This window comes from Uloborus diversus, chromosome 4 (genome assembly GCF_026930045.1).
Source record: "Uloborus diversus isolate 005 chromosome 4, Udiv.v.3.1, whole genome shotgun sequence".
Lineage (NCBI taxonomy): Eukaryota > Metazoa > Arthropoda > Arachnida > Araneae > Uloboridae > Uloborus > Uloborus diversus.
The window spans coordinates 144,804,135-144,876,223 of NC_072734.1; the positions used below are offsets into that span (position 1 = coordinate 144,804,135).

The window sequence follows — 72,089 nt, forward strand, 5'->3', positions numbered from 1 at the left end:
CTCTTTTCAGACTGACTTTGCCCCGAAGTAGGTTAGTTGGTGCAAGCCATCCGTTCGGCCATCCCAAGATGGCGTCTCTACTCGAGGTTTAGAATTGGAGCGGGTCAGCCAAGAATAAAAACGTTCTAAGACCCCGCCTACCCTCTCTGTGCCTTCTCTAGTTTGCGTGGGTTTTCCGTCTTGTGAAGTCCTCTGCGGAAAGATCTCTCTTACCACGATATGAGCGAGATGTAGGATTACAGATTTCCTGTGCGGTGTTTCGGTTTTTGTTTCTGTGTTTTGGCGGACGAGAACGCAAGGAGGATGAGCGGTTTAGTGACGTAGATTTGAAGTTTTAGTTTTGCTTTTGGATTTATTTAACGGGTCAGGTGAGTGTTGTTAATGTTTTGCATACTTGGTGATAAAAACAATCCTTTTCTGCTTGTTGATACATTTCTATTAGTTGTGATACACTTTTTTTTTTGTAAACAAACTTTTTAGTCTCTAATTTATAGTATAGCAAACAGTTGATTTGTTCTTTTTTAAAGTTGTTTAGAGATATGATAAAATGTTTTTTAAGTAGCTCATGCTCCTGTTTTTTTGACCCACGTGAGACTTCGGGCAAAACGAAGAGCAATGTGGCTAAAACACGTCGCAAGTTTTTTTTTTGTAATGATTAAGGTAAACAGTTTCCATTTTAAGAAATTTTAAATGTTGTCATATTTTTTGTGTTTACCATATAGGACCTTAGTTAGGCTGTTTAGTTTAGTAAAAACCGAAACCTCCAAAGTTGCTTGAAATAATTGAATGATATTCTATAAGTATATTTGAGGATAACATTTCAATTTTAAATAGATTGCACATTTTTTTTTTAAATTTGCATTGGTGAACGAAAAATTATGTTTGATTCTCGTGTGCATGTATAATGTGCAAATTTGTCATTTTATTTTTACTGTCAATCTTTGTTGAGTTGTAGTTGCACCCAAGTGAATCGCACAATCAATAGAGTGATTATGACAATTGAATGGTTTCGTACTCGAGTGATTTCAGAATAGAACGGACTATTCAAAGACTTATCATGAATATCTGTAGATTATAGCCACTAGTGCGCCTTTCTAGGGACGACTTAACCCTCTACCCTTCACTGTTAAGGCAATTTTTCGCAAAGCACGTGCTGAGGTTGGATAAATGTAACCCCAATAGATAATTTCTGTTCTTTCAACAAATTTAACAAACTAAGGAAGGAAAATTTCCAACGAGTTTTGTATTATGTATTTACAAAAGTACAGCTAAAACAATACCGTTAGTAATATTTATATAAAGCCATATTTGTAAGAAAACGTTTCAATGCAAAAGTCCATGTTTTCAGAAGTGCAAGATGCCCTACTTCACAAGCTAAGTTTCAAGTTAAACAATGGAGTCAAATTCATCAACAGCTGTTTGAGATTGAAACCATCTCAGCCAGTTTTGTTTTCAATTTTTCAATTTTATAATGTTTAAAACAATAAGTAAATTTCACTTTGAAATTTTCTATAAATTCTTAACCCACTAGCAAAGACACAAAAGACATTTGGGAAGGGAAATTTCCTAAATAGTACCACTTTTTTTATACGGAACTTTACAAATTTTTATCAAAGTTTATTATTAAAGATGTCCTGTCTTAGACCTGCCTAAAAACCTGTCTTATTTTTAAGGAAAACTCCTAGTTCAGTTCGCAGAAAATGGAGTGGTGTGATTTTTCAGATAACTCGATTTTCGGGGCCCAGAGGACACAGTCAACTTATAACCAGGACCGCAGAGCATGAAGGAAAATGACACTCAGATTCCGGGAATTTTAGAGTCTCAGACTATGACTCCTTTATCTCAAGATCAGTTCGACTCCGTTTCTGACTCTGAAATTCAGCCAGAATTGCAGCCGTTGAAGGAAAATGATACTTCGGCTCTTGGAATTTTTAACCTTCGATTCCAAATTCTGAATCCATTAACCTAAAATCTCCACCGCAGTCCTACTTGTAACTTCAATCATGATCTTCCTTGTAATTGGGGACTCAGAAGTTGAGTCGGAGTTGGACTGATTTCGGGGTAAAAAAGTCGGAGTCGGTTGTCGAAGACTTTAAATTCCAATAGCCGGTCATTTTCCCCTTAAGGCCGCAACTCTGCTAGTGTTGTCGGAGTCGTACTGATTTTGTGGAAAAAGATTCATAGTCGAATGCTCTAAAATTCCCGGATTAGGTCAATTTCCCTCCGACTCTGCAACTATGCTAGTAATTCCGACACGTGTGTTTTCTCGCAGGTGTTTGTGCATTAAAACAGTGGATTCTAAACTTTTGAGTTAAGGCGTCAGGCCTGTCATTTAGGAGGGCCGAAGGGGACAAATTGCCCCCCCCCTACAGGCCTCCCGTACTAAAAGTATCCCCATCCACTGGTTTTGAAAAATTAGCGCATTTCTTTATTTCTGGTGCTTATTGCACAGGTTTATTTTGATGAGGACTACAATCTGAGTGCCTTTCCTCCCTTACGAACGATATATTTTTATTCTTACAGTACAGAATACATATAAACAACACATGAAAGAATTTACGTCATAAAGAGGGGAAAGTGCAGCCGGAGCGGGGGTGGAAGTCGAACCCACCGCCTCAAGTGTGCGAAGCAATTGCTTAGACCACTCGCGTTTGCACACAAGCGGAAGTTGTTTTCGCCTCTTCACCCCCGTGGCCAAATTCAAAATATCTGCCCCCCCCCCCCGTAACCAGACTTTCTCTTTGAAAAGTGATAATTACAATCCTGACATAACTTTTTGGCTATTAGGATACGCGATATAGCCTATAACTTAATGTTCCTGGGAGTTTAACTTACTGTTAATGCCCATCAAGAGTCGATCGGATTTAAATGATCAATTGACTGTACAAATCAAATCTCCTTGAATCTGCCAATCGAAAATAGTCAGATTTCAGGCGGATAGAGTTCATCTGCAAGAATTTAACGTCTATAGATAGAATCTTTTTGGTTAAATCTACTTAGTATATTATTTTTACGAGTTCCTTTCTTAGCAGCTCGAATTTTCTTCTCAAAAAATTCCCCCTTTTAATTAAGTTCTATGAATGAAACTAGCGATTTAGGATAAAAGTTATAACGCTGAAAACAGGAAGTCAGATGTGGAAAAATGTTCAGGTGTTCTGAATTGGTATATTTTAACCTTTTTGACTCGCAGATTTGTTTAGATGAATAAAAAAATTTCGCGGACTGGTGAGGCATTTTCGTTTTTGCGAAATCTATGTATTAAAGAACTGTTCACAAGTTGCAAGTTTTTATTGTGGTTAACTTAAAATTATATTTAAATGCAAAGATAGGTAACTAATGTAACTAATATATGCAAGTAAATAAACCGTTTAAAGAACAGAACACAGAAAATGTATGTTCTATCTTTCTGCAATTTACATATTTGTCGCCTGCGAGAAGAAATAACTAATTTGTTCTTGGTACTATTGCGTAAAATAGTTCAAATTTTCCTTACACATGTTTTTAATGTGTATCCATCCTACTTGTCCCTATACATCAGTATAAGTCCCCCCCCCCTCCTCCTTTTGCAAAATCTCACTTTTGCCTTTGTAACAAAAAAAAATGGGGTAAATAATTAATGAAAATTATGAAATAGGAAGAAAAAAAACGTTTTTTAATCGAAAAAAATATGGAAGGTATTAAATATGAAACATGAAAAGGATAACAATGTTAATTAGCCTAGTGTTCCTTATAAATAAAAAAAATCCGAAATACGAGTTTTTTAAGGGTGGGGATGGGTGTTTTTTCCTACTCCCAGGTAAAATATTCTGACTTTTGGTTCAATCCGCGACATTAAAACGGACTTGCACCACTGTCATTCTCACCTCTATGACCAGGGACGCACCGTAAAAATCCAAACATTTTCTTGATTCTGAAAATTTCCCCTGGCGTTTCAGCAAAATTATCATGCTTCGGCAAAATTTGGAGTTTCCATTCGGCAAACTGAGAATTTTTGCTCTACCAAAAATTTGAGTTCGAGGCGCCTCAGTCAGTGATACTTACTGGACAATTTCAGTCCTCTTGTATTGACCAATACACAGAATGAATCCTAAAAAGCTATCAAAACTTTTGGAGATTATCAGTACACCTAGATGATTAGAAATCACACAACATTTTCAAGGACAAAAATGTATTCTTCGTGCGATAGGGGCCTATATGGGAGTTCGACAGTACATTCGACAGTTTCTCTTAGTTTAGTGCATGCAAATAAAATAGTTATTTTTAGATGATAAAATCACTGTAATTGAAACAAAAATTAAAAAATTGTAGGGGACACATGTTTTGGTTTGCAAGAAATCCTTCGTGCAATGCAGAAAAGGAGCTGAGCTTGTAATGCTGAAAAGACCACCAAAAAGACCAGTTTTGTACTATTACACCGAAGAGGTTTGTTTCTTCACACATTTGTAGCGTTCAATAAAACGTTACGAGTAAAACAAGTCAATTTTATGCATTCAGTACCTGAAAGAACTTATGTTCTTCCGAACTCACAAGTGGGACGTAATCTGCCTCAGCGGTTCTGAATCTGAGGAGCGTAGAAGAATTTCAAGGGAGGTGTAAATGTTTAAAGAAAATTTAAAAAAGGAAAAGTAACTAGAATTGGCTCAACTTATCTTTTTTAATTGAAACTTTTAGCACAGATTTCATTCACATATCTCGGTGAATCTGGATTTTCAGCATTTTATCATACATAAAAAAACAAGGTATCTCACAGAGGCATTGAAAGTAGCCTGAGGTGCGCTTTGTCAGCTGCAACCTAATATTAAAAATCAAGTACAGTAGGACCTCGGTTATCCGGATATCCGAATTATCTGAATAAAATTTTTGGGCTTTAAAAAGTTTTGTTAACATAGATAATTTTAAAATCTGATGGCAAGTACGTAACTTTTAGAAAAACAGTATACATTCGCTTTTTATTTTATCGATTAAAGTGTTTGTATAACATGCTTTATTCAAACGCTTCACGTGTTTGAACCATCCCGGCTCGGGCATGGATGTACTTTCTCTCTCCTGTCCTTGTCCCTCCTTTGTGTGAATGTTATGCTGTGAATGGTTACCTACCCTATAAACGGGTCCCTATGGCATGTGTGTACTGTGGAAGCCGGACTTCACCCCAAATTACAGTACAGTTGGAAAAGTGAAGCAGTGCACCGCAAATTGCCAGCCTAGCTGGCACAAGACAACAACAACGTGTTTGAATCAGAACACTGTGAACTAACTCTGTATTACCACTAGATAGGTGGAGGGGCCTATGTGACTCTTAGTCTTTTCCTCATAATACTGTAAATAATAATTCTCATACCTAGAAAGACGGAAGGAGCCATAGAGATCCCATAGCTATTTTACAATAAATTTTTTTTTCCTTTCTCTTAAATTTTGTGGCATAACTAAATGCTATTCCCTCTAGTTTAACATCTAACTTCCTCTTTATGCAGTCGGTTAGACATCCAAATACTATTAACAGTACAGATTGCTTACCAGCCAAACGGTAGATATTGCTCTTGGAAAGAGAAACTAACTCTACTTTTTGGCTAGTAAAGGTGTAGTTTAAGGCTAGTAAATCTGAAAATAATTACGCACTAAGTTTTTATTTAGTTATAGAAGAAGGTGCATTGGGCATGTGGATTCATTCAGGAAGAATTTTAAAAAGAAAAAACCCAAAATGTGGCGAGGGGCCACGCTGGCCCCTTTTGTCTTTCTAGGTATACGGAAAATTTTAGTCTTTCTTGTGCTAAGAAATGCAGATAAAAATTATTTTGATAGTTCTTTATTGCCTTGTAGACAATTCTGTCATGTTGTATTACAAAAAATGGTTTTTATTTGTCATAATAAGTGCCTAGTCTGCCTATTTAAAAATTTGCTTTGCTTTTTACCCTGCGTACCCGAATTATTTTTCCCCCAGATATTCTGGATAAAACTGGTTGTACTGTAGTGGCAACCCTCCCATTGATATAATGAAAGCAACTGGAATTACATACCAACTTTACATAAATTCTAGAATATCTCAAGTTAATTTGTATTTAATTCTTTAATTTCATCTGTTCTTATATTAATATAAAAATTAAGTCATTTGTAGTAGCACAAAATTTTGAGTGAATTTCCAATTTTTGATGTTACTCTTTATATTGAATGTATAAGTAGGGGTGAGGTGGCGAGACCTCATGTAAGTGTTCAAAAAGGGCCCAGAGCCTGGAAGAATGAGGATCCCTGTTATATCTCATGATGAAAGCTTTTTCGATCTTGCTATGTGATTCCGAATCGTCTTCTGAGTGTACTCTTGCTCCTGAAAGATTTGGCCAATTTTTCACATTTATCCAGTATTTTAGTATATTTTTGTACAACTGGTACAGCTAATAGAGGAACCAAAGATGTAAACGAAATCCATGCTTCACTCATATTGTAAAAAATGTTTTGGGTTTAACCATTATCACTCGAACCCGTTCATATCTACCAGTGCTGCCCAACCTTTTTTTACCCGAGGGTCGCACCTCGTATTAAGATGACTCTGGCTGGCCAGACGACTAATAAAATTTAAATGTGTTCGACCGTTTTCCTATATATCGTGGTCAAGTCCGTGCCAAGCCTGATTGGCGCCGTCGTGCAAATGTCTTTTGAGCACCTTTATGCAGTGGCGTTCAGGGAAAAATATCATCTGGAGTGAAGTGTTGCAGACAAATTTAGTATGGAAAATAAAGTTTGGCTTTTAGTTTATTAAAAAAACAGTATATAACTATTTAATTTTGGAACACAATGTGTGTTTTTAATTTACATCTCGAAATTGTTTCGAGTTCAGTAATCCTTCAGATATGCTTATGAGCTTTGCAAAGAGAAATTGTTTTAAATGTCAAAGTTAACCTCCGCTTTAAATATCTCACCGACAAGGAGACCTTACGGTTTCGGAAATTTAGATCGGGATGAAATTCAGCAGATTAGTAGTACCCCTTGATAGTGTCCACACAGTAAAGTAATAAAGCGCACTAGCCAGAACATTCCGAGAAAACAGCCTCTAAAGTTTTGTGCGCAGCTTATATACTAGTAGATATTTTTGCCAGCAGCAGCTTGGTGGCTATGTGGTCAGCATACTGGAATCCCGTACAATCCATCCTGGGTTCGATACCTCTAGAATAATTTTTTTTTCACCAAAATGTACCTCGCTTGTTCAACCTTGCGACGTCTATTTTTACAGACAGGTAAAAAATCTAATATATGGTATACAAAATTGTGCGTATCTCGTTGAAAAAAATAGGAAAATAAATACCAGTGAAGACTGCATAAAAGTACAATCGAATAGACCATCGCCATTAAAAAAAATCATTCGGTATGCCTGGTATGCTTCCAAACTTTCGGACAAAACATAAATTTTCATGAATATTAATGCAGTGTTGTGTCCTACGAATCTTTTACAGAAAGGTTGTTTCTGTAAACAATCTTTCTTTATACATTGTGCAAAACAGTTTTAGTTTTCCATGTTTTTATGATAGCTATCATTCTGGTGTATGTATATAAATGATAAATAAGAAATATATTGTTAAATTTTATACATAAATTAACAAGTCCTACCCTAATCTCGTTGCCGTGGTAATTCAAATTATAATTTATAATCGATTAAATTTATCTCTATTGTCTCTGTTAAAAATACATAACGTATTTAAAAATAATTTTCTCAATTCAAATTTCAAATAGCTGTAACAGTCGCTTTATAATTTTATGTAAAACAATTCTTCGAGAGGTATTGGGATGGATTGCACGGGAATCCAGTACGCTGAACACATAGCCACCGAGCTGCTGCTGGTGAGAAATCTCTACTAGTGTATATGAGCTGCGTGTAAAACTTTAGAGACTGTTTTTTCGGAATGTTTTGTCTAGTGTGCTTTATTACTTTACTGTGTGGATACTCTCAAGGGTTGCTACTAATCTGCTGAGTTTCATCCCGATCTTGAATTTCCGAGATCGTAAGGACTCCGAATTTCATCCCGATCTGAAATTTCGAGACCGTAAGGTCTCTTTGTAAATTCTAATCTATGAACAACTAATCAAGTTTTTATGCCTTAAAAAATATGACAACAGGGTAATGATTATATTTCTAAATTGAAGCAAATAATATAGGGGATATTCCACTTTAAAATCTAAAACTGAAATCCTTTCCGGTAAAACCAATAATTCTAAAGTACGGAATCGTTAAAAAGGCATGCACTTTAATATCAAATACAAATCCACTGTTCAAAGCTTTTTTTTTCCAATTTGATACACAAATAGTTGAAGAAAATTGAGGGGAAGGGGGAATCTGATAATTACGGTCAAGTCTTTACTTTTCGGAACTAAAAAACTAGCCAAAATTTTTGTTCGCAATAAATGTGCTTACCATATTTTTTTTATGTATGATAACATGAAAGTCGAATTACCAAGACCAATAGTTGAAAAATCACAAAAAATACCTGTTGCACTAATTATAATACAACATTTTCACCACAGCCACACAAGCAACAAATTGGGGTATGGCAAATGTTTTAACGCCTCGGTATGCTTGACCTTGAGTGCTAAAGACATACCGAAATAGTATTCACGGCTCCACATTACGAAGAAAAATGCTAATGTATGCATTAATTAGCATCATATGTTTCCAGTGTAAAAGATTGCGCTTTTGAATAGCATGTTTTAACAAAACAAGTCAATAATTTTCCCTCAGCGAGACGGATTGTTTCAATGATCGGTATAATTTCACGGTCACCCTTAGTAATGAAAAGTTCAATTTCATTTTTTCGGTAAGAGATCCCCCTCCCCCTATTTGGAGCATGTTTGATTGGTAAAGCTCGGCGCCTTTTTGACTCTGGTGCTGTCGTGGGCGCACGACCTTGCACATTGGGACACCGAGGCCCTGATCGTGGAAAGCACAGAAACGGTGGGGGTGAGACGATTGCAAAACAAGAATTGCATTACTATTATATGCTTATTTTATCAATGCGAAGTCTCCATTTGTGCTTTCGAAACCTATTTCTGACCATTTGGCTCCAAAGATGAAGCACTTATTCCTGATACTGAATAAAGGTGATCAGTTTTAGATTTTTCCAGAGCATAGTTTTCAATAAATAATATTGAACACAAGGATGTTTTTTCCTCAAAACTCCTAAGTTCCCAAAAACTCCTAAAATTGTTGGTTGCCGTTTGCGAAAATTTGGGGCTGATGACATTCTAAAACATAAAGATTATTTTTAAAAAAACCTTTAAAAATAGGTTTCTTCAATGATTACAAGGTTTTTTGTATGCATATTTGATGAATTTTTAAGGCAGTGGGAAGGATCGAGCTTGTTCATAGTTTCCGAAAATAGCACACTGTTTTCAGAAAATTTTACTTGAGTCCTCTATCACAACCTGTTTGAACAGAACAATGGGCCACATGGATCAGCTTCGTGGGCGACATGTGGCCCGTAGGCCGTTGGTTGGACACCACTGAATTTGAAAATATTTTCATGCATATTTTAATTCTTTTATTCTCTTGTACTGTCTCAAAAGGGATATTTTAGTTTCCTTTTCTAATTTTTAAGAAAATAATTTTTTTTTGACTACATTAGCTTCTATAACCGTATGATTTCTTTTAGAAAAGGTAATATTCTTCAACTATCTTTCGAAGTAAAAGTTTCATTTAATAAACGCGTCTAAATTGATTATACACTCGTTTCTTAATTTAATCATTTGCGGTTCCCATTCAGTGATGTTCTAAGGAAAGAAAAAAAAAAAAAAATAGTATGAACTCAGCGAAAAGCATTTAAGCTTTCAGACGTCTTTTGAATACCTTTCTTCGCTATTTACATTTTATTTGGTTGTAATGGGTAGATAGGATGTTGAACTCTCACTGGGGTGAAATGAATTGCATTTTTTTAAAGTCATTTCCTTAGGTATCCATTACAATAGGTTTTTAAATGAATCGCTTCTGTCCGATGGAATTCGAATAGTCCTTTTCAGGTTCGCAAGCTGTAAACTTTTTTTTTAAGACTTAAAATTAATTCTGATTTTTTTTGTTGTTTGAATAGGTAAAGGAAAAACGGCTTCCTTTTGAAATTGAAAGTCAAAGGGCAGCTTGATGTTGGTTGAAATTCATCAGGTAATTTCACTGCGATAATGGATTTTACATTCAGTGGGAATGTAAAATTTCGATTAATGGATTTTACATTCATCGAAAAGGAATTACTTTCGTTTTATTTTCGGCAATACTAATTGAATTTTGAAAAGATGCATTTAAGAATAGGTTTAACTCTTTTGTGCGGTTGTTTTTCATGTTTTCTTTTGTCAGTAAAATCTATTATTAACTATTAGTGTTAATCCCTTTTCTCCTATGTAAAATATTATTGCAGACAGAAAAAGTTTGTTACATTGCATCCAGAGTTTAATTTTTATGGGAGCAGGTGGGAAGCTGAACTCTCTTGCTACTTTCTAGCTTTATATGAATTTTCTCATAATCGGTGGAGTTCAGGCTATTTAAAATTAAAAAAATGCGTTCTGAAGTCTGTATTTCTTCCATATTTCTTTTGCTAGAAATTAAGCTCTGATTGTTCCCAATTTAACTCCTCAAATAATGGAAAAAAATGCTTGGCATCTGAATAACTGAACCTGAGGAACCGAAAGCAATTGTGATTGCGACGTGGTTGCTAAGACCCGTTTAATTCTATGTTGTCCCCCATTACCCCACACTCACAAAACCCCTCTGAACCGAGATATTTGTAGTAGAAAAGCACAAAAACATTCGAAAATCAGCCATTCAAATAATCTTGGAAACTTTTCGTTTGTAATATTTTATTTCTGTAGTGGATGCTTATTTTTGCAGAACACAGGGATGAAAGGCGAAATGTCAACCTTCCCAAACTTTGAGAAAAACACCGTTGAAAGTTCAAAACTTTTGCAAATTCTGGGTGATGGTCTGCCTTGATCCTTCTGTTTTCAGACCTGTTTTAATATAACAACATATTCTACTCTAAAAAGACTCAGTATTGCCATATTAAACTTAGCTCGAACCAAAAAAAAAAAGGAAAAAATATTGACTTTTTTCTTCCGTGCACTCTTTATATCCGCCAAATATATTGGTTTTTTAATAATAATTCAAATAATAGGGTTCTAATTAAAAAACGAGCTGATGTGTACCTCGCATGACTTCCTTTTACTCAAATTTAATGTCATTTTCCCATTATTGGTAATTTTAATGTGATTCAATAGTTTACTCTCTAAATATCACCAACAGTGGCCAAATTGAAACTAGATTTTAAAAAAAAATCGCAAGATTTGTCACCTAGTTGGCGACAAAACTTGGCGACCAAAAGACTGGCGATACATCGTCAAGTGTTCGCCAAATTGTAACACCACTTGAGTTTGCATCGGAATTAACAATGGTTTCCCCCAAAAAGGGAAAAAGACCCCCTTAAAAACACCCGAATGCAACCAAAAGGGGAGGTGCACAACTAGACCCCACTAGGAGTCTACGTACCAGATTTCAACTTTCTAGGACATACCGTTCTTGAGTTATGCGACATACATCCGCCCATACATACGAACATACAGACGTCACGAGAAAACTCATTGTAACTAACTCTTAACTTTGGACAGAGGCGTAGCTAGACCCGACTTTCGGGGGGGGGGGGTTACTTCTTTTATTATATATATATATATATATATATATATATATATATATATATATATATATATATATATATATATATATATATATATATATATATATATATATGTATATGTAAACTTTTTTAGTATTAAAAAATAATAATTAGAGGGAGGTGAAGCTTACATACTTTGGAATGGGGTGCCCCAAGTTCGATACCTTGTGTCAAACAAAACAAAGCAAAAGCAAAGATTTTTTTTTTTAATGTTTTGGAAAATTTAACTTTTTTTTCTTTTTCCTTCATTTAATTTAAAGTGAAACTTTCTAGCAACGGGTCTAGTCAAAACCAGTCTATCCAAATCAGGGGGAAAATCAAATATCTGATGAGCGTGTTCCGTTCATTTTAGTGTGACTGCTTAATTTAGAGGCTAACACACATCTACAAAAGCTGGCCTCCCTGAAAGCTAATAGATGCATCCATTTCCGCCTGTAAACTGGATGTTTGGTCAGACTATTTTTACTAACTTGGTTCGCACTAAAAGCATGAAATAAAATATAAAAAAAAGACTTCTTGATTATAACCTGCAAAAAATGAAATGGCTGTCATATCGTTATATTTATATGTTGCTTTTTATATGTATTTACATTTATGCTATTTCTAAAGCAGTTAATAATAAAATTTGAATAAAAAAAGGGAAGAAATATAGGCGGTAGAAAGTTATTTGCACAAAGCTGTTCTCCTCTCAAGTTTTTATTTTTAATTTTATTAGCTGCTTTAGAATTTACATAAATATCTATTTGAGAGAACAACAGGAATTTTCGAGTGTTATTAACAGAAGTCTTGTTTATTTTCCACTTTTTAATGCGAACCAAGCTAACAGAAATAGTACAGAACAGTCTAGATTCATTTCGTTTTTAAACATTTTATTCCTGTAATGCTATGCAGTTTTTCTTTTAAATTAAAATAAATTTTCCTTCAGAGGGTTCGATGGGATTAATGCTGCTTCAGCAGACTGTACTCTTGACTTCCTTAAAAGGTTTTCCATCTCCAGCTCAGTCACTTTCCTATGCCGGGCTGATGAGTGCTAATAAGCACGAAACTGCAGTCCTCGGCTGGAAATGACTGAGCTGGCGGGGTATTTCTTGTATTTCTGCTTTAGCCCTGGCTAATGGACGGTAATGTACTGAAAAACTTTGTCTCGAATTCCAGCTATGCTATCATTTTCGGATTCGAAGCCCAATGATCTTTAAAGCAGCAAGCAAAAGCATTTTCTGCAACTCGAAACAAAGGGCTGAGGGGGCAAAAAAGGGAGAAATGCGTTCCACAAATAGGTTTTCTAGGAAGAATAACAAAAGGACGGACGTTTCGAGCACTTTCTTGGAACAAGAGTAAAGGGGTGAAATTCACAGGTTGAGTATTAGTTGCATTATGGATGAGTATTTCAAGTTTTAATGGTTTAAGGTCATTCAAATTAAAAGCCATTTTGCTCTGTTATCTGGTTAAGTACTGTTCTTTGGTTGCTCTCTTTCTTAAAATTATGATTCCTTATAGAAAACCGAGACGATAGGAGTGAAAAGAAAGATTAAGATTTTTTCAAGTAAAGAAAAAAGGAAAATCCTAGAATATTGGCCAGGTTTGATTTGCAGCAATTGCTAACCTCAAGAGGATAAATAATTAATAATAAAAAAAAAACAATCGGGCACCAAAAAAGCAATAAGACTTTTTCTTGAAAAAGAAATGCTTAAAGTTTCTTTTACTGTCAAAATGATTCCTTAAACTCGCAATGAAACACTTAATAATGTAATAATAGAATAAAGACCTAACAAAACTAATAAAGAGGAATTTTGATCAAAAGCCCATATTTTCTTTAGGATCGATTCCAAATTTTCACCATCACATTCCAAATTTCTTTCTATAAAGTTTCTTAAAGCCCCCATATCTTAAAACCTCTTTTTCTCGATTTTTTTTCCTTCCTGTGAAATTCGAAAAATACAGATTCAACTCTACGTAATATTCCCACTGCGCCGCTCATAAAATTAAACATGTTTAACAATTTGCAGAATCTATGACAAAAAAGGCTACATATGCATGGATTTAACAAATCAATCTCATTTCTAAAGCGAAGTGTGAAATTTCACTCAATTATCAAAAAAAAAAAAAAAAATGTCACAGCAGAGTGAGGAGTAAGGCGTATTTAGGCTTGAGGGTCACTCATGGAGCTGATTTTTAATGGCACTGGGAGGGGGGGGGGAGCGAAGTGAATTTTTGACCATAGTAATTTAGAAAAAAAGCTGTTTTGATTTTTTTCTTTTTCTTCTCTTTTTCTTTTCTCTTTTTTTTTCTTGTATTTTTTTCTCTTCTCTTTCCTTTCTCTTTTCTTTCTTTCTCCCTCTCCCTTTTTTGAGACAAACATTTCGGGGGGGGGGGGGTTGTCCCTAAAAAACCCCCTTTTGCTACGCCCCTGACTTTGGAATTGTCAAAACTTATATTTCGCATGTCTATACGTTCTTAGGCACTTATCCACATGTTGTCGAGTCGAAAGAAAAACTCAACATTCATTCGGGGGTGAGCAAAATGGAAATTAAGGTCGATTTTTGAGTGAAATTTTTTTTGCGAATACAATACTTCCTTTTTTGTAAAAGGAAGTAATAACAATACGAGGAGTGAGATGACAAAGACGTTAGTTTAAAAATAATGCATTGAGCAATTGCGGGGTCATAATCTTCTTCTCCCGAAACGTAGTTCCTTAAATCTCCTTTCCTTTAATATATTATGGGATATTTTGGTTACGGATGTCCAGTTCTTGAATAGAATGGAAGAAAATATTTTCTTCATATCTTCCAATTTAAAACAAACTCAGCAAACGCTTTAGCTGTATCCCTTCTTGCACTGAAGCTTTCAATTCCTAGATCCAGTTGACCAATGTGAATATTAGTAAATAATATTCAACTTTAGGCTTTATTAGGATAGCTACTTTCATTTCCCTCACTAATGATGGTAATAGCTTTTATTTAGTAATTCAAGTATTGCCTTAAATTATATTTCTAGCAGTTTAGTAAACAAACATTCAAATTTAACGAAATCAATAAATATAAAGAACAAACCTCAATTTCTGGATTTTTTTTCTCTTTTTCGAATTTTATTCTGCGTGTTATAGCTCAAAAACTCACAATACTGTGTCAGCATAACTTTATACATAGGTCCAAGTTTGACTGACACATGCAAATTAAGAGTTTCGAAAATAAGGTTTGTCAATTCAAACAACTTGTTTCACTTTTCTTTCTTTCCTTTTTCCTGCGTGGAAAACTGCGGGCGTGTTTGGCTTTTCTGTCCTTGTCGTGACTTTCACAAGTAAAATAAGTTTTATTCAAATGGGTAGGAATTGACGATGAGTTAGAAGGATTAATTTAAATACTTCAGTGCTCCTATTCCTGTAAAATTTTGATTTATGTAATTAAAAAACCTTCAAGACTTTTGAAGTTTTGAAAACAGTTTTTGCCCTTTACTATAACTCATTGTAGTTTTACATAGTAACCTGTTGAATACAATGTATTATTTGAGGTAAAGAAGCGAACGATTAAACTTATGACGACAAATAAAAATGTTTTTTTTTCCCAAGTTTTTGGACAAATGATGGTTAAAATTTATTCTACTAATCATATTTCATTTTTCCGAAAAAAAAACTGTATCTTTTTCTTCAAAAAGTTGAAAAATACGGGTTCCATACATTTAAAAACTCGCCTTTTGTCGAGTGAATTCTACTTAGAATTTCGAGATTTTTATTTTCCTATTTCTTCTTTGATTTCTCTCAGCTGCTCTGAGACTTTTCGAGTAACCTCTTAAAACTTTGCATCTCGGCATTTTTTATTTGTGCGTACCGTGAAACATTTATCGAAAAATAAATTATTTATGAAATGATAAATATGCGTCTGTAATACGCAAATGAAAAGGTACTATTCGAAACTGGAATTTTTTCGTTAAAAACCTGCGTATTTGAAAAAAGACGAAATGAAAAAAAAAATATTCCAATTGAATCCACTTAAATATCTTTGATAGAAATTTATGAGGTGGACATGATTTAAACATTCATGATTATTATATTCAAGATTTTAAAGTCTTATAATAAAATAGTAACTTTGAAAGAATCTACAATCCGAGAGAATCCCCCCCTCACCCCCAAATAGAAATAAGTAAATAACTTTTTAAAAATCAAGATGAGATACATCGTCTGTCAAGAAAAAAAAGTTAAATTCCGAGTTCTAGAGCTTTATGATGCTATCTTTCGGTTGCTTAAGAAATTCACCAAAAAGGTAAAGCATTTAAATTTTGCACAAAGATGTTTCATTTGACAGGCTACGTTAATGGATCGTTCTTGGTTTTACTGTTTTCAGCCACTATCAGCAAGAGATGCATGCTTAAGTTTGGCCTTAAAAGAAAATCAAAGCAGAAAACTGAAATTTCACCTATGAATTTTACTTCCAGCATGAGATTTTTTTTTGTTGTTGTTGTTAAATGGGTATGAAAAAGGGCGAACTACTGACATTCAAATTCTTTCAATAAATCCAGAAAAAACAAAGTCTCTTCAAAATTGAGCATAGTGATTGGTCGAAACTTTATAATATTTTATTTTTTTTTCATAATTTCAAGGGTGAATTTGTGATGGCTGAAAAGATATCATTGGTGAAAATTTACCATTGCTATAGTAGCATTATAAATATGGCATTTTTTAAGTTTGGAAGATAGTTAGTTTTTTAAATCCTTGAAGTTGTAACAAAATTTAAATTCTTTAGTGTGTCACAAAATTTAGCTGAATTTCTGATGAATTTCAACATAAAAACCACTGTTGTGATTTTTTTTCTTTGAGAATTTTTTTAAAGAACTTTAAAAGGATCATGTACTTGGTATCAGCCGTAACACAAATTCATTTTTCGTTGTTTTGCTCAATTTGTTATTACAAGTCTTGCAATCTAAGTATATTTACAGACATGTTACTCATCTTGGGATTTTTTTTGGGGGGGGGGGATGGGGGCTTTTTACTCACGCTTGAATTTTAGACAGGTTTTATCTTTAATTATTATCCATGTTTTTCCTGGTAATGCAAAATTCGTGAAATTAAAATATGTGTATATTTTCGTTTCGATTATTTCGGTCAACTATTGCTGAAAAGACGTTTTTGATCTTTTGTGAATATTTGATTACACATGAACAAAGTTGACTGCAATGAGTTATTATAAATTTTAACTGAGGGAGAAGTCGCCGAAATTCAAGAAATAAAATTTTTCAAAATTAATGAAATGCAAACATATCAACTTTTTTAATACTTATTTTCATTCTTGTGTATGATTTCAGAAATGTGAACTTTTAAGTTAATGTTATATTTTACATTAACTTATTAATAAAAGTACTAAAACATATAGATGTTATATAGCCGCTGCAATGTCTAATATCAGTTACAGAATTCGAAATCCACTGCGATTACAATTTTAAATAGCAAAATTTTATTAGCTGTTCCTGTATATTATCAGCCACATAGGAATTTAATTAGGAAGGGGCAATTCCATTTATTACAAGGACTTTAAGCTAAAGTACAGCAATTTTTAGCTAAAAACTTTTAAATCCTTATTCACAAGACATAATTTAGTTCGGAAGGGACTAGGATCAGTTCGGTTTCTCCCTCAAATAGCCCTTGCACTAGATTTAACTCCAGTGATAGTGATTAATTTCCCTGACATTAAACTTAAGTAGCTCCAGTAGCTCCAAAACAAAATACCATTCGTAAACGTAAAGTTTCACCCTGAAAATTTTCTCATGCACTCTCACTAAGTTAACAAATTTTCACCAGAAATGTTCCTGCATACCTTATCTGCAAGCCTTACTTAATCGGCAGATCCATGAATGACTGACCCACCCTATTGCGGAAACGAACGATCTGCTGTTCGGAAATCGTCCACCAATCCATTAACCTCCAGTACAGCACAAAGCCAAGTACCATACCCAAACGCAACGCATGCACTTGAAAATTTCATCATGCGCACACCTAGAGTGTCTCAATGCACACCTATCCCCAATGAACAATATCTGACAATATACAATGATCTACACATAAAAGATGAGATTCCTTCAGCGGAGAAGACTTCATTCTTCACAATGTCGTTCGCCGCTCTTTCTGTCAAAAGAACCGTTTTTTGCGCGACACAAGGTGCGCCTTCCGTGAGACAGCAATAAATATCAAGCTGTGAAAAGAGAAATTTCTTTGCTTTACGAGCTGTCTTGTACGCTTCGCTTCCTTCTTAAGGAAGATCAGTCGTTCGCAGGAACACATATCATCTCGCTGTATGGAATTTGGCGTTTTGATATTTACCTACATGATGACGCCTGTAGCAATGTTTTATGGCCTCCGGTTTCTGGTATGACATGTTTAATAACATTCGGATTTTGGTTCCGGAGTTATATCGTGTTTACTGATGCAACTTCGTAGTAGTTAATCGGGAGCAAAGAGGAAGACGTTTGTTCCTTTTCGCATTTCGTTGGAATTTACTTTGGATTAACCTTTGCTGCAGATTGGTTTCAGAGTTACAGTTGGCTCTATGTTTAACGACTTTCAAGGGACCACAAAAAAGGTCCTTAAGTAGAAATCGTCCTTAAATAGAATGCTTTTAACACTAGTGGACCATCTGGGACCGTGAAAAGTCGTCTTTAAATAGAGAAAGTCGTTAAATAGAGCGTCGTTAAACCGAGAGCTTACTGTATATCATGTTTAATGCTGCAACTTCGTTTTAGTTAATCGGGACAATGAGGAAGATGTTTGTTCCTTTCCGTATTTGGTTGGAGTTAACCTTGGATTAATCTTTGCTGCAGAAGAGATTTATTTGCAGAAGAGATTGTGGTTTGCTCTGAGTTGTTTGAAGTAATATTCGAAAGAAAGATAATCAAAAATTACTCACCACATTTTTAATTCAGTATGTCATTGCATTTTGTCAACTATTCGCTAGGGAAATTATTGTTGCTACTGAAATAATGAAAACACCATGATGTGTTGAATGAAATACTTTCCAATATAAAATAGCAGCCATTTATTAACAACCTTGTAGTTTAAAAAATAATTAATAAGGATATTTGATGAAATTATGAATGAACTTATAAAAACAGATAGTCTATTCTAGCTGTAGGAAAAACAATCACTTGCTCATTATAAAAGCTATTACTTTTGATATATTTGAATTTTAAACTTATATAATTATCTAAATATATTTTAGGATATGCCATTTTACTCATGAAAAATCACTCAGGCAATTGTTCGTTCAAAGCAAGTTTTGATATTCAAACGATAAAACTAAAAACTTGAAATTGGAAAACACGTTTTCAAATGGAGTTTCTGTAACTGTTTACTATTAGATTGATGTTCGCAAAGCATTTTTTTCTTACTCTACAAATTCTATCGCCAAAAGCAAGTTCACATACCTTTGAAAAGGTTATTTTATTGCCCGTGACCTGTTGATATATTTTCCTCCTACTTTTCAAGTATATTTAGAACCTCATGAAATCTTTTTTCCTAAAGGGTTATGTTTCATCTAAGTTGTTGTGTAGATCAGAGATGTCCAACGTTTTTTTCCTGAGGGTCAGACCTCATACTTAGAGGAATCCCGCGGACCAGACCAGACCACAGTTAAATTAAAATGTGTTTTAAACAATTTTATAGATAACTTGAGGAAACGGCGGAAAAGGAGAGAAAATTGGAAACCAAGCACTGTTACAATTATTAAGTGTTTATTATATTATTAAAAAACCTCTTGGTCAAGGTATGACGGGTGAAAATTGCTTCTACATTTGAATGAAGTAATTGCCTGCTTGGTGATACTTTGACAGTTGAAATGTTAACCCTAACTCCATTAGATAGCGTTCATTGTTGACCACTTTGTCGTTTTTTCATTCTCCTAAATTTAGTCTTACCAGTAAAACAGTTAAGTTACCGGAACCAGTTCAGCCTTGCCAAAATAATGCATTTCCCTGCAAGTAAACATTAGCGAAAAATAACATCAAATTATCATGCTATGGCGCAAATTTCATAGCTGGTGACACCACAGAGCGTTACTCGATCAGTGAATTGGCTATTATATACATGAGGATGACGACATTTCTGTCTTTTTAGACACCTAGTTCTTTATTTTTGGTTTAAAATTTACAACAATTATTTGTTGTATCGACTAAAAACTATTCAATATTTGGGAAGGTTACTTTGCGGGCCGTAGTTTGGGCATCAAAGGCTTAGATGACACTATGCAACAAAAAAGAACTTTCTGTCCTCCATCTGGTTTTAAATTGCCAATTCTTTCTAATTTTGGGTCAATAAAATGAAAATGTAAATTAATTTTTTCATTTGCTCTTGTTTTTACTATACACAAAATCCCACCAGAGAAAGATGCACAGCAACCACCCATTGATTTGAAGGTAAATTTAAGAAGGAAAAAAAATCCAGTACAATAAATAGGTCCTTATATAGGTACCTTAAATAAGTCCTGTTTCGCTAAACAATGTTTATTTTTCAGCAGCGGTTGCGTATAGCCTATTGCTAATACTTCTGTAAAAGCTTTAATTTCGTTTGCTGCGTGTACGTCAAAGAAGGATCCTATCTTGAAACAACCCAGGTATTTGGCGAGAATTAACTCAGCTCCCTGATATCTACAATCCATTGCAGATATATCTTGATGAAACCTTTCAAATGTTCATAGCTCACAGCTCCATAGTTTTGGGGCAAAATATCGTGGAGGAAGGGAAGGAGATGGAGTTTCAGAGACGCATATTACGTATTTACAGAACTTCTGCAGTAGTTTTTTAACCAACTGTTTTCAGTTCTCGCTTTCTCTGCTGCTCAGAACTACTTGTAAGCACCCTTAAAGGCTTTCAAGGTGTTTTCTCTTCTCTTACAAAATTGTTATCAGGAACATGATCTTCATAAGTGTGCGGATCTAAAGGGTCGTTAAAAATTATCTTCTTAACCTTAACTACCATATATCTTGGCAATTGTCCTCTTGGAAAACCATATTTGTTCAAAGCTTTAAGTTGTTCCTAATAATTCCCAGCAGAATGAGCATGGGTGAAATCAGAAATGGTGGATCTACTAGAGGCTCATTTTCTGCATCTCACTCCCCAGAACTTAAGTTTCTTTAAGGCCATTTGTGTTTTATATAGTGAGATTTTCTATCTCAACCAAGGGTCGAAGTTTAAGAGGTAGTAATTTAGGATGTGCTACCGGATACAGGATTCCGGATGGAATACCGGAAAAAACTACCCCAGTTGGCTCTGAATCTTAAATTCGAGCTTAACTAAATTTTTTAATGGTGATTTTCCTGTTTAGGGAGACAAAATATACTTAGAAAAAGCTATTTTTGAGCCGGTTTTATTTTTGGTGAAGGGTAATGCGATAGGGGGACAGAAGCTAGCCAATGTAAAAGGTCTCTACTCTGACTCCTAGAATTTCCTATTCTTTGCTCCCCAAAACCAGTCTGACATCAACTTCACGACTGCAACTCCGCAGCTCTGGTAGATATGCAGACTCCAAGGGAAAAGGAGAATTCCTTTCACCCTTAGATCAGTCAATCATAATTAATCACATTAGTAATGACTCCACATGCCATTTGTGCCGTGTTTCAAAAATCACATGATAATCATCTTTAGAATAAATAAGGTCGAGCAAGTTAATAAGAATAAGGGTTAGAAAAATATCCCGATTTATGTAATACTTGTTCAGTGTACCAAGCCGTAGTAATTTGTTATTTTGATCCCGGATAATGAAATATTCCGTTTATTAGAGTATTTTTTGTGGAAAATTGACTATTCAGTGGGTTCGACTGTATTGTGAACATCAAAAGACAATTTGAAGACACAACCTTGTGTTATAATATTGCTGGTGGTTAATGTTTGTTTTCATACTTTGTTTACAAGAAATGCAAAACTTTTGGAAATCTCTAACAACTGTATTTATTTCTATTGATCTTCAAATCACTGCATTTCCAGCTCAAATTTGCAAAAATAAAATATTACATGCTTGTTTTTCAGGGTGCTACATCCCGAAGCAAAATGCATTAAAAAAGGGTAGTCCTTGCATTCACTGAGCACATGTTTCTCTTTAGTAATGAAAGGCACGTCGCAAGCTGAAAATAGTTAGAATTATTAGTTTAAAATCTAAATTTAACTATCTTTCTTACCTCGAAGCTAGCACAAAGTTCGTTTACATAATTGTTGCATGATGGCATATATGTACGACATAATAAGTAGATACATATCCTTAAAATTTTATAATTTAGAAGTTAATTTTTCAAACTTTTAATTGTACACTTTCCATTTAGACTACAATAACTAATAAGTAAACATGCCATAAATGTCATGAGCGTTTTATATAATTTGAGGGAAAAAACAGTTGAAAAAGTAATGTTCGTAAAACCTTGATTTTTTTTCCAATGCTGTTTTTAGTTTCTTCTATCTTGAATGTTGCAGAATAAAGCATTTGAAAGTTTCGTGAATCGAATTTCGACTGATTAACCAGCTTTGTGGGATGTTGAACGCATTTTGACCATATTTCCAAAATGTTAGTGTGTTTATATGTGCGTGACCGGTTTTTGTGGTTGCTCTAGCTCCAAATCTATCGCATAAAATCACACGGAACTTGGTACGTACATGCAACTTAATGTGAATTTGGGCGCCAATTCCCCCAAGAGAGGTCTGGTAATCGTACGTTTTATTTGATATGCGTGAGACTGCTACACCTCGAAATCAAACGAAAATCGGTCCACAGGTGGAACTCAGAGATGCTGTTTTGGTTTGGTGCCAATAGGTAAAGGGGGTGCAAGGAATGCGAGGATCCACATGAAATTCAGTATACAAGTGAATCTACGCGGTAATAGGTGCTATTCAACTTGGGTGGAAATCGCTCCAAAGGGGCTGATTTTGGCATCCTTTGCGCGAGATATAAGCAACTTTAATCAAATCAAAAATGTGAAAAATCAATTACATTAATAATGTTTTCACTAAAGGTTGTCTCATGAACAGCTAAGAGACATTGAACAAGATGTCAAAAAATCTGAAATTAGGCAAGCGTTCTGTTCAGCCCTATATCTAAAATATTGCCACAAATTGAGAGAACGAATATTTGTACGCATGACGGAATTTATTTAGAGCTTGCAAGTTATATAAATTCGGAATTATCACCATTTTTAATAAAATTTAAATAAAATTCTAAAATTTAAGCGTGACTTAATTGTTAGACGATCTGGAAAATCTAAATGATTTGAAATTTTTAGCTGTTGCCATCTTGCATTTGCTAACAAATTGCTTGTAGTTAACTTAAACAAGCCTCTTTAAATAATTTTAAATTTTTGCTCTTGGTTTCACTTTTACGACCAGCGAAACTTAGTAGTAGTGATTATGCGTGAGAGCCAAGAATTCATCAGAAAAATATAGAAGATAATTTAATGATGGCCACAACATTTAGTTTTTTTTTTCTTTTCTTGAGCTTTGCAATTGTGTTCGACAGCAAGAGATTTTTGCAACTTTTTTTTTTTTGCAATTTGTGCTATAAAACGTTGCACAAAGATTCCGTAGAAAATTTAACGATACTATTATATTTATTCCTGCTATTTTTGGACAAGAAAAAGTCGTTTATAATCACATAATTTTCACGAGCTTTCTTTTTTAAAATCAAAAGTCCGAATTCTTTGTTTTCCTTTCAGTAAGCTTAACATCCCGTGACTTAATAACGAGGCCATCTCACATTTAGGCTATTCTAAATATGCGCTAAGACAGCAAGAATCGCTTGAAAAGCTTCACTTTTCTATACAATGATATCCACGGAATCTTCTTGGATGGATTCAAAGGAACCCTACCGTGAAGGAAAAATTCGGTTTCACGTATAAAACTATCGCGTGAGTAATAAAGATTGGAATTCTTTTTTATTACTCTGTCATTGGTGAGAGGGCAAAGCTTTTTAATCATTGCCAAAAATAAAAATTAGTAATAGTAGTTATGAAGTTAGCAAATTTCAAGGTGGACTCGAAGCCATCATAGCCTTGTGAATTTGGGGCCTTTAAAACTCTACGAAAATTATAAGTCAAAAGCTTATTTTCACCATACTTTGTTTGCCTACTCTTTTGCATCGTTTATTTAAGTTTATGTATGTATATTTTACAATATTAATCTAGTAAAAAATATTAAAGGATATAATCTGAATGATTATGTTAAAAATAGAAATAAAAAAAAAAACCTTAAAACAGCACAAATTAGCAAAAAAAAAAATATATAACTTTGTTTATCGAGGTTGCAAAGATAACCTATCTTTCGAAAATGAGTTCGTGGATGAAAAGGGGAAACGACAATAAAAACAGGCTTCAGTGAGTTTTTTTTTTTTTTTTTTTAGCAAATTTGTGCATTTGTAAAGTTAATTTTACTTATAAATTTAATAGTTTAATTTGGAAAGGCTTTGGAAATTCTCATTAACACTTGCATGTGTTTCACAAGTTCGCAGTTCATGAAAATGCGAAGGAATTTCTTTCTTCGTTTGAACATTGGAAAGCAAATTTTTTGATAAAATTCTAAAAAACTATAGCAGTAAAAGGTTTTAAAAAAGAAAGATAAAATATAAGCTTCAGATTTGTGAATAGAAACAACTGTTTTGTTCAGTATTTGAGTAAATATGAAGCAGCAATTTATATCGTGAACTGAGTGCATTTATTTGCAGACCCCAAAATTACAAAAGAAAGCAAAAGCCCAGAGAAAAGCAAAATTTTTGATCAAAATAAATCATTTAACTGTTGTCTACCATTCTCTACCCTTTTGCATAATACCATAAGATGCAATTCGATTTATTGCTAAAATCAATTTGTAGCAACGTAGGCATATAATTCAAAAATCATATTCAAATCATCAAATAAACGGCTCAAATGCTTGCAGCGAGAATAAATAGAAGAAAACATCAAAATATTTTATCATTTGGCTACATTAAATGATTGCAATGAAGTACTGGTTTCATTTAGTAAAATTTAATTTAATAAAAATCAACATCAACATGAAAACTATTTGAAAATTCAGTGTTCTCACAAAGAAATTGCATTTAAAATATGGAATAAGTCAAAATGTTCAAAGTTGTTTTAAATCTTTTTGGTCAACTATAATCTATGTGATAGAAATATACGCATTGATCCTGCGAATAACAAATGGCATCCAAATTTATAGGTTTTGCCCAGTTAAACTATTCCTAAAATGACCCTGACCTAATTAATAGGTGACTTAATTCAAAAATATATTTTCGAATATTTCATTGGCTCGTACAGTGGTTCCCAAACTTTTGAGCCCATCGCCCCCCCCCCCTTCTCTTCTCTCTTCCTTTAAAAAAGTTGGCACTAGTGAACATCGATATTAACAAAAATTTAAATGCATATTTTTTAATTTGTAGTAAAATGCATATGATAAAGCAATGTTATGCAATCACTACAAAACTAAAGTTTCCTTTTTTTACGTTTCCCCCCCCCCTTTCTTTTACAAAACAAACTAATAAGTATTAGAACGAAAATTTGAAACTGAGATTATTGACGCACTCAACGAAAACATAAGTACATTTATTATGAAATGGTTGTATTTTTGAAATTGGAATCTCAGGGATATGAAAACATCGATACTTAAAATTTAAAGGGAAAAAGAAAAAAAAAATCCTGAACTTGGCTACGAATGATGAAATACTTCCTTGAGTTTTAACCGAGGGGTGAGGAAGAAAAGCTCCTGAACTTTAATTAATTTATTTGCTAACTTGTGATTCCTTGTCTGAACTTTGAAAAATAGATTTCGTGTATAAGATTTCAATTCCGATATTTGAAGCAGGGGTTCCCCTCCCTCCAAGTTCAATGGCGCAAACTCCCCCCAAAAATGTTTTCTCAACCCCCTTTCCCTTTTTTATTTTATATTTTCCAGCTCTCTTTTATTTTATTTATTTATATTTAATCTGTTCAAGTTATTTATTTTTAATATTTTTTACTTATTTTTAATTATCATTAATATTATATTATTAGAAAAGTTCTGTTCTGCGCCAATGACACACATACACACAAACTAAAATAGATGAAATAAAATATAAACATAATAAAATAAAATAAATCACTGACAATAAATGAATTTAAATAAATGAATTAATTACCCCCCTAACCTCATTTTGATTTATCTTTTATAAACTTATCGCCACTTTATTCGGTTCTCAAGAATTTATCGCCCCGAGATTTCGAACCACTGATCTAGGCAATACTTTCAACATGAATAGTTTTATATTTCTTTCGAGTCATTGGTATTTTTTTAAAGCTCAACACAGTTTTTGCTAATCGGTTGCTTCACACTTTTACATTTTTCTCCTTGAAATTACTAATACTTGAAAATAATAATATGCAAGGTGTCCCAGGACTATTTATACGAACTTGTAAGAAGTTTGCTGGGTACTTTGACGAAAAAGAATCATATAGCTTACCTGGATCAGAAGTACCTCCCTCATGTAGGTACACGGTAGATTGCGTTCTACGGGAGTTAAAGACCAAAAGGATTATTGTACGGGATAAGTTAAATTCTTTGCATTCGTAGTCTCTCGTTTCTTCTACGAATGAAAAAATAATTAAAAAAAAAACCTTCGTTAAAGTAGTAAAACAAGCATGCTTCTTTGGTTATTACTGCTTAGCGTTGTAAACTTTCGACTTCATCTGTTTCGAAAATGTTCCTCATTAGTGAAAAAAAACAAAGCATTTAGTAACCGAGGGAAATTGTCTGTTTTTTCAAACACTCGCAGAACTCCCTCTACAGCATGAAGGAACAATTTTCGATTCTACATTGCTATGCGATTCCGAATCGACTGCACCTCCTGCACGTTTGTATAAATAGTTGTTAGACACTCTGCATTACGTTGCTGTAATAAAGTGTTTTTCAGCATTAATAGTTTTCTTTATCGATTATTAAGTTGTGTAAGGAATTCAGTTAAAGAAAGGTTTTGAATATTTTAAGATTAATTCAGGCTATCCCGAAATAGATGAAATTTGCATGTACGTGTGTAGCAAACCTTAATTTCGTACCTCAAAGTATTTTTTGCAATTGAATTTCAATGTCAGCCCCAAATTGTTAGTTCTTGGCACACGGAAGTACTATGCTAAGATAACAAAACTCCTTCTTTTAATATACAGTTGGAACTATTAACTCGAATATTCTTTTATTAAAAGTTTTTGTTGGGTCTCAAACTCTTGAGACGATTGCGGGAACCTTTCCATAAATCGAAAGTTTTAGCCGGCCCCTTGGGATTTCAGATTTTTAAGAGCTGACTTTATTTTGAATATATTGTTCTCAAATCAACAGTAGGGGGACATCTTACTGTTATTTCTGGGATTAGATGTCTTAATGTTGCTCTGAGGCGACGATGTAAGCAGGACAAATTTGTTAAGTCTCTTTGATTTCAAATTTCTTACAGGCTTTAATACTTATTACTGTAAACAATAGGGGGCATTATGAGACAGTGACCTAACAACCTACCTAGACTACCTGAATATAGGCTTGAACTGCTTTTTGTGTTTTAGCAAAGTCAAGTAATACCATACTAGATGTAGCGGAAGCCCGGTATATCTGATTCTAGGAGGGATATATATATAATATAAAATTTATTGTAACTCTGTTCCTCAACTGACCTCCCATAAATTTGTACGCTTAATCGTTGAACAAAATTGCTGAATTAATGCTTCTGATAAAAAAAAATACATTAATGGTTGAAATTTACTGGAAAGTAAGGCAAAGCAAATTGAATTCGATATAAATTCCATATCATCAAACAGAATATTTTTTTTCTTTTTATATGAAAGATTCATGTTTTATTTTTGGAAATCAGTTTTAAATGTTTAACAGGTATGTCTGAAAATTTCAAGTAATATGCGACCTTGGTTAATTAAGAAAATATTGATCTGATGCTAGAAAACAGTTATTGGTATACGGAAATTAGGCTCGTTCAGTTCTAGATGGAATATCTAGTTTAAAGTTTTGCTATTAGGTTCTGTATCTGAACCAACGGTTCCAAAAACTTGTTCATCTAAAGTTTTAAATAATTCTGAAATTTTATTTTATTACTCAAATATTTTAAACCTATTTTGCTAACTTGTTCTGTTCTTCTAACGTTAATTGTGATCTGAACTCCAATAAACCTTTCAATGAAATTCCAAAAATAACAGTTTATTCATTATTGTGTATCAATTAAAATACTCTTCGCCGCTTTATACTGTATCCCAACGAAAGTAAAACTGATGTCAGTTTTCACAAATGAGCTAGTATTTCCGTTGAAAGCAGTTGTTTAATAATAATTGGCTTATGATTTACTCTTGTGTAACCTTTAATGTTTTTATTACAGATTTGCCCGTATTCTTACGATGAATTATCAGAAAAAACTGACAGCATGCACTTTGATATCTTACATCGTGATTTCAATTTTAGTTACAGGAAAAAATGGTAAGTAAACATGATCTTTTTAAAATCATTAATGCTAATGTTCCTGAATACTTTGGAAACAAAAAATATTTTTGCAGTGTTTTGATCAAGATTTTTGTTTGGTAGAAGGTTCAAAAAAATTAATTTATCCAGTTCTGCGAATTTTATTCCGTAAAAGCGGGGTATTGAGGTGCAATTTTTTTTTAGCAGAAGTGCAGTATCCGATTAGAGACCGATCAGTGAATAATCACTTAACGCTATTTCATTTCCAAAATCTTATAACATTGTCTATTACTGTAGCATTTAATACATAAATTAAACATTTTTTAAAAACGATTTTTGAAATATTTGGAGATCTTTTACGGTTCTGCACGCGTTGGAAAATGTTTAAATAGCTAGTAACATTAAGAATAACTTCTTACCCTTTCATTTGGTTTAAAATGCATGTCACGATTTCAAAATTTCACTTAATGAACTACAGTGCTGTTGCGGGAAATTAAAATTAGTTCTTATTGAAACCAAATTCAGATTTTCAAATAAAAAATGTTCTCAATCATTCAAGCTTTCTTACGGCAAACTCGGATAATCTAAAATTATTTTTCCTACCAAAAAACCATTTGAGGCAGTGAGAAGGAAAGGGATGTTAGTGCCCAAATCAAAATTTTGGAGATAACCAGTACAAACAATTGGGGAACCTCTTCTTTACTTAGGGGTGAGAGATAGTACTAGTTGTCCTGGTGGGTGCTGCTGTACAGCATAATTTAGAAAAAAATCCAATGAAAGCCTACCTAGGATCTGAACTTTAAACACGTTTTATAAGAAACTTTAAAATGCCACTTACATCCATTTGCTTCTCACTGCCTCATTTAAAATCATAGGTGACGGAAAATGCTTTCCTATTACGTATATCCACTTTTAACGAAATTTGAGCTTCTGCGTTGGTAAATTCAATTCACTTAGCAAATCATACAATTTTACTCTACTCATATATTAGTTAAATTGCAATAAGTATTCAGGTCTGCTGCTAGAAATTACGGTATCATTTTGACTTTTAGAAGATTATCCGTTCCTATTTTTACAGAAATCTCTGCTCAAAAATGTTGTTTGAACGACTTTAACAAATTGCGTGGGCTATTTTAGAAGCAAGTGAATTTTTAGCATTTGCTTTTGAACGAGTTTTATAAGCCATTCTACACCCAAAGCGATGTGGGGGGGGGGAGTATTAAAACTAATCTATCAAATTTAAGCCCTATATGCAAAAAGAAACTTTAAATCCCAGAGTTCATTTTCATTGACATACCGTCAGTGTACATGTAGATCAAATATATAGTGTTTATCAAGTCTTCCGCTGATAAAGTTCATTTAAAAAAAAACCTTTGGATGCAAATTATTTTTTTTTATCATTATTATTGAGATCTTTATTCTGAAAAATACTTTTTCACGATGTTAATACTCTTCTGCGAATATACACCATTCGTAGTTTTAAAAAGACTTAGACGATTATCAACTTCGCACCAGGCGCTATGCAGTCAGAATTTTACCTTTTATAAGCGGGGGAGGCGGGGGGGGGGGTGGAGTTAGTCATGACATTCCTCACATGAATATAAAATGTCACACTGTTGAAGCCGGTTAATTGAATCAGTGGTTAATTGAATCAACCGCTTTTATGGATCATATTGTCAAAAAGAGAACAAAATCCTGCTTTATTGAATCACCGCTTTATTGAATCAGCCGCTTCATGGAATCAAAACTGTTTGAACAAAATTGATTCACATAAGCGGCGGCCACCGTATTCGAATTTGCAAAGTGTGTTAAAATCAAAAGTTCTGGGAGGTCAACCCTCCGAAACATTTTGGCGGTACCCCACTTTTTTTCATACATAGATGACATTTACAGTTTTCGATATTAGATTCGTTTTATTTTAGCTATAATATTATTCGAATTGAAAAAAAGCCTTCAGGTCTTTTTTTTTTTTTTTTTTTTTTTGATCAGCAAATTAGGCTTTTCCATTTACCCCATAAATAATTCACTCTGTAGTAAATGGAACCAAGTAAGTTTCTCATTCTTCCTGATTCTCGCAAAAATAATTTTGATGCAACTTACACTTTGTGGGCATTTTATATGATTTCAGAGCAGAATTAATTTTTTGCGTGATTTTTCTTTTAAAATAACTTTGGATTACATTTGGACGATTCAGCGGATCGCAAGTGACCTCCAGTCCACAGATTGAGAGTTGTTGTTACAAAACTTCTTACGCTTCTAAACTGATTGCATCAACTTTATAAGGAAATAAATAGGGTGTTTACGTTTATCTGACAGTCTCCGGGGTGAAAGTAGACATTTGCTAACAAACTAGTAACAAAGTAAAAGTTTTTATACCCAGTTTCTATCAGCGTGTGTATTCTTGGACACAGTGGACACAATTTCATGTCTCAATTCATTCAAAAGAAAATAAAAATCTAGAGTTGAAACGCTTAAATTCTGCTTCCATTTATCCCAACTGATCTAATCATGACATTTTCAGTTTTATCGGTACGCCCCTTTGCTTCTCGAAGTCTCGTAAAATTGCGTGACATCCATTGTTTTACCGAGAAAATAATGATAAAGTTAATGTAAGAGGATGTGGGGTAAAGTGAAATAGTTAAGGTGACTAAGCTTTTTCAAAGTGAAAAAATTGGAAATTTGTTTTGAAAATTACAGTACATAAAACAAGAACACTGCATTTTATAATAAAACTTGCTTTAAAATAGTATTTTTTATTTTTGACAGTAAATTTTCGCTTTCAAATAAAGTGGAAAATATTCACTTTTTTTTTCCATGAGGGAAAAAGAAGAATGGAGTATTTTTTTAATGAAATATTTTCTATTCAATTATAGGAAATATTTTTGATCAAATAATTCATTAAATAAAAGGTTTAATAAATAAATGAATAGATACTGAAAATATGAAAAACGAACAATAAAATAATGTATGTGAACAAATAAATGAGTTAGTAAAAGAGTGAATGTATAAGAAAATTAGTGAATAAATGAATGAATAACACTAAATAAAAGTATGTTAATGAAGTATATAATAAAGAATATGCATAAGAAATTAAATAATGGATTGAATAATTAAACGAAATTAACTATTTCATTTTGCCCCATCCACTTTGCCCCGCATGTACTTGTCTAATTATATAAAATATTTAAAATACAAATAAACTTAATATTAATTAATAAATATTGCATCAAATGTTAGAAGGTCAAAACTGATATTTCAAATGTTAATTACAGGAATTTTATCATTTAATAATACCAAAAATAATTTTCGATTTACAACAATATATTACAATATGAGTATCAATTTTTGAAAATAGCTTATAAGGTAAAATTTGTCTACAGCGATACTGTTGGGACCTTAAAAAATATTGTTACAGACAGGTTATCGTTATAGACAGTTTGATTATTTATGCTCACATTCTGCTGGGACCAATCAAAATATTGTTATAGACAGGTTTATTGTTATAAACAGTATTGTTATACACAGGTTTCACTTATTATCATATTCTATGATTTTTGAATTTTTTCTTGACTGGAATAGACTACACGAGTTACTGCATGGTTAAAATATTACTAGATTGGTGGCACTAAAAGCAAAATTAAATATTTTGCCATTTCACTTTGCCCCACATTCCCCTACTTAAAACCTACATTGCCTTTAAAAGAGTCATTAAAAGTGAATGATTAGCTTCATTTAGCTGAGACACACAAGAACATACAGTGAACATAGATTTAGTCTTCACACGCAAACACTTCTTTTCCAAAAATGTCTCAAAATAATCGTCCATCCGTACACAATCAGTAAGTCATCTGCTAACCTTGTCCATTATCTGGTTAGAACAAAATTAGAAGAAAATTTAACGGGTGTTAGAGGGAACGATGGGAAGCAAGAAGCATACTGAACCATATAGTTGCAAATGCAATGCTTACACGCCACATACATACGTTGTCAGAAACTGAAGGATGCCAACTAAGTTACAAATGTATTAGACAAAGAATGATTTTACGCAACATTTTAGTTTTAAAGAAATGTTTAAAGCAGTTGTTAAAAGCTGCAGCCTGTAGCTCTCATGCCTCGCAACAAAAACGCAGCGATCAATGCAAGTTTGTCAGCATGGTTCATTGTTGCGACGCATGTAATACAGCTGCTGGCCGCAAATTTCATCATTCACTTTTCTTAAAGTTTGGGTAAAATAGTCTGTTATAAATGTGTGATTTGTTTCGCCTTCATCAGTTTCCGACTTTGTGTGCATATAGCGCGCCAGCATTCGTTTGCGACTATATGTTCCCGTACGACTCGTGCTTCTTATCGTCCCCTCTGACGCCCCTTAAAATTAGTCCAAATCATCCTGGAACACCCTATATCAAAGCTTTCTTATTAGTTTTCTTATGAATATAATATCTTACAGCATGTGATGTAAAAAATACGTAAAGCAAGTTAACTAATGATCTTTTAAAATTCTAGCATCTTCCATCCAAATACGCCCCGAATCTTGTACCAACGCAATGGGGGACAAAGGAACTTGTATGTTCGTCTGGCAATGCATCAAGCAGGACGGCACTCAACTAGGACCCTGTGTAGACCGCTTTCTTGTGGGCACCTGTTGTCAGCTTCCAAAGGAGGAAGATAACATGGTGCTTGGATCTTCAGATAATTCCTCGACTTCTAAACCCTATTTTCCGACCAAAGGAAATGTCTTCACCAAACCGAAGCCGACGACTGTGCCGACCAGGCCTTCTGAAGCGACGACTCCGCAACTCACAATCGGCACTAGCTCACTTGTGATAGCACCCGTGACATTGCCACCAGTGCCTAAACCATTGGCATCATCTCTCATCAGTCAAGCTGCAACTCCTCAAATTGTGGTTGCAACGACGAAAAAACCGAATTTGGATGATTATTCAGGTGATACATAATATTTTTTAAAACATAATGTGAGAAAGTTGCGGAAAAAAGCTCATGTTGCAGAATCAAAACTCAACGTATATTTTAAAATCAGATACATGCATCTTTCGTATAACACGGTACTTGTACAGCATGGTTTCGATATTTCACGGTACTAAATATGCGATAATTATAACACGGTTTCTATATTACACGATTCAAAACTTGAATTAAATACTACGTGGATTTGCTATAACACGAATGTTATTTTTAAAAAAGATGGAATTTCATTTTTTTTTTAATACAGTCTGTTAATGTTTGATAACTGTAATAAGTTTTTACTTTGTTTTAACGGAATTTGTTTTCAATATAACACGGTACACATCCCTTGATTTACATTATTTCTAAGTCTCGTATAACACGGTTTCGACATAACACGAAACACGGTTTCGATGCAACACGATACATATTGACATAATTTTTATTATGTACATGATTAACTAGTTTAAAAATAAGTAAAAAAGTTATTTATAAAAAAAGGCTCGTATAACGGGGTTTCGCTACTACACGGAACGAATTGACCGTGTTATACGAGGGACGCCTGTATATTTTTGACTTCCTTCGTGTGATACAGGATGATCCATAAGTCGCATAACCCTTCATAAATGAGACAGTGAGAAGCAAAGGGAAGCAAGTGGACATTTACAAGTTTTGAGTAAAACGCGTTTAAAGATAACTTCCTAGGTAGGCTTTCACTATCCCTTTGCTTCTCACTGCCTCAAATGTTTTATTTTTAAAACACTATTCATTTTAATTACAAATTATTTGGCTCGTTGACAATATTATTTTGTTCGAAATAACCCGTCATTTTTACTTTTATTTTCCATATGCACGTTGAAACTTTTAGTTGCTCTTAGTTTGTAGTGTGGTCACGGTAGTTTTCTGCAACTACAAAAAATATTCATTTTTGAGCAATAGTTTTCATCAAATAAACGAACAAATAATGAAACATTAAACGAATAAATATATTGATGCATGAGAAAACAAATTCATGAATAAAATAATGAATAAAAGGAGAAATAAGTGAATAAATATATAAGTAAATTAATAATTATTGAATTGATATCTGAGTGATGTGATAAATAATTGAATAAATGTGTAAAATGAATGAACTATTTCACTTTTTCCCGCAAGTACTTGAAAACTTACACTAAACTTTTATAATAAAAAGTGCCTCACATTAAATGACTAGGTTCTGCATTGAACATCAGTAGATCTCAATTGATTCCTTTAATGTTGATTACAAAAGCTTTATCATTTTTTTATAACAAAAATTATTTTTGACCGCCAAACATCACAATATGTGTATAAAATTTGAAAAGTACTTGTATTATTATATTATCTGATCTTTAGAGATACTTATTTCTTTAACGGAAAAAGTTGTATGTTTAAGAATATAGGTGAAATATTAATAGATATGTGGCGTTGCTAACTGCAATTATTTTACCACCCTTTGCCCCGCAAATCCTCTTTTAGCGCAGTCCCCTAAAAGTCGAATTTTCAAACATTTTATTACTAACTGTCTAGTAACTTGACCGTTGAACCAGTTACTCGCTGTTCACCCAGATTAACTACTCATTATTCTTTTTGATATTTTGTTTCAGAATGCGGAGTTCAGTCTCCTTATCCGAAAAGTAAGGTTGTGGGAGGAACACATTCTGCGTTTGGAGAGTGGCCTTGGCAAGTATGTATTAAATTGGGATACTTGTATATATTTGTAGATATTTCTAGGTAAAAAAGGAGATAATTTTTGAGTTTTTAAGACGAGTTTGGTGACACAGGGCTTTCAAAATGGTAACTCAAAAAAACTTGGTCAAAACTTGTGTAACTGAAAAAAGAGAAAAAAAAATGATAGGTTTCTATTTTAACAAATGCTGTTTTTATTTCTTCCGAAGATTTCGAATATGAGAGGGTGAAATACTTGATGAAATGCTACAGTCATTGATCGTCCTTTGAACTTTGAACCGAACAGACTAAATTTTGGTAAAGTTGAATATTCAACCTAATAACTTAAAAGAAAGTTCTTTCTCAGAAGAGTACATTTTTTTCCTTCTGTAATTTTTCATACATTTCAATATTTGAACGTGTCTTATGTGATCTTCCCCTCTGCTTTTTCTGCTGGCTCCTACTTTTTAGATCACACATTTTTTAATTTCATAGAAAATTGTTATATTTCTCAACAATCATATTTTTGCCATATTATGTTCTGAATTGAAATGCAAATTAGTGTAGTTAAAGTACTAAGGAAGGGATCGTCAATAAAAGCCACACAAACCAGCCATCGCATTACTTTCATTGTAAGTTTGTGGTTGGTAGATGCTAATATAAAGGCGATTATAAATTGGAATGCAAATTAGTGTAGTTGAAGTACTAAGGAAGGGATCGTCAATAAAAGTCACACAAACCAGCCATCACATCACTTTCATTGTAAGTTTGTGGTTGGTAGATGCTAATGTAAAGGCAATTATAAATTTGATGCATAGTTTGTAAGGGATGGAGATCTTGCTTTGTAAAACAAAAAAAAAAGGGGGGGGGGTAAATGGAGATCTCGCTTAGTAAAAAAAAAGAGAGGGGGGTGGAGATCTTGCTTAGTAAAAAAAAATGCTACTGAACACAACGTTTAAAAAGGTTTCATATTAAACCGAGGAGGGGAATATCTTTTCACTGAATCAAACGTTGTATCTTCATACGAACAGTCCTCGGCTGGAAATGACTGAGCTGGCGGTGTATTTCATGTAAAGTAAAGTTGTTAGAAATTTTGTCCAAGTAGCAGCCACTGAAAACAGATTGAATATATTTTTATTAAAATATATTCATAATGCATGTATTTTGGGAAAATCGCTCTTTTCCACATATTAGTGAGAAAAAAAAAGGTATTTTAAAGAGCAACTAAGTTCCTGAAATTTCTATGACTTCTTTTATTACAAATTTCCTGTAAAGTAGTCAGTGTCAGTATTTTGTTTTCCAAAATTAAATTTTCCATGTATAGGTTACTGCTACTTGTGGTATGAGAGGAATAATGAGGGGAAAAAAGAAAAGGAACTCGAATCTATGAAATGAATCGCAGGGATCAATTTCTCATAGAAGGGCTTAAATCTTAGTATTTTGGTCTGAGGAACGGTTTTAGAGGATGGCGATAGCGTGGTTTAGGAGCAAAACTTCTTTCCTTTCTTTCTCTGGCATTGAAACATTATTATTTTATTTTTGGCAGTAAACTTGTACCTCAAAATAAAAGGGTGGAAATTTTTCATACTTTTTTTTCCTGGGGCAAAGTGAAAAGTAATATTTTTCCAATGAAATATTTTCTATTCGCTTATTAAAGATATTTTTGATCAAATAAATGAGTAAATAAAGAACGAATGAACAAATGAAAGGAAATGAAACAATAAACAAATAAATATGTGCAAATATAAGAAAAAATGAGTGTGTGAATAAGAAAATAAGGGAATGAATCAATAAATAAGGGAATTATTAATTGAACAAATGTAAATAAAATAATGAATTCGTAAGTGATTTAAAGCGATTGGAAAAGTTAATGGAATAAATTCACTTTGCCCCGCATGCAGTTGACTAATTGTACAAAGCATTTAAAATACAAACAAGCTTAATATTAAACAATATACCGAGTATTATTAGGTCTCAATCAGTATTTATAATGTCAATAGCAAGAATTTCATTATTAAATAACAGAAATAATTACTAACTAAAATCAAATATTACAATATGAGTATCAAGTTTTGAAAACTGCTGTGTTATCATATTCTTTGATTTTTCAGAGTTGAGGTTTTTCCTGACTGGGGTAGACTTCATGCGTTACTACGTTATAGTTAAATTATTACTAGATAGACACGCTAAAAGCAGAGAAAATATTTCACCATTTCATTTTGGTCCCTTTGCTTTATTTTCCCCCGCATTTCCCTGTAACAATTTTAATACAATCTTAAACAGGCTCGTTATTTAAAATTTCTCCGGGGGGGGGGAGGTGTTGTCAATGGTAATACATATATTAAATGTGCATTATACTTGGAAAAACAACAAAAAACCACTCATATGTGCTACTGTATTTGTTTTTCAAAGCCGGAGGGGGGAGAGGGGGGATTGCTCTTTCTTGATTCGCTTCAATTACGAGCCAAAATAGTCCAGTCAATAGGTAGAAAAAAACGAGCTTGCCTTACAAAAAATGGGGTCAAAGATTTTATTTTTTAAATTTGTGTATACTAGTGCCAATATGAAAAAACCAAGTTATCCAACACGAAAGACCTCGGGAGAAGTTTTGGGGGCCGAAAACCCCCCAAAATTTGTGACTTTTTGTAGTATTTTCAAAATATCTCAAAAATGGTTAAAATTACAAAAAAACTTCCAATGCAAATGTTAAAGGGGATTAAATTTCCTACAACTTTTGTCATTACAACATTTTTGTAGCATGAAAAGCAAGCGAGTTACAGCTTCTTGAAAGTCACACTTTTTCTGAACCCCCCCAGCGAAGTGCGTGAAAGCGCATCGGATAACGGCGGAAAAAAGGGGAAACGCCGGCAGTCTGACCTTGGAAATCATTTGTCTTTCAAAATTGAGGGTAAATGCCTCCGTTCCCTTTAACTTAAACAAAACACCCCCCATTCCATCCCCCCCTTTTTTTTATCCAAATGAGATGAATCGACTCAATAGCTACTCACGTTGGTCACTTCAGGGTTTGAGCGAGAGTATGTTTTATCAATTTGTGTGTTCTGTATTATAATTTTTTCCCTAGAAATGATTACGCCTGACCAAGGTGTTTTTTTTTAAAATTATTATTATTATTATTTGCGAAATCAGTTTGCATGAATGCGAAATAAAGATTGTGAAGGAGAAGGGAATAGAAAGTCTTCAAAGATGCAGCGCAAAACGGCAAAATGAAGAACATCAGCGTTTTTTGAAGTTCTTAAAAGAAGTGACAATTCACACTGCCTGTCACAAATGCTATATCAATGAGCAATCAATTCTCTTCCCTTGAAGTAATGGTTGAACCTAACATGTTAACTAAATTCCTCAAGAAAGATTACTGGCAAAATTATAACAACAAGAATTGTCTTATTCAACTTCTTGAGACATATTTCGAAGAGTGGCATTGAAGTCAGGCAGACTGAAGATGAAGCTGACTTACTTACTGCTCTTTCAAAGGCAAAAGAAATTGAAAAGGTTGTTATAGTGGGCGAGAGGATAAAGATCTGTTGGTGCTGATGACAGCTTTAGAACAGCCTTTCAGCAACTTGTTCTTTTTAAAACCTGGAAGAAGGAATGCTTGTGATTTGTTTTTTTCCCCACTATATCTTTTAAGTTTGACCCCAGCAATATTCTTTCATCCATACGTTTAGTGGGTGTGATACAGTTTCGGCAATCTTTGGCCAAGGCAAAATTAAGTTCTACAAAATAGTCAAAAAAAAAAAAAAAAAAAAAACTCCTGAAATTAAGGAAGCTAGGGAAGTATTTATGGACCCAATCTGTCATCATGATGCCTTAGCTGCAGCTGGAGAAAACATTTTGCAAATATTATACACAGGTGACGTAAAGTATTTGAACCTATCTTTGGATACTTTGCAATTTAATCTTTTTATGAAACTAGTATACAGGGCTAAGATAAATCTTGCAGGGCTACCTCCAACGTGCGGGGAGGGGGGGGGGAGGATGCTGGACGTTATCACTCATATCGGTTCTACCACCAAATTCAAAGTTGGTTGGGCAACATAATTGAACCAGAGAAATGGGGTTATTATTATTGTTGGGAACGCAGAAAGCAAGATCTAATGCATGTTGACACGAAAAGAGATTCAGTTACTCAGAATCTTTTGAAGATTGTTCCTTGTACCTGCAAGAAAAATTGTACTGGAGCCTGTTCTTGTCACAAGGCAGGTTTAAAATGTGCAAACACTGCAGTGGCACAAATTGTGAAAATGTTGCAGACATTTCACCTTTGGATGAGACTGCTGAAGGAGATTTGTTCCAGAAGCTTTTGGAATTACCGCAACAAGGAGATGAACAATTAAAAGGACCACAGCTTCTTTCTACCCCCTACAGATTCTGAACCGGGAGAACCTGGACCTTCAAAACGGCTTCGAAGAAGATACACAGCGTATTCTGTTGTCCTTTCTCTATTTGCTTTAAGGTCGAATGAATCTCTCTGTAATTTAGATCTGTATTATTCTGTCTGTAATTAATCTGTATTAAGCTTCTACAGTTTGATTTTCATTTTGAAAGGTAATTCTTTTGGGTTTTTCATGCCTCAAAAAGTCAGTTTCTGCAGAATTTTTTCGAAGTGTTCATAACGTATTACTATTGTACCTTCATTTACGCATTATTATGTCTATTGTTTGCTTATTATCACTCTAATATTTATTCATTCACATTTATATTCGAATATTGCATTTTCGCTTGTAATAGATGGTACGAATTATGTGCTTTAAATGAATGAGAAGATTATGTAATTCAGTTACAAACTGCAATATAAATCATATGCTATTGGAGTCTGACTGAAGACTACCTCTGTCAGACTAGAAATATTAGTTCGTGAGCGGTGGGGGAGGGTTTATTATTATTATTGTATCAGAGCATAGGATGCATGACTGTGTTGATTGTTTGCTTATTAGCTGCCTAATATTCATTCCTTCACATTAATATTTAAAAATCGCATCTCTGTTTGCAATAATTAGACTAGAATGTACGAATTATATCCCTCCAATGAATGTATATATTGTGTAATCCAGTTACAAACAGCAATATATCATCTATTATTGGAGACTGATGAAGACTACCTCTGTCAGATCAGAAAAGTTAGTTCGTGAGCAGTGGGGAAGGTTTTTTTTTTTTAATTATTATTGCATCGTCGTATGTGCTTTAAATTAATGTGTATATATGTATTTCAGTTTCATAATACATCGTTTGTTTTTGGAGTCTAGTGGGAACTAATCTGTCAGCCAGATTTGCTACTCTGTGTCCAGCGAGGGAGGGGGGGGGGAGCAAAAAACTCAAACTACTCTAACTGTCAATAAACTCTCTGAAACTAAAGTTTCTATTCAAGTTCTAATAGTTATGACGCCTTGCTTTCGGTGTGAAAGCTTTTTTTTTCGGAGTGGAGGAAAACTGCCTATTTTCAAAGAGCTATAGCAAGCTTGTTATTTGTGCTACAAAAAAGTTGTAAATGCAAAAGTTGTCGGAAATTTTATGTTCTTTAAACTTTATATTTAAAACTTTTTTCTAAGTTGAACCATTTCGGAGATATTTTGGAAAAAACAAAAAAATTCATAAATTTTTGTGGTTTTTCGGCCCCTAAAAGTTCTCCCGGGGTCTTTCGTGTTGGATAACTTGGTTTTTCCATGTCGGCACCAATATGAACAAATTAAAAAAATAAAATCTTTGACCCCATTTTTTGCAAGGTAAAATGTATCTATTGACTGGACTAAAATACTTTTTAAAAGAAAAGTATTCGGGTTAATTGAAAGATGCGAGAAAGATATATCTTGTCATGTGGATCTTTCTCAATAGATGGCGACACCAGAAATTTTGTGACAAACTTTTACAATATTATTTTGTGGGCTGTATACCTCCTTCCTAGTTAAAATTTTTTTTTTTTTTCATTTTTTAAATTTATTTTTCTTGTAGCATTGTTGCAATAACTAATGTTTTGCTATATTCCATTAATTTAAAAAAAAGGAAAAGTATGTTGATGTTTTAGAATCGTTTCTAGATAGTATTTGCGTATAAATAACTCAGAAATAAAGTTAAAAAAAAAAAGTTTTAAACTACTTTTTTACGTTTTAACCACAATTGTCTTCAGAAATAAAGTTAAAAAAAATGAAACAACGTTTTAAACTACTTTTTTAAGTTTTAAACTACTACCAAAGTTGTAACAAAACAGTCGCAGCTTTGCACTAAAAACAGCATACACGTATTTCAGGATTACAAGGAACCCTTTGCTTAATTCCTATTCAACTTAGAAACTTTTATGCAATAATTTACATGAAAATGGCGGTAACTCGGATCCTGAACTTGTTCAATTTTATGTGAATTTTCATGTGTTTACCCCAGTTCCGGCTATTTATATACGAAAATGAATTCTGGATACTGTCAGGTTGATTAATTTCTCTCGTTAGAATTAAGCAATTAGTTGACGATTTAAAATGAAACTATAGGATGCTATGAATTAGTCGCTCATTTTAAAGGGCTCAAAGGGGGCACTTGCCCCTCCCAAAAAAGATAATATTAATTAAACTGTCCCATTAAGAAAGTTAAAATTCTTCCCGATAGTTATAAATTAAATTTTCCAAGCTATTGTGTACAAAAACAGAAAAAATTTGAAAAGAACTACTTTTGTTCGACGATCATTGCTAAGTAGTGTCCTTTACACACAATCGACACCATAGCTAAGTAATTTCGACAATTATTGCTAAGTAGTCCTTTGCCATCGGGGCAATTTTGGCGTCCGCATTCTGCACGAAAGAATACAGTATTCTTATTTAACTTGATCCAAATTTAAGGATAAGCAATAATATCTAAACTACAATAACTTTATATGCTATGATTTTGTTAATTACTTGAGTATGTTGTCTATCAAGACCAGGGTCGTGTCCGAAGCAGGGGCGAGCTGGAGGCGGAATCATTAACAATCTCTTAACATGGGGAATTTATAAGAATTCAGCATAAGGATAGAGTGGATCGCAAACAATTTTCTTCTTAGAAAATTTTAGTGCAAAAATGGAGCCGAATGTGAAAAGAAAATAGCACTTCCCTCCCCCTCCCTAAAACAAAAACTCTTAACGTCTTTCTCTCGCGCATCGCTCTTAAAGATTATAAAAAACAGCAAAAAATGTGTTTTTTCTTTGTAATTCTTTCTGTTAGTAAAATGTTTCAAATGTTCGTCATCATCTACAACTTTTTATCTCCCTCTCCCAATTTGGGCTGCTCATTGGTCAAATCACGTGGTCAACTTTAACTGGTTTTTTTTTATTTTTAAATCCGATTTATTTTGTCAGAACTAAATTAATTCATCTTGGAAGATATCTGCCTGCCTACTTATTTTGAATTCGAAGAGTTTGTGTTCCTATATTTTGTGGAAGCATTTATCTTATGCTTAGAATTACGCTTATCAACGCTAGCATATGTCTGCAAGTGCGCAGCATGGTTGAAAATAAAATTGATCAGTATTTTTAATGTATTAGTTTAAAAGCAACTAAATTTTTTCCAACTTTCTCTAGGTGTCCGTCAGGCGCTCGACGTTTTTTGGATTTACCAGCACTCATAGGTGCGGTGGTGCAATACTAAATGCTAATTGGATAGCCACAGCTGGACATTGTGTTGACGAGTAAGTACAGTCTAAGTTTCATTTATTCAACCATTTGAGATTGATAAACTTTAAAATCATTTGTAAATTTTTAGAGATTGTTTACATTGCTTCTTTTGAGAAAACAAGCTAAACACAAAGTAGCCAATATTTCGCTGAACGTATCATCGTTTAAGGTTGTGCTTTGAGTGGAAAAAGGGAATCCCCTATTTTAGAAACCACTATTTTCTTTCTGTGTTACCATTACTAGTTACGCTAGGATTTAGTAATTATGTTCGCACTAGACATGTCTGGTTATAGACATTACTAGGATATTAAAAATACTTGGTAAATTTCGTATGGGGCCTGGTTGTCGAGTCGAGTGTACAGGATAACCGTTCCTATCCCTTCGATTCTTAGCGCAGAATTAATTTAGGTATTAACTGGGTGGAAGTACTTCAGCTATTTTCAGAAAAATTGTCTCGACTTTTAAACGTTTTTTACGTCATACTGTGTTCATATAATCTTATATCATACGGAAAAGCATTGCCTCTTGAAAACGTATATGACGTCCTAACGCATTTTTATATTGAATTAGGAATCGGGTAGAATCTTTGTTAAATTGTTTATACCGAATGATCTCGTTTTCAACAACAACTATTTTTTTTTATTACTTTAACAGTTCTTAACTTTGCCCACTTAATTGTCTGCTTTAGTTTTATGATCATAGCGCGCTGTATTGGTTGGTGTCTTACAAGCTTTAATTGTTTCTGAACATTTTGGTGCATCGTTCTGCGGTTGAATCTTTTAGGTATTACCTATCGCTAAGTCAAAAGCTCGTGGTTTTGAAGCTTTAATAATAGGTTCTTAATCTGTCCTAGGATCTGTTTGGGGAGGTTTTTAACTGTTACTATAAAATGAAAGATAATTAATTTTTCTTTCACAAGTTCAACTCGGGATACAGAAAAAATTGTCATGTTTTTCATTTTTTTTCCCTTTAATCAATTCTTCCTTAAAAAAAAACTTTATTTATTTACAGTTAGTGTGTATTTATTATTTGTATGTATTGGGATGCAGTTGCATTCTTTCGATCCTTTACGGATCCTCTGCGGCTTTCTTCCAGAATCCGAGAAAGTCTTCGTTTCTGTTCACGTCTCTAGAAAAGAAGCATAAAAAAATCATTTCCATTGATAAAAATTAATATTAGTAGTTATAATGTAAATTTTTAGGTTTATATATTTTATTGTTTAACTTAAGCAAGCATCAAGTTTCAACTTATAGACTTTTGCAAGTTTTCAAACTTTGCAGGTAATCTTATTTTCGTCGCATTCCTCGATTCATGTCTACAATTTAAAAGCTTTTGTTTTATATTTTTATTACACTTTCCCTGTCGTTGGTAAGGTGGAAACTCTTTTTAATTTTTGCTCAAACCAAGAATAGATAATAGTTAAATATTTTGTAAAGTTAACAAATTCCTTTTTAAGGCGCTACCTAAGCAAGCATAACTTTTCGGCTTTTATAACTTAGTAAAAAACAAATCGGATTAATTAATATTTGAGGAGCTGCAGTGCTTGACTAATAACTGCTGAAAGAAATGAAACGTAATCTACTTTTAAGCTTAGTGAATGACACTATTTTTGTATTTATGAGGTTTCCCAGTTGCATATTTTTAAATATGGATTCTGGTCTATCTAGGCGAGATAAGAATGGATTGTTTTACCCGTGGACAATTTTTTATATCACCGCAAGAAGGCGTTTTCAAGCTCAAAAACTGCGCATACAGATTTTTGATGAGTTCCTAGGTTCACGTCATTACTTTAAAAGCCTTTACAAATGCCATTTTGTTCACATACTTGTGTCACCTTAAACTTGTCTAAAATTCATCGTGGAGTCATTTTAAATTAAGAATGTTACATCAAAATTTATTTTTTTGTTTTTCGTTTCAGTCTGCAGAAACCTCAAATTCGCATTAGAGTGGGAGAATACGATTTCAATACCGTAGATGAGCCAGCTGCCTTCCAGGAGAGAGGGGTGCTCAGAAAAATTGTCCATCCTCGATACAACTTCTTCACTTACGAGTACGATCTCGCACTCGTCAAGCTGGATTCCCCGTTGGTGCTGAAGCCCCACGTGAGGCCCATTTGTCTACCAACCAAAGATGAAACCTACATCGGCTATAATGCTACTGTTACCGGCTGGGGAAGATTGAGCGAAGGTAAGATTTTGACAATGAAGGTCTTTTTCAGGGGTGCCCTGATGGGAGGTCACTGTGACCTTCCCAAAATTTTCTTATTTGGCAACTTTTTTCTGACGGTTTTACTAAATTATCGTTCTTCGGCAAAATTACAATCATTAGGCGAAATTTGGAGTTCATTCAGCAAAATAATCATCCTTCAGCAAAATTTGAGTTTTGTTCGGAAAAATTATTATTCAGCAAAATTTGGAGTTCCATTCTGCAAATTGAGAACTTCTGCCCCCCAAAATTTAAGTTCGGAGTGCCCCTGGTTTCTTTTTCTTTCGAAAATCATAGTGCTCGCGTAAAAAAATATTTCTCGCTGTGCGGCATGATTGTAAAACAATTGCATTTCTTAATACTGAATGGAATGTCATTTTATTCCCGTATGCCCAAACATGTCATGGCAGTTACTGGTACGTCACTGCGAGAACTGTGACATCTCGCCGGAGTCATGTTGTGACACATTTGTGAGGGATTTCATTTGACATCACTGTGACGTCAGTGCAGTAATTAATTTGTGGCCGGATATTTTTGACATTTTGAAAACGTCAGTGCAACGTCACTTTGTGACGTGCCGCGGACTGACATTTGTAAGATGCTGCAACCTGCGGAATATTTTGCAGTACCGTTTCGTGATCGTCACGCGAAGGATATACTTATAGAATTACACGACTTTCACATAAATGTCTCTAATTTTAGTTATTTTTTTTTTCAATTGCACTTTCTAAGAAATTTTTATTTAAAGGAAAAGACTTTTTAGCTTTCGTTAAAATTTTAGTTTGAGATGAGCGCATGTGAACAGTGAGACAATAGCTTTCAGTTTAAATTGTTATCAAATATTGTTTAATGTATGCAAGCACTATTTTACAATTATTTGAGTTCATAAATTAAGGCATTCAGAGCTGAAGTTTATAAAATCGATTTTGCTTCACTCCACATTAACTATTAACGCCTCACTTATAAACTTTTCATTGCCAAAATCTCCGTTCAAAACTAGACTTGATCCACTTAAGTCCAGAATGCCTCAATAGAGGGGTAGTTTAATGGGATACTTTCAGACGTTACCATGTATTTATTTATTTATTTATTTTTTGTTACATTATACGTCAAAAAAAGCAAATTTAAAATATGAATCCCATTGATATTGGTTTTTATCAGAGCTTTTAGACGCTTCTGCCAACTAAAAGCAGCATCGTCTGTAGATTTTACGAAATTCAGCGTTACTGTGCAATAAGCTAAAATTTGCGACGAAAATTTTGCACATGGGCTTTGGAATTTCAAAGAAACTGCTTCCTTTGTTATAAGAGTGATCGATTGATAACCAGAAAAGAAAAGCTGAGTAAGTCAACAAAAGTTAACAAATAAATACATACATAAAATAATTAAATCAGAAGAGTTGAAAAATGAAAAACATTTGCATCTGGTACTTACAACCATCGCGATCTTTCGGAGTTCACCCTTTGGGCGATCTCCATTTTATTCAGGACATTTTTCTGTAAAAGAACGATTTTAGATTTGTTTGGTACTTGGGTCGTTTTCTATTTCCAGTCCTCAATTGTGGTTCTAAAACAGCTCAGTCGCATAGCTCCCAAACGCAGGTCTTTTTGCATTGCGCACATGTGCTTTAGCATTATATTTCATCAAATGTTTTGTAAATTGATTGATTCGAATCGGCAGGACCTAAAATGAAATCAGAAATTCAAAAGTTCAAACTTTCGACAAGCAAACAAGTTGTAGCTTTGTAATGCGATCTGGCAAGAATTTTATTAAAAATTTAAGGATGTAAGATAAACTATCAGCACACCAGTAAAGACCTGCGCTTAATTTTGTTTCAGTAATTGCCGCTACAAGGTTTATATTTGAAAAAATAGGATTCCAGGTTTTCTAATGGATTCAAACGTGCAAAGATAGATACCTCCTGCACGTTTGGTGCACTTTTGAATCCATTGGAAGACCTGGAACCTTACTTTCAAATATAAAACTTGAAGTGGACACTACTGGTGTGTTAATCATACAATGTTTATACTTATTGTTTCTATTTACAGGGGGCTCCTTGCCCACGAAATTACAGCAAGTCACAGTGCCAATCATCAGCAACGATAAATGTCAGAAAATGTTCAAGAAAGCAGGTCGTCATGAGCTCATTCCTTCTATCTTCTTGTGTGCAGGGTACGAAGCGGGAGGCAGGGACTCCTGTCAGGTAAGAAACTTCAAAATTAGCTAGTGTAAAATGTATAATTGAGGCTTCGAAAAGCAAAGGAATGTAAGTAGACTAAAGTTTCGAGTAAAATGCATTTCAAGTTTACCTCTTAGGAAGGCATTGAATTAGGTAGGCATTTCATTTAAATTGCTTTCTAAATCATGCTGCACAGCACCACCTACCAGGGCTACTAAAACCATCCCTTTCTCCAAAGTAGATGAGTCCCGTAAACCACTTGTGCTGGTTATCTCCAAAAGAGGAGAGGTTCACCAACCATTCGCGCTGATTATCTTCAAATTTCAATTTTGGCATTTACATCCCTTTGTTCATCACTGCCTCAGTGTTGTTAAACATGTTTATAAAATCATGAATACTGCAAGTAGGAACATATTTACAAGTTTTCCAGTAGACCGGAGTGACAATGATAAATAGTATAGTTTGGAGTTAACGAGAATAAAATTTGTTGTTTCAAGAAGAAAATTAAATGCGCTTTCACTGAATATATTGAAAGCCAAAACTCTTGAATCTAAGACTCCCCAAAATAGATGAGTGCCGTCAACCACTTGTACTATCTCCTACAGTGGATTGGTTCACATAAAACTCTTGTTTATCTTTAAATTTTTATTTTCGGCAAAGTGTTTGGATACACTCGAAGTAAACATTATCAATGTCATGACTCAACGTATCAGAGCCGTATTATAATCACCTTACAAAGCTTAATCCTGAATTACATTTCTCAAGCAGTGTGGTCTTGTCAGTGACAAAACAATTTGTGTAAATTAAACATTATTAAAATGATTTTGTCATAGTTGAAAAAATTGCGGGGTTTGTTTTGTTACTTTTCCGACAAGACTAGATAAAGTTGGCAAAATAAAATTCCAGTACACCGCAAGAGACTCGAATTTTATATTGATCCCTACCTTAGAGCAGGAATTAGTAAATGAAGGGAGCAAGTCCAATCATTGGCTTTGCAAAAGCTGAGGATAAGACTCCAAGTCACGTGACTCATCAACCACGAATAATTGACACATTTCGCGTGAAGCTAGCGAAAGAAACCTGATTTCATCCAATGCTTTGCTTTAAAATATATCACGTGATTTAGGGTCTATGGTTCAAAAAAGAAAGTCTTCCCTCCCTCCTTTTTATCTCTTCTCAATGATCCCTACTTGAAGAACAGTGGGACTGATTTGGAAGAATAACACATTCACTCCAGAAAAACTCTAGTGAAAATGTCTTTGCTTTGAGATTAAGCTTGTTTTTAGCAAGTGCAGTGGGCCAGGGAAGTGGAAACACTGTAATACAATCTTTTTTAAATGTGCGTGCACAGAGCTTTCGAATCGGTTGTACCATGTGCACTTTGCCAGAAACTATTAAAATGCCATTCCATGTGACGGAACGGGACATTTTGAGTAGTTTTGTCACTAAATTTTGTTTCATAAATACAAATAATACAAGCAAGAAAATTTATTTTTTATGTCAACAGTAAAGATTTGTCAGAATTATGTAGAACATCAAAAGTTAGTCATTCAGAAGAAAAAAAATTGAACGGAATGCAATAAAATGCCCGTGAGGGAACGGGACCCATACGAGTCTCGTTCCGTCACGAGCATTTTATTGCGTGTTTATTAATTATTTTATTTAAAAACGATGAGTTCAATGTCCTACTGAATCTTTCTGACTAATTCTTACTGCTACTATCAAAAATAAAATTTCTAGCTTGTTTTATTTGTATTTAAAACACAGAAGATACTGAAAAATATCCCGTTCCAACCAATGGAATGGCCCTACATTAAATACAACCCAAGAAGTTGGTTTTACATTCCCAAGTGCTCTGCTACACAGCAAGTTTTGAAAAATTTGACGTAAAATAACAATATCAAAACTGTGGTATGAAATTATGATCACAAGAACTAAAACTTTCCAGTCTTGTATTAGATTCTATGTTTTTACTTTGCTTATAAATATAATGCTAAAGGGAAATCCCAATTCAAAAGTAAACTTTTCCGTTGCAGTGATTGTAAGTTTACAAAAAAAACATTAACACACATTTTTCCTCACTCCTTTTTAAGCTGAAAAAACAACCACAATACTTTTGGTAATCACTTGATGCACGGCAGCCGGTTTAAATCTAAGACAGACACCGAAACCGCTAAAGAAGGCCCTCGGATTGGATGGAAAAGGTTTTGATCAACGGTACGCGAGTGACTGAGTTTTAAACCACCTGGTGAATATCGCTAAAAGTCAGTAGGCTAAATTCAGTTGGTGAATATCGACGAAAGTCAGCTTTTAATACACAATGAATTTTTTTTTAATCTTAGTTTTTTAATTAAAAAAAAACAGGGAAACATTGTATAAACTCGCTATTCATGAAGATCTTTCTAAAGCTAAGAATAAATACAATACTAAAAATATACAAAAAATATTCCTTACCAATAAGCTATATAATCTTAAAACACTGTTAAACCTTTGAAGCCATTTTTGGCAGTTGATTTTGAAACATTAATTAATAATTTCATTTTGTGCAAGAGAATGGTTCGCCGATTTTTAGATATTTTCATTCTACTATGTAATGTGGTACTTAATGTTGCATTTTCGTCACAAATGCATTAAGATCCGCTCCAAAACTATTATACGTTTGTAATTCTATCATAAAAGGTATTAAATGTATGTCAGTAGTTTTAAAGTGATTCTTGCATTTGTGTATGCCAATAAAACTAGAATACATAGAAATATGTCAGGATTTAAACTGCTGTCTATAAACATTTTATGTAAGATTTTATTAGATTTCCACTTGATCAAGCGTGAATATTACAGCACATTCCTTTAAAATAAGAACTAATTTCCTAACATGGTTCATTCGGTTTGGCTACAAGGAAGTTGTCGGCTTTTCACTGGCTTAAAAAAAAATCTATGCGTAAATTTTGATGCAGTTTTTAGAAGTTTAACTACTATGTATAATTTTATGCGGAAGCATTGGAAACATATCGTTTCAAATATGAGCAATATCGAACTTATGCCTGAATTGCTATAATTATTTATAATTCGTTTGGTATGCCGTATATAATTGTTACACTTTATGTATGAAATACTTTGAATCTATCGGGTAAAAAAACTCATCGTCAGTAGCCACATGTTTTAGAGACAAACAAACAAATTGATTGAATGAACCTAAAGACGAAGAATATAATAGTTCTTACGTATTTTACAAAATTTGTAAGTAATTAAATTTTTAGTCAAATTTTTTAAACAAATAACTACGCTGCTGTTTCTTTTAGAGTCGAAAAAAGGAACTCATTAAGAATTCTTTATTAGCTTGCTTGGAAACAAACATTTAAATACCTTCTTTATTCTACGGTTTGGGACATGATGTCTATGTTACCAAAGATGTTTAAAATGGTCAAAGTCACTAAAACTCGTGTATTGAACATTTAGTAGCTCTGTGATATAAATTGATTTCACGCTATTCACCCTTTCTGAGGTTAAATATAACGTGATGGAGGCTAACTATAACCTACTTTAGAGCAATAAGTGATTACAGTGAAATCCTGATGCAACAATCTAAAAGGGGCCGCAAATTTTGTTCGTTGTAACGGGAAGTTCGTTGTAATGGGATTTAAGCAATGTAATGGAAATTAAATCATGACTGAAAATGTATTTTGTTGAAACGGATATTCCGTTGTATTGGTATTCGTTGTAACTGGATTTCACTGCATTTATTTTTTGAAGTAAAAACAACCAATGTCAGATTTTGATTAAATTTAGTTTATGAAGGAAATCGGTCCGAAGCATTAGACTTTTCTGTGCAACGCCTACCAAGGTGATATAAAGCAGTATTATTGGGTTATTAGATTTCTCATTTACCAAATTCCTATAATCTTTGTTTTTAAACAATCAGTCTTTATATTTAAAGCTGAACCAACAAATTTTACTTGTAATTCAAGTGAAATTAAACAATGTAAAATCAAATGTGTATTTCTAACGAACTATTAGACAGTCTCTTGAAATGCTCAATTTTTTGCTCGGCTCGGTGTTGAAAGTGGCCAAAAATAGAAGAAATTAAGAAACTTTACTATCACTTTACTCAGAATTGATATCTTTGACATTGATTGTTCTTGTTTCCAAATACAGATTCTTCAAATACCAATTTGTTCATTAAATTCAACAAAGAAAGGTTGTGGAACTGCAGAAATGAATGATTTTTCTGCATGTTCTTCCCTCAAGCAACATTCATTAACAGATATTAATTTTTATAGGGTGACTCTGGTGGTCCTCTTCAAACAAAAAGAGAAGATGGACGTTGGTTTCTCGTAGGTATCATATCCTGGGGTATAGGCTGTGCAGAACCAAACATGCCTGGTGTTTGTACTAGGATATCAAAATTTACAGATTGGATTACTCAGACCATTAGCTGAGAAAGTTCATCTTCCTACATTTATAATTCATCACTCATTGTTATCAAGTTGAGACTTGACGTTGACATTTTCGAGTCAGATTAGCTCAGCTGATGACCACCGGCCATTGGTTTTGAAGAAACCGTGATTGAAGATACAGAAAATTTCAAATCTTCTTACGAAATCTCATGTTGAGAGTGAGAATAGTTTGCTTCCTTCCTGAATTTTGAGCCAACAAAAAAAAAAAAAAAAAAAAAGGGGGGAAAATTCCGAATTCAAAACATAGTTACCAAAGACAACGCCATGAATGTTTGGCTTCAGTTGAAGTCATTGAAATGAGTCTTTGGTGGCTAGTTTCGATTTAGAAGTGGAAATTTCTATGAACTTCAGTGGAGCATATGTTGGACAAAAGAATCAGTAAGCTATTGCTTCAAAAAATGTGCCTTTTCTAATTTGTGTTCAGAGAAAATTCGTACATAACAGTTCTTACTCTGTGGACATTACAAGAACCAGTAATGGTATTGAAGTTCATTTATGCTGCGAAATATTAGTAACATCTTGTGGAAGACATTATATTTATATGTATTTAAAATATTCTAGAAATGATGGAGCAAGAGAAACAGTTTACACACCTTTTTAAGGCAATTCTTACTGTGATTTTTAAAACTTTCCTTTCCAATTCATCATATACATCAGAAATTTCGCTTTCTTCATACTGAGGTTGAAATTTTTCTGTGTATCTTCAATTCTTTTAAAATGTTGTATATTTCGTGCGAAAATTGGACTGAGCATGCGCAAACGAACGAACCAAAAGAGCTGAGCTTTTAAACTGGGGATGAAATTAAGCTTGTAGAACAAGCTAAGTTCGTGTTGATGGTAAAATAATACGAATGTTTTTATTTCTTGAAAAATCTTGTAAACATTTTTAAGTGTTAAAAAATTTGGAAAAACTAATTTGATAAGCACTTAAGATGATATTTTATTAGCATTTTGAATGCTGTTAAAACAGCAGATTCCTATTTTTTCGTCTAAGTGGTTGTATGTTGTCAATATTTTTGTAATTGTGTTAAAACGAAATTGTAATTTATACATGATCTTTTATGAGTCAATAAATGATTATTTTTATTTATTTGTATTTTTTATTTTCTTCACGAACGTATTTAAGTACAATTCGTATTCTCTACTCTACACCATAGTTTTTTCGAGGATGAGATTTATTTTAAGTGAAGGCAATGGTTCTCAGCCGATATTAAGCGTTCTCTTTGTGGTTAGGGAATATCTATTAAGAGTATACGGTTAACTACTAAAAATTTTACAAAATTTACAATTCATTATAGTATATAATGTGGATAAGAATTTGAGCAATATCTTATGAATCTTCATTGAACTAAAGTGTAGCAAACCTTTGCTGTGAAGTATCTTCTAAGGTTTACGACAACTTACTTGCGAGAAAGAGCTCTGAAGTTAAACTTACTTAAGGAATAGATGTAGAAACAAGTTTTATGTTAAGTATGATTTACGGTTCTATTTTGACTAAGTTGGAGACAAGCCTTGATGAAATTTTGAATTAAAAACAAGTCAATCATTCTCACTGAATATTTTGCTAATAGTTTTTTGATATGCATGTCTAATTAGTAAAAAAATTCTAAATGTATATTAAAATGAAATTTCTTTTGTATTTACCCATTCTTTGGTTAAATTTAACAGTTAAATTTTGAATAATTTAGACACATTTTGTCAAAGCTCAAGTGTTCTGTTGTGTGTACGCATTATAATTGATACGCAAGAAGGGATTACGTGTTTTGAGAAAGCTTGGGGGAATCACTGAGTGAAGGTGAATTCGAGAACTTGGTTTCAAAACATTTCAAGTTTAAAAAGTATATTTTCTGCGATTTAACAGCAAACGTTAATGATGTCGCATGTCGGTACACCTCATTTTGATAACGGTTCGTCTACCGACTGAGTGGTTGAAAAGCAATTCCATTTGGAGGGAAATATAACCCCTTGCAGTGGTCGGCAACCCGTCAATCAGACAACATTTTGGAGCAGGCTTTCTGTCAGTAAACTTAATAAACATTAAACGGAGAAAACAATTAACTGGTCAGTTTGGCATGATCTTTCATTTGCAATTCGTACCTTCAGGAAAGTGAAGCATCTCAAAAATGAGACAATAAAACTTCTGCTTTTCAACACAACATCGGGAATCTAGCTTTCAGATCAAGGAGTCATTCAGCCATTGAAAATGCAATATCAAACTTAACTATTAGAGAGAGCGGGTCATGGTGAAAGCCAAAACCTGTCAGTGGTAGAAACTTCATTAGCTGCATCGGATACATTGCATAGAATCATTTTCAATTGGAACAAAGTTCAGGTAGAGAGAATAAAGAAAATAGTCAAATTTATGACGATTACATTGCAAGATATAACGGCTTAGCCATCGTCTCTAATGCCAGAATTTTCCTGGAAAGATTTTGAAGATTTTTTATTTCAATAGACAAGGACCATCCGGATTTAGAGTTAACGGGGCTCTAAGCTGCTCCCCGCCCCCCCAAGTATGGGAACCCATTTTAATCCTGACAATTTTGTATCGGTGGCGAAACAGCCAATTTTTAGAGTTTCTTTTCACCACGTGTATCTTTTTCTTTGATATATAAAAACATGTTTATAGTTCTTTTTGATTCTCCGGTTTCCCTTTTTAACCTACTTTCCAGTCAGGGCAAATGAAAGAAGAAAAAACATGACAGAAGACTTAATACATCTTTAAAATATTGCTTTAGAGAAAAATAAGTCAAAAAAAAAAAAGGGAAGTTATTGAGCTATGCTGGTTTAAATGCACATATGCTTTTTGGAGATTTCATTTCATACAACGTAGAGATATAGTATAAAACATGTGGAAGAAAGCGGGGAGTTTTTAAATGTATACGATTTTCATAGTTCCTGTGTGCAGTCGCACAACTATAGTACCTTTATTTAAATAATCATCTTTAACCACATTTTTTCACGTGGCTCAAAGTTACCTTCTGTGAAAGACTTTAATACTTTTTGTTTCTTAATTTTGGGTAACAATGGACGAAAGCTTCGATTTCCTTTTGTTTCATGCCAATGGATGCAACAATCCTTAATACACGTAGCAGTGGGATAGTAAACCGAAGTTATTCCCATATTTCAATTCATTACTAAGTTCCCGCAATATTCCTCACTTTATTACCATATAACTTATGTTTACGGAACATAACTAAGAATAAAAAGAATCAACAAAGTTTACTAAACTAAAGTTATTTATTCCGTCTTAGAGGATAGGGAAACCGGTACACACCAGAGACTAGGGTGCACTGGCCCAAGCCCATAGCTTCAGTGGCAGAAGCTGTACTGGTCAAGTTCGAGATCACCGCCAAACTGGACCTTCTGATTTCGGCTCCTTGATGATACCATCACGAAAACGAGGGCCCATCACGAGAATAACGCTCACAAGCAGGATTTCCCTCGGTAATTCCCAATAACGCGTGTTTGCATATATGACATCATTTCCAGGGACTATATAATAAATTTTCACTGAACACCAGTTTATCAGTTAAAAACAAGAAATTGTAGCTCAAATTTAGCTTGAATAACTAGACTCTTTGGGAACACCCCAACTGTGACAAACATAGTGCATAACTTTAATTCCATTCATTTTACCTCTTACGGTTGGTAAAACTTCTTAAGTTATTCGAGATACGCAAATACAGGGAGCGGTACACAAAAGAGAACCCCGCTCTACTACTGCCATCTGGGGCTTTCAGAGTACTGACCTTTTGGCCGGGGCTCCCTAGACCCTGTCGGGAACGAAAATCCAACTACTTACGACTCTAGGCACCGTGGACCCTGGTACAGACCTGGATCCGGTGGCACACATTGCCTACTCACTGTTCCACTCGATAGCCACTGGGCAGATACAAATCTGCTCAAGCATAAGTAAAGAGTGGTAGTTTAGCGTGGATGCTACACCATCGCAAAACCCTCCCCATTTACCCGGGCATAGGGACGGGCCTGGTCCCCCAAAGACCAAACCCCACCTACGGCTGGGTTATACAGGGAGCGGTATATTAATCTCCTGTATTTTGGGGATGGCGCTGCATGAGTTGTGTTGGAAGTGGTAGATAGCAGTAGAGGTGCCATTCTACTATAACGGCAATGGTATAATGCAATAAGCATCGTCATGTGTTATGGATATATTCACAAGGGCAGTTTTTTGATTACTGCTCAGCAAGAATGTCATATGTGGCATCAATTTGGCCGACATGATCTTGTTCATGGTAGAAAGAAATCAAGAGTAAATCAAACTTAAGCGCCAACAAGTGTTGCACTGAAAACGAAAGTAGTCGATCGTTGCAATGCTGAAAAATGTGGAGCATGTGCGAACATTCATCCAAGAATATCTTAATTCAGTTAACATGCTGTTTTCTGATAGTGAAGTAGAAAAAATACCGCACATTGATATTTAAAACTTGATAGTTTTTCTAATTAAGTAGGAACATTTTGTCCAAGACGGATCCTATTGCGAGATTCTTGCTGAGTAATATAGAAAAAAACAAAATTGCGAATATTCCCCTCCAAAACAGATAACGATACTCACCGCATCATGTTGTTGTTGTCGTTGGCAAGCTAAGCTGGAAATTTGGTGTGCGCTGCTTCACTTTTCCAACTGTGCCGGAATTCAGTGTAAAGTCCGACTTCCACAGTGCACACATGCCATAAGGACCGTTTATAGGGTAGGGAACCATTCACAGTACAACAACACATTCGTACAAATAAAGGACAATAACAGAAGAGGGAAGGTACATCCATGCCCAAGCCAGGATTCGAACTCGGTACCTCCAATCGCAGTCTGACTTCTCTGACCACTAAACAAGGTGGGCACCGATCATATTAATAGACCTCATGCTACTATCCGTCGATACCTCCATATCGCCGTCACGACTCACGCAGCGCCTTCTCCACATACGGTGCGTTGATATGCCGCACCCTTTACTTATGTAGGGGAACATGGAGCAAAGTGAAATGGTGAATATTTACTCTGCTTTTACCGCCACATATCTAGTAATATTTAAACAATGTAGTACCACATGTAATCTATACCAGTCAAGAAAAAAAAATACTCCTGAAAATCAAAGTATATAACACACAAGAAATTTTCAAAAATTGATAGACAAGTCGTAATATTTTGTTGTAAGTCAAGAATTATTTGTTATTGTAAAATGATCAAGTTCTTGTTATTAACATTTTAAATGTTATCTGAGATTTACTTATATTCAGTGCAGTATTTATTTGTTTAATATTATGCTTATATTTGTGTTTTAGATGCATTGCACAGTTAGTCAAGTGCATGCGAGGCAAAGTGAAATAGTTCATTTCACCTACGCATTCAAACTTTTATCAAACCACTAACGGATCCATTTATTAATTATTTCATTTATATTCCTTCATTTAATAATACACTGATTTATTAACTCATTTACTTTTTTTCTTACTTATTAACTTTTTTCTCATACATTAATCCTTTTGTTTATTCATTTGTTAATTGTCTCATTTCCTTCTCATTTATTTATTCGCTCTTTTATTTACTCATTTATTTACTCAAAACCATCTTTAACAACGGAATAGATACTATTTATAAGGAAAGTATTTTAATTTTCACTTTGCCTCATTAAAAAAAAAAGTGAAAATTTTCTAATTTTTTTTTTGAAGTTCAAATGTACTGTCGAAAATAAAAAATAATGTTTAATAAAATATATTGTACTTTCATTAGGTATCGTAATTTTCAGAGCAAATTTCCAATTTGTTCATTTTTTTAAAATGTAGGTTATATTAACTACTTCATTTTGCCCCCCATTCCATTATGTTCAGACATCACAAGAACACTTGTCAATAATGAACTCGTGATTGATCAAAACATATGTTTTGGTTGTTCATTTACGTTAAGGGCAAATGTACGCAATCACGTTCCGAAACAAACTACTTGACAGCCTTTCGCATGTGACTAAAATGGAAGTTTAAGCCACGATTTGAGTAGAAATATTTCGTAGTTGTAATAATCCCCTTTCTACATAGAAGTAAAAAGCACTTTGATTCATTGTCGTGCGAATAACTAAAGCATAAATTTTTAGCTTTTGAAGTGAGCAATTAAAACCTACAATCCAAATGTTTTCCCACGACAAAAATTCATTCAAATAAATAAAATGTTGAGTCAGTCAATAAATGATGATTGCATTGAAAAGCTGTCACGAATGATTCACTTTTCTTTGGATTCTGACAAACTGCATTATTTCAGGAATCAACTGAAAAACGAAAGCTATTTTCCTTAAATATGCTTTTTTATGATAAAATATGTTTCTAAGTATGCTTTAACGAATTAGACTTCAGGTTTTACAAGCTTTCTTAACATTTTCTGCTATCATTTCACTGGTGTTTCAGAAATGAAACAGATTGTTTTCGTATCAGGCTAAAATTACGTTAATTTAGTCGCAGACACGTTACGTTTTGAACAAAAGGGGGTGTGTGCCAGTGGCGTACCTATTTGGCGAGAGTGGCTCCTACCAGGGGCGCAACAGCAAGAGGGGCGCATTTCGCAAAGATCATTTCTGAAAAAATTATACTTTTAAATATTGAAAAGAACAGAGCTAGAAGGGAAAAAAGGACGTCTACACTGCAGTGACGTCCCTGGGCGGGATTAGGGACGACTTTCCGCCCCGAATGATCTCTCTTTGGCGGGGAAGAGACGGTATTTTAACTCTGGATGGAAAGGAAATGTTTTGAAACATTTTTTAAATCAGATAAATATGAACAGTGTACACTTTATATTTAAAAAAGAGACACACCTGGAAGAAATTATTAGAATTAAATAAGGTTTAACTACTCAAGAACAACAAAAGAAATTTGAGGAGTAATTTATCAAAAGGGAACATATCCACTTTTTAGAAAAATTCATTTTATGACATTTTCTAAATCTTTCAGATGACCTTTATCAAATCACTTACTCTCAAGAAGTACAAACGGGGAAAACCCTCTTTTATTGAGGGGAAAGTGTGGCTTTTTGAAGGTAACAAATCCGTCCTCTGCACGTTTTATTTTGAACAAAAGGGGGACATATCTTGAAAAATCTGTAATACGAATACTTTTAGATCCAAAAGAACACATGTCCAACATCCTCCAATTTTAATCCACTACTTTTAGGTTCATGAACTTCGATAAGAGAATATGAGAAGAAGAAATATTAGAATTTTGTTGAAATTGGAATTTTCAACATTCCGGTTTTCGTTCAAAAGGACACATATCCAAAATTAAGACGTCGATATCTCTTTTTTTTTTTTTTGAGCAATCACAATTGCTTATTGTTCTCATTTGACCGTCCTTGATGTTCCGGTTCCTTTTTCAGCTTGGACCAGGGTGCCTCTGCAGCACCATCGCGCGCCGTCCTCTAGGCGCGGCTGTCCCCCGGTCCTGAGCTATCCGCTTCTCCCAGTCGGAGGCGTCCATGTCCTACACGCACGCTCACACACATACAAACACACGACTTCACACACTCCTACACACACATACACAAACACACATGCCAACATATACACACACACGAACGCCTACACGCACACGCGCGTACACAACAATCACTCACACACATGCATACATACACTTACACACACATGCACCCACACACATGCGCCTACACAAACACACACGCGCATACACACGCTCGTGATTGCGAAAAACATAATTTGAATTCAAGATGCCAAAAATTCAAATTAATGTATTTCACTTACTTTTTTTTTTGTTTTTTACTCAAACATTTCTTACTCCGGGCCAAGATTAGCTGCGCTTTTGTGCTAATTCTGTACCCAGAGAAATTGAGAAAACTATTTTGCTCTTACCCTAATTCGTTTTTCTCACTTCCTGAATATTTTTGGAAAATTGATATGTTCCCTTTTAATAAATTATTCCTCAGTTATTACAAAACGAAAGCGAAATGATCATTAATTACTGAAAAAATTTAAAATGGAGGGAGGTTTTAGTACCCTTTTGGTTAACCCCCCCTCTTGCTACAGGCTAGCATTGAGACATAACAGTCTCATATGATATCCTACAACCTCTCGTGTCACAGTTACTTTAAATGCGCCACTAATTCGATCAATCTCGTAGGTTGTACGACTAACCATCTCAGGCGTTCTTAGATATGCTCGATGTATGACAAATCAGAGGATCGAGACAGCCGAAGACGATGATAATGTGGAAGACGCAGTTCTCTGACATTTTTGCTGTGTGTGACCGAGCATTGTCCTGACAAAAATGGCTAGTGTGAGCCCTGCCATGAGGGCCAATAAGTGCGACTGAAGCATGAGGCAAACGTACCGTTTGGGTGTCATGGCACTGTAGATAAATATTAGGGGCGACTTACATGTTCGTATAACATACTACCCAAAACATCAACCCAGATGCAGGTGTGGTGCACCGTGGAAGAGCAATGGCACTATTAGGGTGTTTACAACGGGATCCCCACAATCGTACACAGTTGTTATCACTTCTCAAATTGAATCTGGATTCATCCCTAACGATGATCTGGATCCATTTAGTTGCTGTCAAATCCCGTTGAACGGTTATACTACCTCAAATGTAGGAGACAGTGTGAAAGCTCTAATCCCGCCTTTGGTTTCGGTGGCACACCGGAACAGCAGCTGAAGTGATGTTATGAGATAATATCGTATGCGAAACATGATCATACCAAGTATTCATCCACAACACCATGACAGCCTAACAGAACGTTTGTGGCATGCTTCACTCACATGGCAGGGTTCCCAGGAGTCATTTTTTAACAGAATAATATTTGGTCACTCACACCAATGGTGTCACAGTACATCCTCTTCCACACTTTTATCTTCGGTCCTTTTTATTTGTCACAGATTGAGCATATCTGGCATCGCTTGGAACAGTAAGCTGAAAGGTCTACGAGTTTGATTGAAGTAGTGGTGTATTTACAGTAACTGTGGTACGAGGTAACGTAATATACGGTACGAGACTGTTATGCAAAATGATTGCCTTTATTGCCTCTTAAATTCAAAGACTTCCATTTATTTGGGACTTTTACAGTAACAAATGACCATTTTGTAATAACTATCTGTCGTTAATGTTGTCCTTGCGTACATAAAATTTAATTTTATTTTGACAACTCCTTCTACGAGCATCATTTAAAAAAAAAAAAAAATGAGCATATTATCCATTACAGTTTAAAAGAAGAGAAAACGTCTCCTACAAACCTAACCACAGCCCGTCCGCCTAAAACTGCATTTTTAAGGCAAGAAGGGCAATTGCCTCCCTTTTGGTTTTGAAGAATTTAATACATTTTCATACAAGTGGAAGAAGTTCTTGATTATTTTTGATGCAATTTGCATTGAATTTGTAGCATTTACTTTCCACTCCCTGGAAAAGTTCTACATAAAGAACCTATGTATTATATAATAACAATATTTCTCTCGACGGTACCGATGCAGTCGTCTCCTGACCTTTTCCGTCGAACATAAAGAGCCTATTTTGAAGTATTTCTATTTTAGTGCTGTCAATTGCCATTAATTTTTATACAGGCTCATAAGTTTACATTTGTGTTGAAAATTTTCAGCTATTAAGTCTTTTTTTCTTCTTGATTTTCTAAACATTGCAAGCAATTTTTTGCTTAATTATTCAGAGAAAAAAAGAGAGAAAAGCTGTGCGTTGTTATAAACAGGTTATTATAATAAAAACATTAATTATAATAAAAACTTATTTTTCAGTTCGGTTATAAATACTTTATTGGCTTACATTGCCACAAGATGGCGACACAAAACCTGAAGATTTTTAACCCCATCACGCATCAACAAAACATCTAATAGGGTGGTTTTGGTGTTAGCTTTCGCTTTATTTTTAATTGCAGAAAAATTCCCTATCTGCTTGTAAAAGTTTTCAAACTAGCTATGTTAAAAATCATTTTTCCCTATTTTATAAATTTTATGCAATTTTAAAGGTTAGGGGAGAGAGACTGGGGATACTTGATCCCCACTTAAGTTTTCAATTTTTTTCTCTGCTGCAAATTATCAGTTTTCTTTTTTCTACTTTTCTTTATTTGTATCATAATGTGAAAATAAGATAACATAGTTTCAAATTTAACCAAACATTTGTAAAAAAAAAAAAAAAAAAAAAAAAACTTTCATGAACTTATGATGCATTTGATCAGTTACTTATTATCCAATACAGTTGTGAACAAAATACTATATTTTATGAATAAAACTAACATTTTTTTTAAGTAGCAAAGAAAAACTAAAATTATAACAATTTAAAAAAAATAGGATGACGAAAATCAACTTATTTGCGTCTTGTTCCGCTATAATAAAATTACGAGATTCATGAATTGAATTAATTTTTAAAAAGAGGGAAGAAAAATGTAAGTATCAGTGTGAAAGCTCTAACTGTCGTGTCTTCTTTTTTACTTATAAAAAAGAAAGCTTAGCTTATACGTTTTCAAAACCTGAAAAGTCAAATGCAAGCAATTCGTTTGTTGTAGTTCTTAAAGTTCCGCTCAACCCAACTGGATGTGTGCAGCTTAACACATTTTGTCAATTTTTCAGGAAAAATAGATTGGTTAAGCATACCTTTTCGCTTCAGAAAACTTATTTTGAACTCTAGATATCCAACTTTGCATTCTATCCACTAATGATGGGCAACTCACATTTTTTTTGTAAATCTAAGTGTTATGTGAGTTGCATGTGCGAACTGATATTTCAATTGTTTAGCATATTTACAGTAATGATTGTTTAAATCTATCACTGAAACTATGATACATTTTATTCTGTTAACATGGTTTTGAATGTTTCAAGTTAATGTCAACTAAGTAAACAACATTTATATTGTTTTCATTGTGTTTATAGTGTCATGTGGATACTTGATCCCTATGATCAAGTATCCCTCTAAACGAAGGGATGAAGTATCCCTAATATGCGATTTTTACAAACATACTAGTTCTATTATTAACAATCAGTGGCAATTTACTAAAAATGTGTCTCAATTATTAAAAACTGTTAATACTTTAACAATACACTTCGGATTTTTTTAAAGTTGTATTTAACGGATAATGTAAACTTCGTAATGCTTTCCTAAAAAAAGTTTCTCTTGTCACAATCAGACGATCATTTCTTAAGCTAAAAGAAAATGGCTGAGAAAAACAAAATGTTGCCAGTTTTTATGTACAAGTAAAATTTTAATGTAATTGTCAGGTTTCAGATCTCTACTTAATGATTTTGGTGCATTTTTGGCTATGGGATCAAGTATCCATAGGGATCAAGTATCCCTAGTCTCCCCTACTCAATTTTCAGGATAGATTTTGTTTCATGCTCAAAATAAACACCTGCAATTGTACAAATATATATATATATATATATATATATATATATATATATATATATATATATAAAGAGTTACAACTCATTTTCTTTAGATAATAACAACGCCTTTTCTTATTTTTAAACTAAATATAAAAATACATTCCTATGAGTCATGGTAAAACTCACATGATATATTATCACGAATTGTCAAGATGTTTATAGCAAGCCATTTAGCAATGGACAATATTAACCATTAAGAGAGACTGGATCGTGCGTTCATTTTTAATTGAAATCGTCAATTTATGACGTGATTTCCGTTTCAGTGCTTAAAATAACTCCAAAAAAGGAAGAATAATAAGGATGGGAAAAAACTTCCTGTAACATCTCATCTTTGTTCATAAATAATTTTAAGGAGAGAAATAACCTTGCATTTATTTTTACAAAAAAAAAAAAGTTAGTTATAAAACTCAATTTGTATGGCAACGGAAGGCCCAGGTCCATCATTTCAAAATTTTCAACGAGAGAGTGGCAAATGTTACATACTCAGGAAATACTATTGGGAAATGGGAAAAACAACAAAATATATTGTGTAATACATAAATGCATTGTAGATAATATGCTTCGTACTTTAAAATGGTTATCGAACGGTTGGTTAGTGTTTAGTTTCCAACGTTATTCTAATGTGACAGTAAACTAACCATTTCCAAACGTAATTTTGATGTGAAACAAAACGCTTAACCAACATTTTCTAATGTGGTTTTTTATTCCTTTGTGTGGTTGGAGTAAATTTCTAATGTTATTCCAATTTAAAAGAAAACAATAAACTTACCATTTCCAAACTTTATTTCGATGTGAAATAGAACACTTAACCTACTTTTTCTAACGTTATTCCATTATGAATTTCGACGCTAAACCAACTATCTTCCAACGTTATTCTACTTTAACTGCAACGGTACACCAATAAATTAAGTATTACCAAGTGATCTTAATAAGAGGAAGTGCAAAGAAGAATTTTTTCAGTCACATTAACATAAAACGCTAAAATGGCTGAATTTGTTAAAAAATTTATCGCTCTTCTCATTCATTGTTCGAAATATACACGAACGTATCTACGCTGAAAGCCAAGGTGGAGACAACTGACCCTGCTCCAAATGACGGATTTGGAATAACTCCTAGATGGATTGTTTCAACAATTGTTTGTTTTTTTTTTTAAATGCAAAAAATAATGATCAATAAAAATTATTATCGCGAAAGTTCGAATGCGTAGGTGCCATTGATACGATTTACGAAATGCAAAACTTTTTATTGAGCAATCACGATTGCTTATTGCTTTCATTTGACTGTTTTGACGTCCTATGATTTTATTTCCCTCAACCCCCCCCCCCACCTCCCTCTGCAGCACCACCGTCGACCGGCTCCTCACGATGCTGCTCCTCTAGCGAAACCCGTCTCCAAGCTTTCGTCAATATCCTACACTTACACGCATACATACGCGCACCTACACACACACACACACACAAACAAACACATACACACACATACATACACCTACACACATACACAAACACACAAACCTACACACTCACATACACACAACTACCCACACACTCATGCCTGCACAGAGACACAAACACATATGCCTACACACACATACACATACCCCCTACACACCTATACACATACACACAACTACCCACACACTCATGCCTGCATACAGACACAAACACACATGCCTACACACACATACGCCCCTACACACAAACGCACAAACCTCCCACACACAAACACTCATGATTGCGAAAAACATAATTTGAATTCAAGATGACAAAATTTAAATTAATTTTTCTTTTTTTTAATTAATATTATTTTTATTTTTCGGAGGAAAGCATTGGCACTGCTGCCAGCCCATCAGTTGCTCCAAGCTTTTTTCTGCATGCTACGTAAAAGACTGAAGCTGGAGAATGGCGACTTTGGCCGGTGATTAACCGGTTAACATTACATAACGCTACAATTTGTAACTACATTTTTAAACAAAATTTCACAAAAACCAATTTTTATTGCATAATGAAGATGAAGGAAAAATAAAAATTAATTATTGTAATGCATATACTCTGTGAGAAACTGTTATACAGTAATAAATTAATGACAGTTGAACTAAGTTTTTTTAAAATACATGGACTTCGCACAAAGAAAGTTAAACCCATTTTTGTATGGAAAAACTATTTTTACTAATTTTTTAAAAAATCACTGATAAGAGAGAGCTAATGAAATGGGCATTCTGAATTTTGACGTTTTGCTGTCGTAAGCTCTATTGTGTTATTAATAAGCATACATACAATTAAAAGAAAAATCTTTAATAATAAAGCTGAAAGTCTCTCTGTCCGGATCTTTGTCTGTCAGGATCTCTCTCTGTCCGGATCTGTGTCTGTCTGTCAGGATCTCTCTCTGTCCGGATCTCTGTCTGTCTGTCAGGATCTCTGTCTGTCTGTCAGGATCTCTCTCTGTCCGGAACTCTGTCTGTCTGTCAGGATCTCTGTGACGCGCATAGCGCCTAGGCCGTTCGGCCGATCTTCATGAAATTTGGCACAAAGTTAGTTTGTAGCATGGGGGTGTGCACCTCGAAGCGATTTTTTGAAAATTCGATGTGGTTCTTTTTCTATTCCAGTTTTAAGGACAAAATTATCATAAGATCGACGAGTAAATTACGAAATTATCATAACCATGTGGAACCGTAACATGGGCATAAGAAAATTGGCTAGAAAATTCACCATACATTATTTGTAAATATACAGGCAAACCAAAAGACCTTTTAATTTTTCTATTACGGGCAAAGCCGTGCGCGTACCACTACTACTCAATAAAACAAAACTTTACTTTCCAAATAAATTGCCTTCAAATATAATTTTCTTTCAAAATGGCTTGATGCTCCAAAAATTTACTAGTAAAAGTGGGGAGGGGGGTAGAAATAATATATATGTACGTATAACTCTGCATCTGTAGCAGGATTTACTGCCCTAATGACCTAAAAGTGATGTAGTTTGTTTACTAAAAAAAAAAAAAAAAAAAAAAAACCTATACCGACTTCGGTTTTATCCAAGGTCTAAGCTAAAGGGTCATTCCACGAAAAAGTCAACAGCTTGTCCCGCACGTGACAGTTTATATATTTAATTAAAAAGTATTAAGTTTAAAGGGTAATGAAGAAATTTTTCTTTTGCTTAAGATATCACACCAAAGTTTGTAATTTGTTTATCAGAAAATATTTGTTCATTAATATTTTAAAGTATTATTTTAATGACATATGTGAGGCGGCACATGCGGGACAGAATGACCGTTTTCCGGGGAATGGCCCTAAATATAGCTTCAGATAAACTACTTTTCGGTTAAAATAGTTTCGGATAAACGAATTTTAGGCTGAAATAGTTTCGGATAAACGAGGTTTTACTGTATTTCTGTTTTGTACGTATTTTGCATCACGTCAGAGCATTGTGTGCTTCCTAAACCATTAACGTGCATTTTAAGACTAATTTAACACCAGAAAAAATAAAGAAAAACATACCTGTGAACTACATTTCTTCGAATTTTGAACACTATAATGCATGCATTTTAAAACTTTTTTTTAACCTACAGCCTCTTATTGAGTTAAAAGTATTCGGAAATGCATTCACGTTTGGTTAACGACATAGTTGAAAAACTAATGAGCTGTGTCAAATGGATTTTCTATCTATGAACAAACCTAAGACTTAGAACAGAACAACAAAGAAAATGTAAATTTTTAAACTGCGTGAATTGAAAAAAGAAATAGTCAAAAAATTGACTTAGAATCCACAAAAAAATGATTTTTCTCGGATATTCTACATCTCACGACTTTTTTTGGAATTCATACTTGATTTTAGCAATTATTTTTTCAGTAATCCTAAAACCACTTTAATATTAGGTATTTTTAAGTAAAAAGACAGTGTAAAAATGTAATGCGTTAAAGAATTCTTTTTATTGCGAATTTTTGTCAAATGTTTTCAGAAATTACATTTCCAATAATTGAATAATTTCATGTTATTGAGAATTTTAAAAATAACGAGTATCTATTTTGTTATAGTTGAGAAAATGATTCTAAAAAACAATTGCCATTTTAATTGTAGCTTTGAATTTTCGGTCGTCTCCTTTCTATTTTATTGTTTGATTTTAAAACTATTAAAAAAATACGAAATTTTGAACGTTTAAAGAAATTACAATATTTTTTAACGCAATAATAGATTTTATCGAATTTTACTACATCAGTAAAGACTTTAAATTAAAAAAGTTTCACCACTGATATTTTTTACTAAAAATTACAAATGTAAGAATGGTGGCATCAAAAATTTGTATAGTTAATAAATCATATTTTGTAAAATAAGGATTGGATAGTTGTAAAACATATACTTTTAAGCTAGATGCATTTTTCGGGAAATTATCTCTCAAGTTTCGTTTAGGAAGAATTTGAAAATATTCAACTAATATTTTTTTGACTTGATAATAGGAAAGTGCCGTTCGCAGCGCGGGGTGTCCCCTAGAGTAAGTCCCCTGGTGGTGATTTGTGACGGAACCACTCCTCCCGTCTCAAGGAAACGAAACAAAAAAAAAGTGTTTTACGAAAGCACAAATAATATAATAACACAGAAATATCTCATTTTCAATTGTATGATACATCAAAAGTTTAATTTAAAAGCAAAGTACGAATTAGGAAAACATTTTGTTTATAATAACGCAAATGTAAGCACTTCCTCATCATAATGTTGTGCTTCATTTACGTTGAAGTTTAATAGCCAATTCATGGCGTTTCAATATAATATTCAATTCAATATTCAAGTATTTAATTAAATATAATTTAAGATATATTGGAGAAAATTTTCCGAATTGAAGTGTTCGTGTTTTTCATTAACTCTTAAATTCATTTTCGGTGTCACCTCCAGAAAGACGTCTCCCGAGGCGGTCCGCCCCCTCGTCCCCTTCCCCATGCTAACGCTATTGAATGAGATAAATATTAACAGGTTTGTAATATACTAGTGGTACCCGTACGGCCTTGCCCGTACTAAAAAATAAAAAGAGCATTTGGTTCGCCTGTATATTTACAAATAATGGATGATGAATTTCTCGCCAATTGGCTATGTTCATTCGCTCTTTCCGTGTTACGGTTCCTGGTCATGATAATTTCGTAATTTACTCGTCCATCTTATGATAATTTTGCTCCGGAAAATTTTCTTAAAATTGAAATAGAAAAAAAAAACAAAATCGAATTTTCGAAAAATCGCTTCGAGATGCAAACCTCCATGCTACAAACTAACTTTTCACCAAATTTCATGAAAATCGGCAGAACGGTCTAGACGCTATGCGAGTTACAGAGATCTAGACAAAAATCCGGACAGAAATCCAGACAGACTTTCAGCTTTATTGTTGGTAGAGAGAGAAGGTCATAACAGTTTGTTGAGACGTTTTGGAAAAACGTTTTTGTTGAGATTAGACTTTCTTTATGATATACAGTCGGTGTAATTATTTCTCCATTTGATCCCAATAGAGGCTTGTTTAATATGCATTTTCTTGAATATCCATGCAACAATAAAAAGGCTTTTAAGGAAGTAGATAGAAGAAGCATGTGTAGTTTTTAACAAAAGATTCTCTTCACACATATTGGGCGCTATTCAAGCTCAACCGGATGAGCATTTACACTGAATTAGATAAAGTATGTTAGTTGGAATAAACATCATGTGCGTGCTGGATTCAGTCCCGATTTCAAATAATATCTTTTATCTTTGTCTTTACTAATAATAAAGCTGAAAGTATCTCTGTCTGGATGTCTGGAGGATGTCTGGATCTCTGTGACGCGCATAGCGCCAAGACCTTTCGGTCGATTTTCATGAAATTTGGCACAAATTTAGTTTGTAGCATGGGGGTGTGCACCTCGAAGCGATTTTTTTAAAATTCGATGTGGTTCTTTTTCTATTCCAATTTTAAGAACAAAACTATCATAAGATGGACGAGTAAATTACGAAATTATCGTAACGTGGAACCGTAACATGGGCACAAACCAATTGGCGAGATACGAAATTATCATAACGTGGAACCGTTACATGGGTACAAGCCAAGTGGCGAGAAAATTCACCATACATCATTTGTAAATATACAGGCGAACCAAAAGATCTTTTAATTTTTCTATTACGGGCAAAGCCGTGCGGGTACCGCTAGTTAGAAATATACGCATTTTAACTCAGGTTTACTGATAAAAAAATAAGAAAGAAAGAAATCGTAACCTATTGATTAGTTTCTTTCATCATTCTGATTACTTCCAAAATTATAAGCATTATTTTAATTCATTTGTAAAGGCTGGTATCGCCGGTTTTCTCTGTACTTTGAAGTGCCAACAGCAGTCAAATTGGCTTCTTAATGAAAAAAAAATGCATTTTCTGATTTTTAGTCGTTTAATCCTTTTTGTTCATATATTTTAAGGACTTGTGAAAAGAGCAATAAATTATTTTTCAAAAATTTTGATAATTAAGTTATCAATTACTACTTACATTCACCAAAACATAAACGATTGATTTTTTTTTTTTTCAATTTTTAAGTGAAACAACTATTTAACTACAGAAGTAAATTTTCCTGATACATAATAGATGCACTTTAAGTCTAGGGTAAACTGATTAATAAATGAATACAACCTAGTGAATGAGCAGTTTTTATTATTTTTTAAATTTAGGGCTTTTTTTTTCATTAACGATTGGTTGGTTTTTTTCATCTATTAATTGGCAGAAGTAACTTTCTTCTATTCAATTCCAAAAAGGACATTTTAGGAGAATACTGTATTTTTTTTTCATTGATTAGAGATATTCATTCACTGGGTTACAGAACGTTTTTTTCATGTTAACATCTCCCCCTAAAAGAAGTGACGCAGAATCTTATAAAGTGTCCATATTTTTAGACATTTATGTATGTCAATTAAAATGATTTTGACATCATGTGCCAAATTTCAGTTAGTTAACGCTACCATGATTTTTTCAAAATCAAATCGCAATTAGGGGCCATCCACAAATGATGTCACGCTTTGAAGGGGGATTAGTTAAATTGTAAAAGTTTGTAACAAGGGGAAGGTAGGGGATAACAAGAAGTGTAACATCAGGCATTGTTTGGTATAAAAATACGTTCAAAAAATAGCGTGACATATGACAAGGAGGGGGGGAGTCAAGTGATATGTGACACTTTGTGATACAAAGCGGAAGAGGGAGGCTCAAATATGTTGAAAAAAAGTGAAATCATTTGCGGAAAGCCCATTAAGTGCTACTTTATTGATTGGTTTACCTTTATCAATACACCCAGTTTCCCTGTCTAAGCAGACATTGTTATCTTTTCTTTGAGAGTGCTGTAATAGAGATACTAATGTTCGAAATTTCTGGGAGCATCTCGCTTTTCTGTACAATTGACACTTTACTTTTCTGATAACTGTCTAGAAAACTATGTCTTGAAATATTGTTCACCAGTAATATAATTCTTGGAAGATAAAGTAGGTATTTGCATCTGCTGAATCAAGCTCATGGTAAAAAATAAACTAGTTATCTATAAAAAAACTGAGCATAATATTTAAGTTTCTTATGATGAATGGTATCTGTTCCACATTAAAAAAAAAGCTGCGCTGTTTTATGAGTTTTTTTTTAAATTTATTTTATAACTCTCCACTTGTTACACATAGATGTTTCATTTAGTGTGTAGTAGCAGGACATTTTTTATTCATTTTACTCTGAGACTGTCAGTGCTTGACAGTTCTGTCAGTTCTTGATTTTTCTGTGAAATAGTTTCATGATTTCATACTTGTTTCAGACTTTTTCACTTCTTGCGGTATTTTCTAATATGCCATCTTTCTTTCTCCACAAAACTAGTGCTTTTTTCTTTTCAGTCTTTCGGTTAATAATAGCGAAAAAAAAATTGTCTCTGCTGACTTATTTTTACCAGTATTCAGATACGGTGGACCCATGCAGTCTAGTGGTTAGGGCAGCTGTTTTTTACAACATATGACAAGGACTTGATCTTTAGCATGGAAGAGCCTATCACTTCTCCTTAGGTACACATCATGTCTATAAGCTTCACGCTAAAAGTTGAGAGTTATTAAAGTCATATATTCTGACCAGGGACTTATAAAAAAACATTAGTATATTTTCCAAAAGGAAGTTCACAGCTTCATAAATCTTCTCTGACGCATGGAAAAGGGTTGTGCATGAGCTTGGATAGTTTTGTATTGTGCATCAGCTAATTACCATAACTTGATATCGAATTTGTCTGTTTTATTTGGAGTGTATTGCATGAATATACACCTGAGTTTGCATAAATATTGCTGGAAATATACAATTAGATTGGTACGTAAAGAATCACGGGAGAGAGGCAGCAAAAAGGGGCTGGGATGGGCAAACGACTTCCACAGATCCTTCGGTTTTATAATTAAATTAAAGAAATCATCAATTATTAACTGTCTACAATTTTCAGAAACTCTTTATTTACAAATTGATCGTAATCAGTGTTTTTTTTTTTTTTTTAAAGTAATCTCGAGCGCTGTTAAACTTCACATTTCAACGCTTCAAATACTTTCCTCATTTCTATTTTAGTATTTGTAGAATTTACCTAACATCAAGCCATTCTTCAACTGACTCTTGACTCATCAGGTTCATCATTCGTCTATTTCAATATGACAAAACTTCTGATAATGATAATGTGGAAACTGTAGCGACATCTTGGTCAATTTCCATCTATTGGTAGAACTCGTGAGACGTCATATCTGAATGATTCTCTATCTGTCAGTTCATTTTTAGTTTACTGGTTAAATTTTTTTGTAAAAATCTTGATTAGGTAAAGCAGTTTATGTACGCGTCAAATCATGTCCTTGATTTGAAAATGTAAAACCTTATACAATGTATTTATTACATAAAGTGATAATTTTGACCCAAAATGAATCAAGTACATCGGACCAATTTAATTTGATTATTATAAGTGACTGATTACAAAAACTGAGATCACATTAAGCAGATACTTCCTGTATATCTACATTTATATTCTCACTTTTAACTTATAGTTAAATTCTTGGTTACCTGTTGTGAAAAACATTCTATTACTTAATAAATTAATTAACCAATGAATTTTATCACTCAAAGGATCGCTTCATTACAAAAGGAAAGCTATATCCAAAGCCCTTAACATAAATTTTCACTGTTGAGTAAACTTCTAATTTGTTCTGTGGCATTTCCATTCATTGTACTTTTAGCTGATGATTTTGGAGTGACTTGGATGGAACGGAGCCATTCAAACCAGTTTGATTTAGAATGCCCAAATGTAAATATCTCTACATAGTTCATTATGTTATTATCCCTAAGTACCCCCTACTTCCAGAAAAACTTCTTCTGTTCTCGAAAACAGAAAAAAAGGCAAGAGATCCATTGAAGAAAAAGTTTTGAGCTGCTGAAATTACAAGAACAGTTCCT

General features: G+C 33.7%; 1 protein-coding gene across 1 annotated transcript; it reads left to right on the top strand.

Moving 5' to 3' along the window:
• Positions 1–217: 217 nt before the first annotated feature.
• LOC129220152 (serine proteinase stubble-like) lies at positions 218–52,305 on the top strand. Its single transcript, XM_054854507.1, has 8 exons — positions 218–368; positions 28,045–28,142; positions 32,628–33,068; positions 34,712–34,791; positions 42,332–42,438; positions 44,343–44,611; positions 46,678–46,832; positions 51,086–52,305. The coding sequence occupies exons 2-8, from the start codon at positions 28,064–28,066 to the stop codon at positions 51,242–51,244; spliced, it is 1,290 nt and encodes a 429-aa protein (XP_054710482.1). The 5' UTR covers positions 218–368; positions 28,045–28,063; the 3' UTR covers positions 51,245–52,305.
• Positions 52,306–72,089: the final 19,784 nt, after the last annotated feature.

Bases quoted from the DNA above. Each gene is read 5' to 3' on its own strand.
- LOC129220152 (XM_054854507.1), top strand. From the start codon at position 28,064: ATGAATTATCAGAAAAAACTGACAGCATGCACTTTGATATCTTACATC. The intron at 42,439-44,342 runs GTAAGTACAGTC...TTTTCGTTTCAG, and splicing joins GCTGGACATTGTGTTGACGA to TCTGCAGAAACCTCAAATTC. The intron at 44,612-46,677 runs GTAAGATTTTGA...TTCTATTTACAG, and splicing joins CTGGGGAAGATTGAGCGAAG to GGGGCTCCTTGCCCACGAAA.